General features: G+C 36.9%; 1 protein-coding gene across 3 annotated transcripts; it reads right to left on the bottom strand.

Annotated features, from left to right (window-relative positions):
- Nucleotides 1-13,195: 13,195 nt before the first annotated feature.
- On the bottom strand, nt 13,196-67,477 carry Ent1 (Equilibrative nucleoside transporter 1). 3 transcript variants are annotated; one of them, XM_083125115.1, is made up of 12 exons: nt 67,335-67,477; nt 39,583-39,763; nt 33,915-33,996; nt 30,195-30,343; nt 29,561-29,655; nt 28,682-28,732; nt 24,820-25,052; nt 23,905-24,033; nt 20,339-20,450; nt 18,716-18,801; nt 15,026-15,225; nt 13,196-14,128 (listed from the first exon to the last, which is right to left on the bottom strand). In XM_083125115.1, exons 1-12 carry the CDS (start codon nt 67,408-67,410, stop codon nt 14,017-14,019), a joined length of 1,506 nt encoding a protein of 501 aa, XP_082981241.1. In that variant the 5' UTR covers nt 67,411-67,477; the 3' UTR covers nt 13,196-14,016. The 3 variants fall into 3 exon arrangements, with proteins under 3 accessions (XP_082981241.1, XP_082981242.1, XP_082981243.1); XM_083125116.1 differs by lacking the exon at nt 67,335-67,477 and adding an exon at nt 42,575-42,765; XM_083125117.1 differs by lacking the exon at nt 67,335-67,477 and adding an exon at nt 42,479-42,517.
- Between the last annotated feature and the right edge of the window lie 1,988 nt (nt 67,478-69,465).

Genomic DNA, 69,465 nt, shown 5'->3' with positions numbered 1-69,465 from the left:
ATCGAACCAGGGACCCCTTAATTACAGGACTCCCTGCACCATCGGTGAGGCCACTTAAGACTTGAAGATCAGAGTTTGTTACTATACAGGTGTTCTCATGATGCTGGACGAACATCAAAATCACATGTCTGCAAAGAGTCTTATTTCCCTGCAAATTTGGTCCATCCAGTGTTTATGGTGTCAATGCTAGAAGCGAAATTCCAGATATTTTTCCCCGTAAGTTGGCAACACTGCCACTTTTACGCACCAATATATTTTCCCCAAGAAGTATCAACCAATTTTCAACGCAACTTTGCATGGATGTAGGAATGTACACTTCTGTTCACAAAAAGTGGCACACTCGTTTGAGTTGAAGTCCAGCTTCGTGGCCGGAAGTACAGCCAAAGTAAGTGTTTGGAAAGCAGCAGAGTTGCTTACTATCAATCAATTTAACCATATGCAGGGAATTTTTTGTCTCACACACTCAAAGAAAAGGCCTAACGGAAAGATTGCAGTGTAAATATTAATTAACTGGATTTTCCACATCTAAAATCAAAGTAATGTAAATGTGATATATTCCTGAAATTTATTTTACAAAGAAACTCATTTTTTATGTTCGTGACGAAGTAGTTATCACAATTCGTTAGAATGCGAGGGCCTCGGGTTCGAATTTGGTCTCAGCTTGGGTGTTCTTCATCTTCGCGAGTAGCCGAAAATGGAAGAAAAGCAACAGAAAATAACGAAAAGGAAAAAATGCAATAAGAACAAGCGAGACAGAAATAGTGCTGTTGTAATTCCTGAAAATGATGCAAGAAATAGTGTTATCCTAGTCCAGGAGAAAGCTTGAAGAATAAACAAATCCCTTCCCCATACACTTTGGCAAACAGAATCGCAAAGTTGGCACTGAATATGTGATGGGGGAAAAAAATAGAAATCCTAAAGGAAGAAGAGTTTATTTCACAGCCGGGGGGGCCCATGAGAGGAGGTACCTTCCTCACATCAGTCATCCAGGCTATTAAAAATAAGACAATGGTTGTCCTCTCATTTAACTTTAGCAGTAAGTGGAATTTTTCTAATAAAAATTGTCGGGCTTTACTTGTTTTACATGTGCACATTGGTTTCGTAATGGAGAACAAAAATAGAAATGACTCATAAAATTCTTACCAAGTGATTGAATGTCTCCGTAGATTCCAGAATAATTACTCTTCATTTTGAAATAAATTGTTTAAAATAAATAAAAAAATATGTGCTGTTGGTTAATGAGATTCATCATCACATAGCAGAATCTGCTATATTGACGGAAACTAGAGAACGGTTATCATTTAGGGTTCCAAACACTAACCTTCCAAAAAAGCATGATTTCCCAAAGTCTTCATTAATTTCCATGCACTAGCTTCATTTGTATTTTGTCAGCAATGTCTACAGCATATGAACCCTATCTGATGAAGCATATTGCTTTCAAATTAATGTCAAAATTTCAAGCTGGACAGGAAAAGATGCAATCTTATGGATAAATTACTCGAATAGCTTGGTTTCTTCACCGTGGCTTGTGGCCTTGTCGGTTAAAGGCCAGCTTTGTAAGCTGAAATACCAGGTTCGAATCCCCGTGTCTCCAAAATATTTTTTCTTACCAAATGGGTCTTACATAATGTATTTTATTCTCGGCACACCAATTGCAGCTTGAAACTTTGTTATTGTTTGCATGCCAATAAGAAAATATGTATTGAAACTATTACTCATTCAGAGAACGTGACTGTTACTCAAGACTACTTGAAATTGAGATTTTTTAGTTCCTGCTAAGCCTCGATATTTACAACAAGTGCTAAAATTGAAAATTGTTGTGTGATAAAACACCCCGTTAATATTCTGAAGAAGAAAACCACTGAAATTAAATGAGTAAGTTGTGAGGAACATCAGCAGATGTATTTTAAGATGTTCCGTCATTCACGTGTCACTCTCCTCGTTTTATACATACAGTGCGTCCATTTCGATCTGCAGCCGAGAGATCGGGAGAAACGTGGCGGGCGTCGCTGACGGAGATGCCGACATTTGAGGCCTGTAATGCCCGCGTATTCTTGTGGACATCTTGCAAAACGAGCACTAACCTGTGTTATAACACACAAAAGTTCTTCTGTAATTCTTCCAAGTTCCACCCTTATATACACAAATAAATACGCTTTAGAAATTATATTAAGAGCCACAGATAATACTCTGTAAAACATTTTAATCATAGTTTTGACCAGTAACGTCCTGCTTAAGTTTATATCCTTGAAAGAGTTTTGTGTCGATGGGGATCGTTTGGAGGTTTCGAATGTGCAACACTGTATCAAGATTACACTGCAGACGAACCGTTAAAAGCTAATGGTGTTCGTGAGCTTCCTTGCAATCCGAAATCTCCTAGCTCAAGTTTTTTGTTCCTTCGCGACTACAGAGCTGTGAATATAGTGGCAGGCAGATGTAAACCAAGAGCGTGTTAATTTCGTACTGTGCGTAAGAGTGTTATTCTTGGTTACTTGCCGTTACTTGTTTGTGTTATTGCAGTGTGTATGTGTGTTGTGTCAGTCAGACGATTGGAATGCCAGCCGCAAGGTTCACGTTAGAACAAAGAATTTTTATGTATGACACTTACGTGAAAACAGACTCGTGTCGAGACGTGTGTAGGCAATTTGTACAGAAATTCCCAGGCGTTTCACCTCCACATAGAGATACGGTTAGACGTCTTGTCCTTAAATTACGAGAAACTGGATCGTTAAATTTTAAAACTCCTAAGCAAAAATGACGGATTCTAACCGAAGCAAAACTCGATGAAATTGGTGCAGCATTAGAACGTTCTCCAAACAAACCTCTACGCCGTGTTTCACAGGAGATGGGCGTGTCAAAATCATCAGCACATACAGCCACTAAGCTACTAAAATTAAAATCTTACAGAGTTTCTATAGTGCAAGAATTACGGCCCCCTGACAACGTAAGTAGAGTAAATTTCTGTAATTGGGTTTTGCAGAATATTGTAGATGGATGGTATTGTTGATCCACAGTTAATAATTTTTTCGGATGAGGCTTGGTTTCACTTGCGTGGTCATGTTTGTTCACAGAACAATAGATACTGGAGCACTGAAAATCCCCGAATAATACACGAAGTTCCGTTACACGATGCAAAAATTGGTGTGTGGTGTGCTGTAAGTGCCAAAAGAATAATAGGGCCTATATTTTTTGAAGAGACAATAAATTCAGAGACGTACCGCACACAAATACTCGCGCCGTTTTTTCAGTTGTTATCAGATAATGAGAGACAATATGGGTATTTTCAACAAGATTCGGTCACAGCCCATACCGCCGCTGATTCTTTGGATGCTATAAGGGAGGTGTTTGATGACAGAATAATTTCAAGAGGTTTATGGCTAGGGACACACATTTATGGTAAATAAAAACTGAGGAGAGCGGTAAATAAAATGTTACATCAGCGGTATATACCAGCGGTGAAAAAAAAATTGCAACCACTTTTTCATTATGAGAGGAAACAACATACAAAAGAGCTATAAATTGATAAACTACAGGGTGTCCCACGAACGGTGCAACTGGGAATTAAGAGTGGCGTTACTTTGTAACCGAAACCTGTACATACATAAGTCATACACCAAATGTTAGCCCTGTCCAAGTAGATATTTTTCAACATAGAAACAATAAACGGGGTGCAGTGTTGTTCATGCAGTGTTGCGAAATGTAAATCAAAGTGTAAATTTATTTTTCCATAAAGCATGGAAAATTGCATGTCAAACATTCGTACGGAAATTTGGACGTCAATTTCCACCTTGGGTAGGTGGACTATTTCGCCATCTATAGTTCAGAGAAGAAAACCGATCGTTTTCGCGTATAGCCAATCCTGAAATGCCTCGTAAAGGCGTACCGGTCCAAATGGGTGTTTTAAAAAAATTATGAGGTACAGTGGCAACACTGTTGATGTTTGAAGGCAACAAAAGGTGTGTTTAGTGATGGTCTATGACATGGAAATACTGGAAACAGGAAAAAAAGAAAATTTTCATTTTCTTTGTTTCCTGTTTCCAGTATTTCCATGTCATAGACCATCACTAAATTTTCATTTTCTTTTTTTCCTGTTTCCAGTATTTCCATGTCATAGACCATCACTAAACACACCTTTTGTTGCCTTCAAACATCAACAGTGTTGCCACTGTACCTCGTAATTTTTTTAAAACACCCATTTGGACCGGTACGCCTTTACGAGACATTTCAGGATTGGCTATACGCGAAAACGATCGGTTTTCTTCTCTGAACTATAGATGGCGAAATAGTCCACCTACCCAAGGTGGAAATTGACGTCCAAATTTCCGTACGAATGTTTGACATGCAATTTTCCATGCTTTGTGGAAAAATAAATTTACACTTTCACTTACATTTCGCAACACTGCATGAACAACACTGCACCCCGTTTATTGTTTCTATGTTGAAAAATATCTACTTGGACAGGGCTAACATTTGGTGTATGACTTATGTATGTACAGGTTTCGGTTACTAAGTAACGCCACTCTTAATTCCCAGTTGCGCCGTTCGTGGGACACCCTGTACTTCATTTTTATATACTGTACACATGCACAAGTACTTAGCTGTCCAACCAAAAAGAAAACATCAACACAAAATCACTTCATTTCTAAATTGCATATCTCAAGTGATTTATTCATTGTATGGATTTAAAGGATATCCTTGCTGTCCAACAAATAAAATAATCACTACTGCACATACACAAACACATGTTAAAAATCACATGATGATAAACAAAATTCATTCATGACTGAACACAAATGACACCATTGTTTCCCTTGATGTGCGGGAACAGACTAATCTTATCGCTGCTACAGCTAGCAAGTTCAATGAAACTGGAAGTTGAGCAAACATTCGGGGGAAGAAAGGAATGCAGCTTGACAGGGAACGAAGTTTTGGAACTGAGATTATGTGCATGGGAAATCCCAATTTGCATCATCTTCCTGATGTGATTGAAGATAAAACGTTCTTCAGCTGCTAGTGGTAGGAAACTTTAAGCAAACGTTTCGTTACAAATCGACAGTTTGCGCACGCAACCTCGATTGCCAGTTTTTGCGTGTTTCCTACTTAATTTGATGATATTTCACGGTTATTTCGCAAAAAAGCATTCATTTCGTGGAAAAGCACACATTTTGCGTTATTTCGCGAATAAAACTCATGCATATTTCATCATTAGGTGTGTAGTTACGTGCAGAATGTTCAAAATTGAATCTTTTTTTCACATTTTGCAATTTCGCGCATCGCGAAAATTCAATGTCCCTATTTATGGCCTTCACGTTCGCCAGATCTTACCGTATGTGACTATTATTTGTGGGGAACCTTGAAAAATAGAGTCTACCGAAATAACCCTCATAGCATCGACGAACTAAAAGACAATATAAGGGCAGAACTAGGAAGAATTACGGAAGAAGAACTTTTGCGTGTGAATCAAAATTTCATCAAACGATGCCAGGAATGTGTGAATGTAGGTGGACATCACTTTGAACAACTCTTATAACACAGGTTAGTGCTCGTTTTGCAATATTTATATAACTGTCTGCATATGTCCATAAAAATAAGCGGGCATTACAGGCCGCAAATGTCGGCACCTCCGTCAGCGCCGCCCGCCACATTTCTCCCGATCTCTCGGCTGCAGATCGAAATGGACGCACGGTAGATAGATATTTACCAGTGACCCACTCGATGAATGCTCGCACCGTAAGACCAATTTTCAGATGGGAAAGAAGGAAAGCCTGATCCAAATTGTAAAGTCAATACGTGCACAGATTGTAGATGTTATTATCAGAAACTAACAGAATTAATCAGTAACTACAATTATTTACCTAAACATAACTCATATGGCACTTAGAATAGAGCTGTAGTATATGTCTTTTGGATGATTAGATGAGCTGTTTGAGTTATTTCATAGTGCACGAGTAAGTGTTTGGATCAACCCTCTCTTCTAAATCTGTAATTTTGTAAACGTCAAGGCATATCATTTGATCCAGTTGCAGGAGTTATTACTAAGAATTAAAAAGAAACTACTTTCAACTAAAATTATCGACCAAAATAGCTTTCTAGTAGTGTTTGTTTAAACAGAATGCACTATTTTCGGCGAATATATAATTCATAAACATGATGGAAAGTTTGCTTGTCTCTTTTTTTATCTAGAAATGTGGATTATTTGATTTTTATGTTTTTGGAAAATGATAAATTTCATTTATTTTTGTTTGGACACTTAATTTTATATTTCTCCAGCTTGATCGTGAGCTAAATTAGAAATTGATAAATTTCGTGACATAAGAGAGACTTTCGTATGTTGTGTAATAGTGGCACTCTGGGTTTGATAGTAGGTGGCAGGCACATGGTGGTTCAATTCTCACTTGCAACTGTGAGTCCCGTCCCGAGAATAATTGAAGTGTGAGTGTGACGTATTGACACACTTTTGACACGTTTTGAAAAAAAAAATCACTTTGCCACGTGCCCCTGTAAAAATCAAGATATATATTTGAAATAAATGTATAATTTTTCCTTCTCTATGTAACCTTTAAAAGTGCAGAAATATAGGTTTCCCGTTAGCACCATATGTTTTTACACCTGAATGTTTGGTATTGAATTGAACATGGGCAGTTTTCAAAATTACATATTATACATCGATGGCCAAAATAAACCGAAATATCAAAATCTACTTTCGAATCTTGCTACATTTCACTGTTTACCACGTAAATAAAGAGAAGAAAACAATTCTGATCCTGACAGGGTTCGAACTCGTGACCCTTGCAGTTTGCTAATTTATACCAAAGCAAAATGAATTGTTTCTGCTTCTCGGTCGCAGAGAAGAAACAGCTGTATTGACAGGTTCACCTGACTACATCACTGGTGCTCACCCTAATCGAACACGGCGAATACTTGACCTTGGCAGTCTAAAGAAGCTCCCGCGAAAGCCAACAGGAAAGCTTTTATTCAGATAGTTCATAACAAGGAAACAAACATTCCATGGAATGTAACGTCGAATTTACTTAAAACCAATTCATTCGATAAGTTACACCAGACATTACCTGTGTAGTATAATGTGAATGGAAACGACATATTTGTCCCTTTCATCTCTCTATACTGCAATGGTTGTATTGCTATTAATATTAGATTGCAGTCCGGATTCAGCTGTTTCGCTCAAATTGCACCTCGAAAGCAGAAGTATAATAAGTATAATATAAGAATAATAATTCAACCAGCTAATTATCCAAAATACATATTTTACAGCTCTATTTTAAGTACCATATGAGTGATGTTTAGGTAAATAATTATAGTTACTGATTAATTCTGTTAGTTTCTGATAATAACATCTACAATCTGTGCACGTATTGACTTTACAAATTGGATCAGGCTTTCCTTCTTTCCCATCTGAAAATTGGTCTTACGGTGCGAGCATTCATCGAGTGGGTCACTTGTAAATATCTATCTATGTATAAAACGAGGAGAGTGACACGTAAATGACGGAACATCTTAAAATACATCTGCTGATGTTCCTCACAACTTACTCATTTAATTTCAGTGGTTTTCTTCTTCAGAATATTAACGGGGTGTTTTATCACACAACAATTTTCAATTTTAGCACTTGTTGTAAATATCGAGGCTTAGCAGGAACTAAAAAATCTCAATTTCAAGTAGTCTTGAGTAACAGTCACGTTCTCTGAATGAGTAATAGTTTCAATACATATTTTCTTATTGGCATGCAAACAATAACAAAGTTTCAAGCTGCAATTGGTGTGCCGAGAATAAAATACATTATGTAAGACCCATTTGGTAAGAAAAAATATTTTGGAGACACGGGGATTCGAACCTGGTATTTCAGCTTACAAAGCTGGCCTTTAACCGACAAGGCCACAAGCCACGGTGAAGAAACCAAGCTATTCGAGTAATTTATCCATAAGATTGCATCTTTTCCTGTCCAGCTTGAAATTTTGATGTAGTTTCTCGCTAATTACATTAATTTGAAAGCAATATGCTTCATCAGATAGGGTTCATATGCTGTAGACATTGCTGACAAAATACAAATGAAGCTAGTGCATGGAAATTAATGAAGACTTTGGGAAATCATGCTTTTTTGGAAGGTTAGTGTTTGGAACCCTAAATGATAACCGTTCTCTAGTTTCCGTCAATATAGCGGATTCTGCTATGTGATGATGAATCTCATTAACCAACAGCACATATTTTTTTATTTATTTTAAACAATTTATTTCAAAATGAAGAGTAATTATTCTGGAATCTACGGAGACATTCAATCACTTGGTAAGAATTTTATGAGTCATTTCTATTTTTGTTCTCCATTACGAAACCAATGTGCACATGTAAAACAAGTAAAGCCCGACAATTTTTATTAGAAAAATTCCACTTACTGCTAAAGTTAAATGAGAGGACAACCATTGTCTTATTTTTAATAGCCTGGATGACTGATGTGAGGGGAGGTACCTCCTCTCATGGGGCCCCCCCCGGCTGTGAAATAAACTCTTCTTCCTTTAGGATTTCTATTTTTTTTCCCCCATCACATATTCAGTGCCAACTTTGCGATTCTGTTTGCCAAAGTGTATGGGGAAGGGATTTGTTTATTCTTCAAGCTTTCTCCTGGACTAGGATAACACTATTTCTTGCATCATTTTCAGGAATTGCAACAGCACTATTTCTGTCTCGCTTGTTCTTATTGCATTTTTTCTTTTCGTTATTTAGTGTTGCTTTTCTTCCATTTTCGGCAACTCGCGACGATAAAGACACACTCAAAAAGGACACCCATGCTCAGGCAAATTCGAACCTGGGACCCTTGCATTCCAACGAATTGTGATAACTACTTCGTCATGAACGTCAAAAATGAGTTTCTTTTTAAAATAAATTTCAGGAAAATTTCACATTTACATTACTTTGTAGACGTGGAAATTCCAGTTAATTAATATTTACGCTGCAATCTTTCCATTAGGTCTTTTCTTTGAGTCTGAGAGACAAAATTCCCTGCATATGGTTAAATTGATTGATAGTAAGCAACACTGCTGCTTTCCGAACACTTACTTCGGCTGTACTTCTGGCCACGAAGCTGGACTTCAACTCAAACGAGTGTGCCACTTTTTGTGAACAGAAGTGTACCAGTGCTACCTCGTACTATATTTTTTCGTCCACTTTTGTCTATTGTGGTGGCTATTTTCTTTCTTGGGTAAAATTTGAATTTCTTGTTCTTCTTCTTCCTTAAACAATGATTATTGCAAGATAAAATGTATGAATTTCACCTCTGCTAAAAGCCCTGTCATTCTGAAGAAAAGAAAAAACAAAGATTCATCTCTCTAAGACAATTAGTTCTTGAGTTACTTACTTCGCAGCAAGTTTGAAAAGTGCATGCCTGCTTGTCTGGAGAGTCTCTCCTCCACTAAGTTAAACTAGTCTTTCTTACCCCTAAAAAAATCAAGAAAAATTGGCACCCATGCTGCCCTCTCCCCCAATGTGGGTCACTGCATGAAATGAGAAAAGAAATAAGACAAGTGAAAGTACTTTCCTTGAGTATTTTTATTTCTACAGATTTGAATTCAGTAACACTGAATATTATCTACAGTAGATTTCATGCTAAAGCGGTCGTAAATAATTATTCAATCTTGATATGGCACTAGTTAAGTTATATTTACATTAATTTCATGTGCAAAGTACACGTGTTAAACACCGCTTCATATTTGAATATGTTTGAAAAGTACAGATCATTGTTTTACAAGAATACAGGGCTATTTTTAACCACCAACAGATACTCAATCACAGTTACTTAATTCAAAGATTGAGATATACATTATTTGCATAATCGAAAGTTATATTTTCATCTGTACCACACGGCAGAGACAGAAAAACAAGAAGGAATGCGTAATATAAAAAAATATATTGTTTTCTGTTAATATCTCTCCATCACTAAGTAATGTTGAAACTATTATGCTTACAATCAGCAAGATCATGCACATATCAAGCACCTGTATCAGTTATTTATATCCACAACATACAGACATTACAAATACACTATGCCCATTTAAAGCATACACATATAAAAAGAAAAAATAGCATTTCATTACTATAAATACGTATAGTGTAGAAATATTTATAACAAACTATAGCTGAAAGAAACCCGCAAAGGCTAAAAATAAAAAATAATTAAAAATGGACATAAAATATTCAATTTTGAAATTTCGGTGGCAGCCTCTTATCACTAAAGGAACTTTCAGACCAAAGTGCCGAGCAACATGTGTCACTAGGAAATGAACCTTCAGGATTAAATGTAACCTTTTATACCAGACTGACACAACAAGCTGCACACATTGCTTGCTTCTTGCATGTCACTTACACCAGGCTGTTTTCTCAATAACATGCATCGTATTGCCTCTGCCTGTTGGTAGGGAATGCACACTGAATGTTTTTCTATACACTCGAGGGGCCCATATCTCGTCACTTTGGTTTGAATGTTCCCTAAGATGAAAACAAACTGGTTCAAAACCCTTTTCCTTTTCTACCATAGTACTGAAAACTAAAGAGAATACCCACATACATGATGCTATTACAATCGTGAAACAATTAATATTTCATTTACGTGTAGGAATGACATGTAATAGGAGATCAACTGACATGCACAAATGTATGAAATGTAATCAATATGTAAAGAAATGTTATTTAATGAACTTACCGTCTTTCTTCGAATCTAAGGCACACCTTTATTTTTTGGGTTTTGAATGTTGAATAGTTATGTGCACTTTGGATTCTATGGCAATCTTGAATTTGAGTATACATGTACAAATGTATGACACCTTGTGTAAAAGCTGTACATCGTAAGCTGAGTTAACTATTAGAATGGTTTGCTGGTGAACACAGCATTAATATTAAACTAAGCCATGTGGCACAATAGCCCTTTGTAGGCCAAATCAGGCCAAATGGCTTTTCACTGGGTTACGTGCGAGTCAGTGCAACGAATCCCATCCCTGCTATTTTCTGGCAATTGAGATCAGAGTCCACTACTATTTTGTTTCAAGCAGCTCCCCAATTGTTAACGCCGAAATTGTGAGGCTAGCACTGAGGATCTAACCTGGTACTGCTCGCACCAAAGAAAGAAAGAATAAAACGTGGTGTAACAGCCCGTGAGTAATGGCCTACCTACCGACTGCTGGCCTCGCTACCACGTGCCTCAGCAGAGGTGGGCGCAATCATCCAACCAGTTACGGGCTGATGTGTGGTCAGCACGATGAACACCCAATAGTTCTTGTAGGTTTCCATGAGTGGGTTACGCAACTCATTCGTACCTTCTCAATTTCCTCATGGTCGGTGGCCACCAGTCCTATACACTGCCCTGCATAAAATAGTGAATGGCAACATCAGAAGTGACCGTCTTCTCCAGGAAATTTCCTTTCGAGTGCCGGCCCACTCAACAAGAAGCACTCAACTTTTTGCTTCTCAGAAGCCGAGATTGTGCCTCATTCAGCGTTCACTGTTCCATAGACTGCCCAGCCAATATAATAATCTGACAAGCCAAATAAACATTTTTGATAATCTGGCACATTTTAGAAGAGTGCTGACAAAAAGTGTGTAAGTCTCTTAACCACATGTAAGTTTACTTCATGTTATTATTTTTGTTATTTTATGCTACTATTTTTGTTGTAAGACTTGAAGCTTTTCTGGCGACGAATGATGAACAGATTCTCTCGGGCTATCAAGCAGGTGAGTTGTGGAAAAGATTCCAAGCTTTCGAGAGCCAACATCACTCTCATCTTCAGGGTAGAAGTGCAGTTCTGAGCGTCAACCCGGTGTGTATATACGTTCGTGGAGGGGGGATCCCGGGGCTCGAACTGGACCCAGCCTAACCAGAAACATGCACGTAGCAGACACGCCACTCGCTTGGTCTGCCATCTTCACCGGGATCCCCCCTCCACAAACGTATATCGTACGTGCTCAGAACTGCACTTCTACCCTGAAGATGAGAGTGATGTTAGCTCTCGAAAGCTTGGAATCTTTTCCACAACTCACCTGGTCGATAGCCCGAGAGAATCTGTTCATTATTTTTGTTGTTATTTTCTGTTGTTAAATATGTTCCAATGTAAAATGGCTAATGCTGTATTTGGAATCTTCTAATAAATAACTCGGGAGAAAAGTTGTTACACTTGTCCCCAAGGAGACTTGAATCAGCAAACATCCCGTAGCTTGAACCAAAGTCTGATACCTTATATCGCACAGTCATGGTGCAGGATGCTCACACCAATGACAACTATCCATTTGGCTATGTGGGATAACTTCCTGAAAACATAGTGAAAATTTTAGGTTCAAGCAGGCTACACTGCCTTCATACGTGATGTAAGGATTTTACTGGATCGCCATAATCACTGATTAACTTTTCTGCTGTATTTCATTGAGTTCAAAGCTCATAAGAGAAACTAAAACTGCATAACAATAATTGGCCACAGTGCAAAGTTTGTGTGTACAATATTGAGAGTCAATTGTTAAGTGCATGAGGTGCCCCCTCCCAAATATTGTATAAATGGGATGTTGTTGCCACTCCATTAGTCCAGTACATTCTTTAAACAATTATTTAAAAGGGATGAGATAAATGTCGCAATTGTTACTCGAATTATTGTTAAAATAAACAATATATTCAATATATTTATGCATATGCAGCCCTATTGGCATTTCAACATATATTCTTACAACTAAACAAAAAATCTATTATGCAATTCATGCACTGAATATACACACACAAAAAACTATATATAACTTGCATCACAGATTGAAGTGGTTTCTTTGGTATCAATTCACAACACTTGCAACTTTATGATTAATGATAAGTTCCCTGCATAAAACTGTTTCAATTTGAAACACTAAACAAAAGCATGTATGTGTACACATATAATATAACATAACATGCTGCAACATGGAATAAAATGTGATTACAGTCTTGTAACAACTGGAAATATGTATTGCAGTAACTCAATTTGTACGTTTTGATCACAAACAGCAAGATAACATTGGCAGAAACACAAAAACCTTTGTACAAAATTACTTTCAACCTGGTTTGGATATGGCATTCTTACAAGTTCCTTGTGCTGCAGTGCAAAACAAACACTAAACACTTCATATTAATGTTTTCTAATTTCAGATTAAAATTACAAATAATCTGTATTGTAATGTTTTAAAATTTAATGTTTACACACCGATAAAACTTATGTATTAAAAAAAATGATTAGCTCTATTCTGAAATTCTACACCCGTGTGCTCTGTAGTGTCTCATGAAAAATATTGTATGTAGTCATACAACTATATGCAATTTTTACAAATGCATTACAATTTATATTGTAATCCTCTCATTTACAGATGATAAAATGAACTCAAAATATGATCTAAGAGAAAAATAAAATACAGAAAAACAAATGCACACACATTCCTTGATAAAAGGAGATCATTGCAAATGAATATTTATAAATAAAAAAAAAATATTACATATATGCATTTGCTTTCAAAAATATGCAACCTACTAGTTCATTTGATGCATATTCCATGCCTAAGTTAAAGTTACAGTGTTTCACTGGCTATTTTAGTGTATGTTCAAGTTGTAGTTTTCTTACATTTTAATAAGAAATAAAAATATTTAAATAACTTGATACAATTAACATACATCAGGAAGTACCTATTACGGAACAATAATTCTACAGGAAAAAATATACATAATCCAATCTTGACACTAACTGGCAACAATACACAATGAATACAGCTAAAAGTAATATTACTTTACACTGTTGCCAACCCACAAGATTACTTCCCAGCAGCACATACATCTACATTCACCTCAAAAGAGGTGCAACACTTTAAAAAATATTTCATGTGTCATTTCTCTCAATTCACGCAGCACCATGAATAATGAAAAATAAAAAATCTCTGACGATAAAATTATTGCGCTCCATACCACTACCGTGAGATGGGTGCATTTTCCTAAGCAAAAGACATATACAGAGCTCAAAGAAATTTTACCATGGCTAGACTCACGGCTGACCCGCAGGCTAAACCAGCACCAAGGAATGCTGCCATCATAGAAGATGCTATTTCCTGCTCTCCCGAATCAACGATTCTAAAAAGACAAATTATATCAGTTAATAAATGTAGAGAAATATGAGTTATTATCATTTAAGATAGAAAACAAATATGTTATTTCATCAATAAAATCAAACATTTGCATCTCTTTTCCACAATGAATAAGAGCAACTAATAGAATTATTAAAGCACATTTCCTCAGAACAATGATGTGCAGTTTGCATTTTTCACAAGGAGTCTACTAGCAAGCAGAAAATTAAAAAAAAAAAAAAAAAGGTTGTAACCACATTCATAAAACTGCATTTGCAGTGACTGTATGCTTTGATGCAACTGACACATGCTATTCTCAAAAGCTATTAATGAAGTGAAGAATAATGCATTTTATGAAAAATCTGTTGCTTAAACAAGTAAGTACCACATGGAGCTATTATTTTCATAGGTTATAACTTCAGAAGTTTCTTTGTTTATTAAAGTTGTTGCGGACATTTCAGCACAAGAGGCTGTTATTTACACCACTCTTAGATTTCAGAAGTTTGTTTATTATTAAAATTTCTGCATATAAGTTCGTTTACGCTAGTCTCAGACAATAAAACTTTGTTTGTTCATCAAAATTGTTGTGAGCATTTCAGCACAAGTCTATTTATGGAAGTCTTAGGCAATAAAAGTTTGTTTATTGAAACTGTTGAAGTGGTTTCAGAACATGAGGTTACTGAAGTCAGTGCCAGACTTTAAAAGCTTCAGAAGACTAAATGTTGTCAGCAAAAACAAAACTCAAGAAGAGCAAGATACAGATAGATTGCAGGTTTGCGTGGAGGTGCATTTTGATGCACAAAAAGCATGGAAAATCCAAGTTAAGATAGCTGGCTGATGGATATGGAGCAATGTCATTTCAAAAAGAACAAAATAATACTAATAAAAAAATAATATTTCTTACCTTGGAACGCTAATAAAAGTAATATTGGCAAGGTACCCATTTGTAATGCCAAAAAGTATAATAACAGCAATATAGGCTCCGTCTGAGTCTAGGAGAACTGGAATGTTGTGCCTCGGTTGGGCATTGCAAAACAGTATCAATGGAATGAATACAATTCTCAGAATGCTCAGCAAGGCCTGCAACCATCCCTGGTAGATGGGCTGAAAACAAAACAGAATGGATTTACTAACCCACACACAAAATAAAAATTACAAGTATACAAGTTACAAGTTAACCTTTAGCAGTTGAAGCTCACATGCAGGCAGTTCCATTGAAGGCGGGCTCGAAAACTAATTGTCATAGAGAGATGAAATTTGGTTTTGTTGTGTTTTCTTAAATACAGGGGTTTTAGCGGAGGTAAAATTTGTACACTGTGCCTCCCAATAATTAGTGTTAAAGGAAGAAGAACATTCATTTTTTTTAAAAAGAAATTGGCATTAAAAACTGTGAATGTAAAAAAACTGTAGTGTGTAGCAGTGGTACATTCCTACAACCATGCAAAGTTTTGTTGAAATCAGACTGATACTTCTTGGCTAAAAAATATAACAACATTGTATAAAGCGACAGTGTTTCCAGCTTCGGGACAATTTCCAGAATTTCATTTCTAGCGTCGGCTCTATGGATGGACAAAAGACCACTCACTCTTAGAGGATATGTAATGTCCATGCTGCAAGTTTGAAAAAAAAATAAAAAAAATAAAAAATGAAGGTGTTTGGAAATTCTGCATAATTATGCAAAATTCTGAACTTTGGGCCTTTGCCCTCACTTCCCCATGGACCCTATTGTCACACATTGCTTAAAATGTTGCTCTTTACTCATTGTTACATGTAGAATTTAAATTTCTTAAAAAGATGCAGTAGTTTAACAGTTAGAGCCATTTGTATAAATCTATCCCATAATATTACTGTTGTAATGAAGGGAAACCGTTTGTTAATAATAGTAACAATAGATATATTATTTTCTAATTCTTGTATGTCATACTTTCATATGTATAGCAAAGAACAAAAAAGACAGAACTGAAATATCGTTTGCAGTTATCAAGAAATGGCATGTAAATTGCTGCCGCGAGCTGCTCATCAACATATCGACCATCTGATCTCAATGGAAATATTTTTTTTTTTGGTTTTGAATAAAACCATCCAGATGCTAAAGGTTAATGGCAAGTATGCATCGTAGAATTACATCCTACATATTATTCCACAGCTGAAATTCAACGTATTCAAATGTTAATCATAACTACCTTGTTATGGGCCTAGTATTAAAAAATGTCAACAGATGGCATACTACGACTCCTGAAAGCAAGGCATTTGCCACTCTGAGCAGATGCAATAGGCTCATTGCTCTCTCTGCTAGCCAGCACCACACTGCAGTATGAGATTGCAACCTACTGCATAAGCAACTGGGAGAATGGTTACATTGAACATTTACAGCTTGTGTTCATTATATCAGGGATGTCTCCATCTACAGGAAGTCATTATCAACTGAAAATGAATTGTGTGATTGAAGACTTATTAATGGTAAAACCATTTATTGCAAGACATTTTCAAGTACACTCCGTGGCAAAAAAGAATCGACCCCTAGTAATAAAATTGCTTTTCATTCAAGCAGTTTTATTTTTTTTTGTAATTATTTTGACATTTGTACATACTGTACGTAATTATAACATTTTCTGATATTTTACTTACTCTAACAATGAAGGTAATAATGAAGAAATCAACAAACAAAGTGGTTAGTTGATTAAATTGTTAAGCTTTATGGCCTTTATTGCCTTCCGCTATTGTTTAGTTTCCTTCAAAATATCAACTTTCTTTCTATTGTTTCAAGAACATTTACGGCAGTTTGGGGGCATCCATCTTTACTTATTCTAAAACAATGAAATGTTTTGGCACCTTTTAACAATGGGTTTTCACACTTTATCCAAATTTATTCTCCTTCCGAATCTCAACTTTCTGCATTGTTTGAAGTATGTTGAAACCATTTTGGAAGCATCCACCTTTACATGTTCTCCAACAATGAATCTTGCCCCTCTATTGTTGGCACTTTATAACAATGTATTTTCACACTTATCCAACTTTATTGAACTTCCTAATCTCAACTTTCTGCACTGTTTCATCCACATTTACGGCAGTTTGGGGGCATCCATCTTTACTTATTCTCCAACAGTGAGGTTTGGTCAACCACTGTTGGCAATTTTTAACAATGGATTTTCAACAAGTAAAGATGGATGATCCCAAACTGGTTTCAACATACTTCAAACAATGCAGAAAGTTGAGATTCGGAAGGAGAATAAATTTGGATAGTGTGAAAATCCATTGTTAAAATGTGCCAACAATTCGTTGTTTTAGAATAAGTAAAGATGGATGCCCCCACATTGCTGTAAACGTACTTGAAAAAATAGAAAGTTGATATTTTGAAAAACTAAATTGGCATAAAGAATGAAAATGCTTAGTGAAACGGTTCCAACAGTGCAAGGAAATTTTTACACTTTATTACTAGGGAAAGATTCTTTTTGCCGTGGAGTGTAATTGAAGTACGTACATTTACTGCTTCTTACTATTTTCAATTTTGTGATAAAGGTGTAAAGTTATTTATGAAACTGGCTGTCTTCATTCTCCTTATGTGACTCTGGTGTTGGCAACCAAGGTCTACTTGAAAAGAAGCTATGATGGATTTTATGTGCTGACCACATGCCACAAAGAGCCACAGTGGTCTAGACGGTAGGGCTGTCACACGGGAGACCCAGGTTTGATTCCAGGTTGGGTGATCTAAGGTCAGAGTTTTTCTGGTTTTGTCCCCACATAAGTAGCTCACCCAGCCTCAGTTAAATGGGTATGTGGGAGCAAAACTTGGGGAGGGGGGTAAAGGCAGTCAGAGCATGGTGCTGATCACATCATCTCCAACATGACCGAGATCAATAGAATGTGTGGGACCTACCCCCACATCACCCTATATAGCTCATGGCATGGTGCAAAGTGCAACTTACCTTTTTCAATGCCCCCCAATGAGAAGTTACTTGACTCAATGCAAGAGTTGAGTTTATTATGAATATATTAGCATTATAGATTATTGTATTATTGAATTATCAATAAAGCAACAAAGTATTATTGGTTCTATCCTTCTGGGGCTTACCCAGCCTCAAATCAATGGATACCTGGGGCAACCCTGGGGTGTAAAGATGGCAAGAGCGTGGCGCTGATCACATCACCTCCAAAATGGCTGATTGATTGATTTAGTGTTTTAAGTTCACTTTATGCATAGTAAGGCTAATCGAGACTGCACCTACAGTTTAAAGTGGGATCTGAACCACTATGTGCCTCCACTGGGTATCGAACCTGGGACCCCTTGCTTTCAAGGTGATGACGCTAACAATGCGGCATTTGGGAGGTCAAAAATGGCCAAGATCGAGAATGTGTGGGGCCCTACCCCGACATTCCCTAAATTTGCCTTCACAGCATGGTGCTACATGATGCATGGGGAACTTTACCTTTTTACCTAATTTTGCATGTCACCCATTTAAAAGCAAGGATGAACATGAAATCACCTTTGATTAATGAAAAGCTTTACTTAGGATTCTAAATGTTTTACTGCCCATTAACCATATTGATATAGTAGTCTCTATTAGTAATGAATATTTACTGGAGTCTTTCTTACCCACTGAATCCAGCCAGACAACAGCCTTCCAAGATAATCACACATGCTGAAGACAAGGTATCCAACCACAGGCACAAAATATATATCTGTAAAAAAAAATGGTAGTTTTACAGCTGTGTTTAGTTTTCACACACAATGCTACACTTCTAAAGCAATCAAACACAATATGTGAAGAAAGAAGTTAAATCAGGACTCTAACCTGGCTTTCTGGCATACCATACCATTGCTCTACCACAAGAATACTGAGACATGAAAAAATAAAAGAGTCAGTGCCTAGGGCTAGTGATACTGATAGGCACAGTAGCCTGCATTCGTTACTGTCTCTCTAACAGAGTACCTCCTGTTGGCATCAAGAATTAATGTAATAAAAAATACAGGGCAATCCACTTGAGATGTCACAAAAAGAAAGGAAAACATATTTAAAATATTCAAAATTGTCTATTTTCTTAATAATAAATTGGGTAAGTAATATCCATTTCAAAATAATAAGTTTATTTTTTGTATAAATGAATTCAATAGCAACACTAAATTGGAAAAGCAATATTTACGTCTTTTGTCATTTTCACATTTTTAAACGTAATTGAAAAATAATTGTTTTCAGTCATTCCCCTCAAATTCCCACCTTGCCTCTGTAATAAATTCTGATGCTCACATTTTAAAATACGAAAATTCAAGTATAACTCACTGACTGAGGTTTTCGGGGAGAAAATAAACTTTTTTTAATTTCCCTACTAACGTCCATTTCCATGGTCAACAACAAACATGGCAAGCTCTAAAGCATTGCTTGTTATATCTCTAAACATTTAATTAAAACAAACACGATGTAGATATTTCTGTGTCCAGATCATTAACATTCAACATGATCAACACAGCACAGTTCATACGAGGCACATAATTTGTGCTATTTGGCATACAGCATTTAGGTTTGATCACTTCCAGTTTGTCGGAGACACTGGAATCTCATTACCCAAAGGCCAGTGTTGTGTGTGTTGCATATGTGAACATCCATTGATTGTCTGCTGTTCTTTGCAAAGTAATTACTCAGTATCGATGTATTCAGTCACTGTATGTGCCATGGAAACATCTTGGCATAACATTGAAGAATCATCTGACAAATAATGCATTGAAAGTTATGCATTTTTTGTGTCTGTGAGACATAAAAATATATTAACCCATTACCAGCGGCGGATCTGTATAGACTCTCTAAAAGAGGTCCTTTTTGCAGTGTCTATATATAGACGGTATTTCGAAATTAACGGTGGTTGTATTGCAGCAAGTCATTTTTATACACACATCATTTTAGTGCTTTTATTAGTCTATATTGGTTACTGCCAAACAAACTACAATCCACTGTCGGTAATTAAAAATGAATATGGAATGTTTATTTGCAGCATAGTCTATATATACACATTGCTTTCCTTAGCTTCGTTATGCGGCAAGTCTTCTTATAGTATTATTTATTATTTACATCTACGATGAAACACATTTGTGGTTGCATCTATATATAGATGATTACTTTTTGGAAGCACTTCTCTTCAATGTCACCACAAAGAAGGGGTTAATAATAAAGATAATAATAGATTTACTTGACATTCCCAATGGTCAGTAAAATATAATGCTTACCATTCCAAGCAGACTTATGGCTCCCCATTGAAACTACCAAAACAGTAATAGCTGGATACATTGCCAAGGTAATGAAAAATACCATCCATACGGTAAATCCATATACCCAAATCTGAAACAATAAGCAAAGAGGAATATTGGGGACACAGTATGCTATGACAACACAGGATATTACACACATATTTACAATACCATTATGTGAAATGGCAAACAGATATCACTTAGCGATGCCATTGGTATTTGGATCAGCAAGTTTGAGTTTTGTTTCGTAAGTCCACTTTATGCATGCACAGGCTAATGAGGACTTGACCTGCAGTTTGAAGTTGGATCTGAACCACAATGTACTTCCAATGAGTATCAAACCCAGGGCCACTTGATTACAAGGCAACGATGTTAATGAATAAGCAAGTGTCAGTTAAAGTTAAAGATGTATACAGGCTAATACTTCTCTGGTAATTCACAAAGGACAAATAATACTGCATCAAAATTTCACTGCAAAAATTTATATCACAGCTAAATGAATGTCATACATATACAGAGTTACCATTCACTTTGCAACACTGAACTCCCCATTTTCCCTGCTTTTAAGTAACTTTCCAGATCACTCTATATTGATTTAACATATCAACAATAAGTGTTGCATGTTTAACTTTGCATATTCATCAATTTATTGAACATTGTTGAATAACAACAATGAAGTAAGGACATAAAAATAACTGCTACTGATCAGATATTAAATGAAAAACATTACATGAATGGTTTGTCTCTTTAATGATTGTAACTAATAACCCATGGTTCAACAGCCCTCGAGGGCCAAGGCATAGCTACTGACTGCCAGGTTCACTCTCACATGCCTCAGAGGTAGGATATCATCCAACCAGTTACAGGGTGACGCGTGGTCAACATGACGAACTCCCAGTCCTTGTTGTAGGTTTCCATACCCAGGTTACCCTGCCTATTTGTAGTTCCCCAATTTAATCACAATGGTGGATGGCTGCTGGTCCCATAGACTGGTCGAACTCTCAGGAGAAATGCTGTTATGCTTCTCCCCACAGGAGGTTCAAAGAAGCACATAGCTGGTGTGGGACAATGATTGTAACTGGGTTACATGAAAATTCATTTTACAGTGTGAATTATATGTTACATATACAAAACTAAATGACAGAATTTCAGGTTATTCCTAGAAATATCAGACTAATAAAATTATTGGGATATTTTGAGACTGTCCCAATTCTCAAACTGTGATGTTCAAGGTTCATCACAGCATTCAGGTGGTGGTGAAGAACAAAAATAAATCAGGCAGGTTTTGCTGTGCTGCCTTGAATTGTGAAATTACATATACAGTGGTTTAGTTATATTGGACAAAACATTTAAAATGCCCCATCCTAGATATTACTTGCAGTTTTGGGTATATGTGGTAAGTAGGGGCATGCATATTTTGTTTTTGATGAAAAGACGAAATGTCAAACACATTGTTGTGTTAATTTTTCATGTTTTTGAAAGGTGTGACATGAATTTTGTTACCATGCTTTGTCACGAAATAATGCGAAATGAACTGCAAAATGCGAAATTAACTCAAACACGAAATTTAGTGTTTATTTACCAACGCGACACCTTCTGAGGTCTGAATTATCCTGTGTGTTATGAAATTCACAGAAAATTGATTTATTCTGCTGTTAATAATGGTGAAGCAAAAATAGACTCCTTTACACAGAAAAAACTTAATACTCTGATAACTACATAAATGTGCCATTAGAAGTGAAATGTTAATTTTGTGTAATACGTGTAGTTCTAAATCAAGTTTAGGATTATATTCACAATTTTTTAAAAAAAGGTATTTTTATATACCAATTTTCATCCAATTTTTCACCGCTGTAACACCGAAATTTTATTTTATTTACCGATTTTGAACCCGAAACCGACTCATTTTTATACCGAAAATTTTATTTTTTAATTACCAAAATTATGTGCCTCTAGTGATAAGTCTTGATGGATACAGGAGAGGATTGAATAATTACTTAACAAAAATCGCTATCAATTTTGGATGCAGAAAACAGACAACTACAGTATTTCTTCGAATCCATGACACTATCAAATTTAAGGTGTGCTATTATTATGTTTTAATATCTTCGCTGTATTAGAACAATACCATAGTATTAAATTTACAATATTGTTCCACTACTGTTCACAATGAAACCATTGTCATTGCTATTACTAGGGACGTTCAATATATAAGTTTCCCTGTGCTATAAAATATTGTATAAAGCAATGCCATTAAAAAGAAGCACATGGTTGACAAGCGCTATCCTTCGTCTACAAGGAACAACAATCGATTCATTATCATACGTGAAGGCGCATGCGCTCAAGGGCGAAAAGTAAATGCTTGTTCGGAAAACGCGGGCTCGCGTCATAAGGAGTTCAGAAGCATGGATGGTACATGCGTGTTGGAAAGCTGGAGTAAACATCCCCTGTCACAATGCACATGAGGACATGAGGAATGCATTGCCATCTTGCTGGTATTGCATTAAACCTTCAAGGCTGCAGCCCATGCTCATCAGTCGATTATCGCGACTCAGTTGATGAGGAACCCAACGCTCGACCCCACTCAGCAGTGCAAATGCAACACAAAATTGAAGAATTGGGGTGGGAACAGCTGCCTCACCCTCCATACAGCCCCGATTTAGCATCGAGTGAATTCCATCTTTTTCCGGTGTTGAAGTCTGAATTGCAAGGTTACCGTTTCGAAACAGATGAAGAAGTGAAGTGGAATGTGAGAATAGTGCTCAATAGCCAGAGCCCTGATTTTCTTGCAAAGGGTATGGACAAATTGGTGCAACGGTGGGACAAATGCCTGAATCTCTATGGGGATTATGTGGAGAAGTGAGGAAGGAACCTCCTACACTTGTATGTATAGTTTTCTAATGTATCTTAAAAATATATTTTTTTACAGCATACGGAAACTTATATATTGAACGACCCACGTAGTATTTACGTTTACCACATTACACTAGTAATGTGGCATATTTATCCACATATTTATCGGGCGATCTTGCAACACTGGATATAGCTAGTTGTTTTGTCAGAGGTAACATGTGCATTTAGAACAGGACACATGAGCACATTCACTGTAAAAGCTTATTACAAGTACAACAAAGGGGATAGTCCATGGCCTGCCAGATCACTGTATCTGTCCGCATGTAATTATTTTCTTTGGAATTAATTGAAAGCAACCAACCCCCCACGCACCCTCAATGAACGTAAAGATCAGATCAGGGAAGAGATGGCTCAAATTCCTGCCTTACTGATAGAATGTGTGGAACAAAATGGAGGACGTCGTAGTAATGTATTTATATTTTCTTCTTCAATGAATGAAGCAGTTTGTTTTGTGTGTATTATGTATTATTTTGTCTTCAGTGTGGAGTATTTAAAAATTGCACAATTCATTGCAGCACCCTATATATTTGAATCCATGGTGCACCTAAATTTTCAACATCCAAAACCCAAATAAAAGGTGCACCTTAGGTTTGAAGAAATAACGTATATGGTCACAGTTCATAAATGGTTACCTTTTTCAATATATCCTTGTATGACAGTTCCCTATGGCACACAGGGTTTTCCTCTGCCTGTATAACACTAGGGTGATATTGCATTGTGCTCACTTGAATTTTGTCCAGCATGTGAAACCTGAAGAACACCTGAAATAAAACAAAAGATGTATTATTGCTTGAGATGAGTAAATTAGAAAGTTCAGTCAATACTCTTACATTGTTTGGATATCATGCAAGGTATATAATTCTTGATGAGCCGTGAGGAGATAATGATGCTAATGGTATTAATATTGGCCAATACTCTCTGCAGTCCAGGTATTTTCCAGGGTCTGTAAACATAGCGCAGGAACTGCTGTTCTCTCATGGGGCACGTTCATAAAACTCCCTTGGTGAAGTAAATGTGACATAATCTTTTAATTGCAAAATCCATATCCCCCTCACAATGTTGTTGCAAAAATAGTGAAATTTATGCATTTTGCATCATTTCCAGGATATTTATACTCCGCAATTAAGTGGTGAAAATTTGAACTTTTCTTTTCCGTCAGCATTAGCATTGGTCTATATAGCCTCTTACAAGTTTCACAACAATCCGATGCTTCAAATGGGCTCTGAAAAGGGCAATTTTAATAATGGCCACCCATTGCTTAACAAGAGTTTTTGAAGTACCAACCAGTGTATTAATTAAATGGGAATTCTGTAACAATTTCTGCAGCGAGTACAGAAGGCTAGGAATGGGTTGAAAACTCTTCGTATTTCAGTGATATGTGTGGCTTGTCTTCTGAAAATGCAAATGTTGGGGAAAATAACAGCCAAAAAAAAAATCTAGGTCTCCACGCACTAGTGCTCTAAAGGTTCTTGTGTACCAAATCTTATTCTTGCAAAAAAATGACATCAAAACTAAAAGAAAAGATAAATATAGAAATAACAACATACCGTCCTCGACAAAATGACATATGCAGCCAGTGTTAAAATGAGCATTGCATTAGCCACCATGAAGTACACAAATGCACTCTTCGTAGGAGAAACACCCAGATAGAGCGAGACTATTTCTGCTACTGCAGCGAATATTCCTCCGAGGGCTTGTCCTCCAACCACGGCTGTGATATAACGGGAAGAGAATTTGCCCACAATTCCAAACAGCCCACCTTGCATTACAGCACTGCCAACTGGAAGATATAAGAAAAACTACATTGCAACAAATATAACAAAAAAGAGCTGACTTCATATACAGTCTTAAAAAAATGTAACACACCTGAAATATTTTGAAGATATGTTTAGTGTTTATTATAGAGACCTAATTAACAATCTAATAGATTTTACAACAGTAAAAGAAATTCTATTTTTACACAATCATGATACACAAATTATATCATTATAGTTACGAAAAAGAAAAGTAACAAAATGGCAGAATTTTGCAATAATTTACAGGAATTTATAGAAATATCAGATTGGTAAAATTATTGGCAATTTTATGGACAAAATGCCTATATTGGCTATTACCAAGAGAGAATGAATTAATCTATTTAATCCCTGATTTTAATTAAGATTTTAATAAAATATGCAAATTAGACAAATTTTACATGGCAAATACAGATAACAACCAATAAAACACTGATATGAAAAAACTAAACAAAAATCACTAAAGAAATGAATTTATGAATTTTGTATGTACCTAATGCTACCACCTCATTTGAAATTATTCTGGAAGTTTACATTATTTGTCTAAGATGTAAGAATTACTCCCACATCCATGAAAAATCTTTCAATAGAGTATTATTATTATTATTATTATTAATCTTTTCAAGTTTTAACATTTGTAAGTTCTACCATTATCTTGACAAGTCTCTCTGGTGGTTGATTACAACCATAAAACATACCGAGTGGTCCAAAAGTCCCGGAATGGACAAATATCATAAGAAATACACACCGAATCGGAAAACGAAAAAATACGTGTTTAATAAGTGAAAGAAAGCTATTCAATGATATCATACTTGATTCCCCACCCCTGCCCCTGGGGGTGGGGTGGGGGCAATGGTGAAATTTTAAATGGAGAAAAAAAAATTCTGAAATAAAAATAAAACAGACTGCTTCTTTTCACAGTTAGGTTGCTATATTACAACAATGTAACATTGACAACATCCATTATATAACGGATTCTTTTTGTTTAAAAAATTACTAACCATTGTTATAACTGTATCTTTACTCAAAATGAATATAAATGTCTGATGAAAGGAGCGTGTGTTCTCCTGAAACGTCACAAAGAAAAACTGTTTTCTTATGCTTGTAATAACCGTAAACTACAGGAAAATAACATAAGAAAATAACCGGGTTTCTGTACTACATTTTGCATACCCCAGGAACAACGACGTGGACGTAGTAGTATTTTGTTCCCATCGGGGTGCTTGTTTTAGGTGATTCCCCTCGCCTCTGTGGTGACCAGAACATAATTACCCGCTCACCACCGCCTTTTCTCCGTTCCCAACGTCCAAAAGCATAAACGTTTGAATTTTTCATTGTTTACGTCACAGCCCGATTTGTTTTTCTTCCGCGCTCCCATAGGGCCGCTCGAAGGCGACTTGTCTGCCATCTGGCGACTCTTTGCAGGCATGCGATTACCTTGACGTGCATCAGCAGTTCGCTGTGTGAGCAGTTTCCAACCAACAACGATGCACACACAGTGGGCTTACTCATCATGCCACCAGGTCAGTTTGGCATGAGGAGCTACCACGGTGAATGTCGCGTGCTTAAGGCGATCGTTGTGTAAGAGGTGAGATCTTACAGAATGTGAAAGTGGGCAGTCAAATTTAGTTTCAGTAACCCCATACTGGAGTATTAATAGGTCTATGAAAGAATAGAAAATCCATTACTGTTCGTATTCTGTCAATGATGGCATTGTCAGAGGGGGAAAGGATAACAGTTCTCATGATGCGGGGGTTAGGTGATAGGGAACGATCATACGGAGACGTTGCGCATTTATTTAACGATACGTTCCCGAATCGTGCACCTATTTCAAAATCTACTGTTTATCGAACCGTTGATCGCTTCGAAAAAACTGGAGCAGTCAGGCATGAACCACGATGTGGAAGACCTAAAACTGCTACAAACGACGAGAAATCTTTGGAAGTTCTAATGCATTTCCAAAAAAACGCCCATACTTCGAGTTGAAAAGTAGATCAACAAACCGAAGTAAGTAAAACACCTATCCTTAGAATTGTGAAGTCGCATCGGTATCATCTGTACAAGATAAAACTAGTGCAAGAACTCATTGTAGACTTGAATACTGCGAGGAAATGATGCTATGATTCGACAGAAATAATCGATTTCTGTGGTGGACTTGTTTCTCCAATGAAGCTGCCTTTGAGTTGTGTGGATCTGCCAACCGGCATAGCATGAGGTATTGCGCCACTGAGAATCCCCACTGGATGAGGAAGCATTGTACACAGTACCCGCAAAAAGTTAACGTTTGGGCTGGAATATTGTGTAATCCTATTATCGGGCCATACTTCATTGATGGCAATTTGACATCTGAAAAGTACGTAAATTTGTTGACCAATGAGATAATACCTGAAATACAAACTATTGTTGGGGATGCATTCGCGAATGTTTGGTATCAACAAGATGGAGCTCAAGTTCATTTTGCTTTAATTGTTCGCAATGTGCTGAACAACGTTGGATTGGTAGAAGGGGCACCATAGTGTGGTCACCAAGGTCACCCGATTTGACACCTCTTGATTTCTTCTACTGGGGATACTTGAAAAGCCAAGTTTTTGAAACCAAACCAAACGATATCGAGGAATTGAAAGACAGAATTCGTACAGTGTGAAATCCAATTAGTCTGGAGATGTTACAGAATGTTTCCAATGGTGTGTATCTTCGTTTGGGACTGTGCCAAGAAAAGGGGATACCATTTTGAGCAGGAAATTAATTGAGGTTGGCGAGAACACCGAATGGTGAGAGGCGAGGGGACTCACCTACAACAAGCACACCTACAAGCACCCCGATGGTGAGAGGTGAGGGGACTCACCTACTACAAGCACCCCGATGGTGAGAGGTGAGGGGACTCACCTACTACAAGCACCCCAATGGTGAGAGGCGAGGGGACTCACCTACTACAAGCACACCTACAACAAGCACCCCGATGGTGAGAGGTGAGGGGACTCACCTACTACAAGCTCCCCGATGGTGATAGGTGAGGGGACTCACCTACTACAAGCACACCTACAACAAGCACCCCGATGGTGAGAGGTGAGGGGACTCACCTACTACAAGCACCACGATGGTGAGAGGTGAGGGGACTCACCTACTACAAGCACCCCGATGGTGATAGGTGAGGGGACTCACCTACTACAAGCACCCCAATGGTGAGGCAAGGGGACTCAAATACAACAAGCACCCCAATGGTGAGACGCGAGGGGACTCACTTAAAACAAGCACCCCGATGGGAACAAAATACTACTACGTCCACGTAGTTGTTCCTGGTGTACACGAAATGTAGTACCGAAACCTGCTTATTTTCTTACGTAGAATCCGATTCTACAATACAAAATGGGGGTTTCCATTTCAAATTTCACAGTTGCTCACCGCCCCACTTCCAGGGAGTGGGGGTGGGGAATAAAGTGTGATATCATTGAATAGCTTTCTTTCACTTATTAAACACGTATTTTTTCGTTTTCTGATTCGATGTGTATTTCTCACGATATTTGTCAATTCCAGGACTTTTTGACCACCTAGTATATTGTGCATGTAGAAAAGACTTGACATCGTAAATTTTAAAGATCTAGATAAATGAACTTACTGTTCAATAAAACAACTGTCACTAGTGTAATGATGAAGAACAACTCCTGCCCTGAAATAAAATATCTTTAATTACAAAAAGTTCACTGCAGCATTAGATAAAGATAGGACAACATGCCTTAAAATGATAATACATGAACACCAAACAGGATTTTCTAAAATATAAAAAATAATAAGCTGCACATTTAACAAATAACAACATAGAGAAACAATTTGAAAATATTGTACTGATGTTAAATTTCATCTAGATATTTCTATACTTTACATTTATATGGATAAATGATTATATTTCTAAACTAAGATAAAAAAACAAAACAGTAATTTTACCTGTAGTATTATATGGATGTGAAACTTGGTCCCTTATATTGAAAGAGGAACATAAATTAAAAGTATTTGAAAATAAGATCCTTAGGAAAATATTTGGGCCTAAAAGGGATGAGGAGACAGGTGAGTGGAGAAGGTTACATAATTTAGAACTGCATAATTTGTATTCATGTCCAGATATTATTAGAATGATTAAATCAAGAAGACTTAGGTGGGCAGGCCATGTGGCACGAATGGGAGAGGAAAGAAGAGTTTACAGGATTCTTGTTGGGAAACCTGATGGTAAGAGACCTGAAGGAAGGCCAAGACGAAGATGGAGAGATAACATTGAGATGGACCTCAAAGAAATCGGTATTAGAGATGAAAAAGAGTACTGTATATAGATCTTGCTCAGGATAGGGACAGATGGAAGGCCTGTGTTGCTGCAACCATGAACCTTCAGGTTTAAAAAGGCTAGAGAGAGAGAGTTCTTTTTTCCTAAACTAAGATTCATTAATTTTTTCTCCAAATTTATTAAAAAATATATGTAAAGTTTCTATCATGAATGAATACTTACATGAGTCTGTATCAATCTCTACTAGAACAGTCGTAAATATAAATAATAAAACTATAAAACTCAGAGATCCAATCATTCGAATTGAGAGGGAGATCCTGAAAAGAAAAAAAAAATATTTATGAAAAAATTTTAGTTAACTTCTTTTCATCATGTATTTAGTATTTGTATTTTTCTTATTTAATGTTTACTTTGACTAATAGCAATGATGAAGATGACTGATGATGATTGTTTTGAAAAACTTTTTTTTTGAAGAGTTCAAATTTAATAAATATTTCTAACAACGGAAGAGTCACCAGCAAAGTGCATAAGTGATGGATAAAAATACTTCACAAGGGGATCAAAAGTTTGTAGTAATCAATAATAAAGTTATTTTTCTATACAGTCAGGCTTGAAACTTTCTCATCATATCGCATGAGTAGAATTCTTTATGAAATAATCCTATTTGAAGTACAACAATGACAGATTGATGCTTATTTATGATCAGCATAATCTGGGAACAGATCATTTCCCTCACCTGCAATAATTTAACAACACAGCACTGAACTCCCCTCCCCTGTAACTGAAGTAAATTTCTAAATACAGTCTCAATAAGCATTTCCATCATGTGCAATATATTCACGTTAGCTTTACTTACTTGTGGCTAAATAAAGTATTGAGGATTAAAAACAATGTGTTGGGAACATTTGATGCCACACTCAAGTACGAAGTGAAACTTGCTTGCAGTTCAGTCCTTGGTCCAGTTGTAATGTTCCTTGACACATCCCGTAGCTTATACATCCAGTACTGGAATATCAAACAGATCACACCATTAAGAGTTGCTATTAAATGCTCAGATACAAAAAAAATCTATTAATATTTGTCATCAATTATCACTGTTTATCAATACCCTACTTTATTCACAAGAATATATGGTAATTCCGGGTGAGATGCCCCAGTTGTCGTAGTTTTCACAGTAGTGACAAAAGCACTCTAACATAAGTGCATTATGTCAGTCATATGCAAAGGAAGCTTTAGTGGAAGTTTTGTCTGGTTGAACTCATTTTTATAGATGTTACAAGGACTTTACGGTAAATACCAGCATTTTTCTCACTTGTTATAAGGCATAGGTTTAAACTTACGCATGGGATTTGCATGTTTGAGTCTATATTCTTGTTCCACCAATAAGAACACATTTGTAGGTGTTCTTTGTTACTTGTTGTGCAACGTCTGCCATCTTTGTTAGCGTTCGGTAGGTAATCGCTACTGGGGCATCTCTCCCATACAAAAGGTGAGATGCCCCACATACTTTGTTATGATTTGTGCAGTTTACTGTTCTATCTTCTTAAAATATACAAATAAAATCAGTTTTTATTTTGAAAAAGTACTGATTTGTGATGATCTTCTTCACATATGCTTTTTAAGCCTAACAGCTGTCTCGGTGGCCGAGTGTGTTGGGTGCATGATTCACGATTTCAGCACCGAAGGTTCAAGTTTCAAATCGCAGCCTGAGCATCACCATCTCCAATGAAATCACCATGCTTCTCATACACAAAGGTATGTCCGTAGCAAATTTCATGACATTATGAACAATAGTTTGAATTTGATAAGCAAAAATCAGGGACCGAGAGGAAGTGAAACACCCTATATAGTGTAATCTGTAGGCAAGGCATCTCTCCCGACAAGGTGCAGAATCTCACTTGAACACTCAGAAGAGATGGCCAAATGTAAAGCTGTTACATGTTTATCTTTCAAACTAAGGCATTTAATATTTTAAGATGCATGTTTTTATAACAGTAAAATTGAAAAAAAATCCCATCTTTTCACGTAATTTAATGTAGATTTTTATTATCCTGAACAATTTTACAGTCCATCTTTCTTAGCTGGGGCATCTCTCCCGGAATTCAAAATATGATGTGCATTTTGGATGAAGAAATTTCACAACCTGACTCACTAACCTCCTGGCAACCTAAACCAGCAGGTTTGTCGTCTCAGTTGCACTAGGCCACAAGCTTCCCATCGTAGACAAAAAGAATTTCCTTCGCGCCCATCTCAACATTGCTCTTCCGCCTCTCTACAGATCTCATACTATCACGTTTCTTAACAAGGTTCCTGCAAAATATCTAATGACATTCAGTGAACCTTCTATAGGCCTCGCGCAACAACTTGAGCTCTGCGGAAAGTGGAAATCTGAGGGGCCATATGGAGTTTGTCAAGAAAAGGGCAGGCCACCTACAGATGCAATTATCCAATTATCTGGTCACTCAGTTTATATGTAATTTGCATAATTCAGCGAAAGGGAGTTCCACATTGCGAAGCCAGGCAAGAAATGTGGGAGAAGCACAAGTCTTGTTTCCAATTATACTCACCGATTTCTGTGGCCGAGTAGTTAGCACAGCACACTACGACGTCAGAAAACCCGGGTTTGAATTCCAGCCTGTAGATGGTAGTTTTTATTAGTGTCCATTCATCAGTATCAATATCATCATCCCCAACTTCGCAATTAGCCAAAAGTCACAGAAAAGCGAAGTAAAATAAACCAAATCAATCGATCCTATTTGGATAAAGGGATTATTAATTCATTCATTGATTTTATTTATTTTACTTCGCTTTTCTGCTACTTTGGCTAATCGTGAAGATGATGATGACTAATGATATGATGAAACTGATGAAGGGACAATCACAAAGAACACCTATGCCCAGGCCGGGATTCTAACCTGGAACCTCTGACGTTGAAGCGCACTGTTTTTCCCACTCTGCCACGGAGGCCTGCAAAGGGGCTATTAGAATGCTTGTAAGAGATTCTTATGTTGGTGGACAATACTGTACCTACACCTATCAAAGAGGTTGCGAGAAAAAGTCAATTTTTCGATTTGGAGTCATATTATGGAAATGGTTACGTGATCTTTATTTTCCTGATTAAGATCTGAATCCAATAGCGGGGGTTTGATGGAAAACCCAGATATTATTGTATTGTGCGCCGATTTCTTGAGAGATATTGATGACTGCAGAAACACTAGAAGAGCAGTGTGCTATTTAGACTAACCATACATAAATGAACATTATACAGTCCAAACCATGGCAATATGACAAAGACATTACAGGGTCTCTACCATGAAGTGGAAAAGGTAGGAGGCTTCTAATGGCAACCATTGATGTGGCGCAGTTTCCTGTGGCCTTCCACAAGTAAAATATTTGAGGCCCTTAATGAAAAAAATATATATATATTGAGAATATCATAATGATGTCAGAGATGGACAGACATTTTAACCCAAGATATTCCATTACAGAAAGGAGAGAGAAGGATATGGGGGAAGAGGAGCGTACGAAGCAAACGTGGCTGTAATAGGGTAGAAGGTTGATATACTTTTTTGTCAATTAAAACAACGTAGTGTATATACAGCTTTGCTAAAAAGTGCTTTTGGTTATCAGGCATTCTGGTAACATATATTGAAAATAGCAAGAAATTAGTGTGGTGGCAAACACTGCTTTTGAAGGGTGGATAACTCATTATGAGGGTTGTCACTGCCTCTGCGGTCAACTCGAATAGTTTCTCCCCAGAGCTCAAGTTGTGGCGCGAGACCTACACAAGGATCCTGTAAAATTTTCAAGGATCCAGGGGCCTCCTCGATGGCGCAGTGGTAGCATCGTAGCCTTGTCATTAAGGGGTCCCAGGTTCAATTCCCGGTGGAGGCACATAGTGGTTCGGGTTCCACTTTAAACTGAAGGTCCAGTCCCGATTAGCCATACTGTGCATAAAGTGGAATTAAACCCCAACTCAATCAATCAATCAATTTTCAAGGATTCAGTAAACTTTCCAATGAGGCTCCAGGAAACTTTCTGAAAATCCCGTATAATTTCCAACAAGGAACCAGTGCACTTTCTAAAGAAGATCCTGTAAACTTTTCTATCTGCTCAAGCACATGGCCTGCCCAAAAAAAAATTATTGATTGATTTAATTATTCTAATAATATCAGGAGATGCATAAAGTGAAAAAAAGTGTGCAATGCTCTCCACACAACTGTTTCTTCATTGCATTCAAGTTGAAATATTTTTCTGCATGTCACAATCAAATAATAATCCATGTTACTTACATTTGCAAAATTAACAATTATTTATTTGCTTTATTTTACTTCGCTTTTTGTGCCATGGAGATTAGTGATGACATGGTGAAATTGATGAATGGACACTCACAAACACACATGCCCAGGCCGGGATTTGAACCCAGGACCCCTAGTGTTGTAGCACAATGTGCTAATCACTCTGCTATGGTCCCGGCAAATAACAATTATTAATATGCTTCAAGTACCAAAATGATCATGAACAGAAGTATGAAAATAAACTGAAAATCAGTAAAGTAAATTAACATTAAGCTCACCTCGTCAGCGGTTATGAAGAAATTCCATGGCAACAAAGTTGTCATTCCAAGAAGATAAAATATTATATATGCTAAATTATACCTGAAAAGATAAAAGAAGGCCCTTGTACAGATTTAAAAATGACCTTTAATATGTTGAGTTAAAACAAAAATATTAATACAATCTGAAAGCAGAAGGCTTATAATTTTTTTATAAACACCCTAATTAGGTTTTCAGTTATCAGCTGGTTTGCCATCCATCACTTGAGGGCAGTATAAAAGCACAATACGGAATTTGAAATTATATGTTGGACATGAAGCTTAGAATGCTTATCAAATTGCAATAATAATGTATGTTTTCTCAATACAACTGTGATGATCTGGTACCTATCTGAATTTCATAAACAATATTTGCTGTTATCGTTCTGGAGTTACAACAACATGGAAGTTAAGCTCTAACTTTGATTATTACATTAAAATTATTTAATGTAACATGAAACATTAGTTTGCTTCAATTTCTAGACACAATGTACTAACCAAGCTGCTGTATTCTATGTTGTAGCCTTGGTGGTATGATCGGTAGAGCATTTGACTGTCATGTGGGAGACCCAGGTTTGATTCCTGGGTTGGGTAACCTAAGGTTGGAATTTTTCCAGCCTTGTCCCCACATAAAGCATCTTTGGGGCTCACCAGCCTCAATTAAATGAGTACCTGGGGGAATAAAGGCAGTCGGTGCTGATGCCGAAGATCAATAGAATGTGTGGGCCTTAAATGTACATTCCCCTGTATATGCCTCATGGCATGGTGCAAAGTGTACAGGGAACTTTACCTGTATTCTATGTGCGATTCACTGAAGTTTAAAGCTTCTACACATGATTATATTATTGTTGACAACTAAGTGTTATGTATGTGTTCTTTACAGTTACAATTTTTTAGCATTTCAAAAATTAATTTTGCTACTTTAAATCTAAAATCATTAGGTGTACATATAGTGCTGTCTTACATTGCTAACAATACTAAATATGTCAGTTCTTTGAGTCATAAGTTTTATAATGAAAGGTTTAAATGAGTTCCTGCATAAACAATATGAAGGGTCCTTTTCATATTGGATTTGGTGTGTATTACTCACAATATTGATAATAAGAAATATTTCTATTAAGAACACAATAAATATATCATATACAAAACTACTTTACTTACATATTTGTGAGTCTACTCCTTGAGTTAGCTACGTTTCAGGGATGGGTAGGATTGGGGAAAAATTATCAGATAAAACTATATCCCTTTCGCTCTGCATTCCCTTAAAACTTGTCATCACTATAAATTCACTTAAAATGCATTAAAAACAGTAAAAACGAGTTAAAATTCCAAAAACTGTACTCCCTTCTGTCTATGTGATAATCGGCATTCCTCGTGGAACATCAGCCGATTATCACATAGACGGAAGGGAGTCCAGTTTTTGGAATTTTAACTCGTTTTTATTGTTTTTAATGCATTTTAAGTGAATTTACATATTATCTCCATATTTCAAAACATTTCTCAACATATACTCCATATTCACACAATAACTACATGTCCCTGTGTGACTGGAAGAGTTGGGGTTAATTTCTTGTGAATAACAAAGTTCAAAGGAATATTAAACAAATGAAAGTTTAAGACTTTTTTATACGCTCCAATTGCGTTAATTACAAGTTTTTTGTTATCCAAACAATATTTTCTTTTTTCAATTTTACACCTCTCAACTGTTTGCAATACTTGAAATTCCTGTTTACTTATAATTGTTGTCAACAATAGAGACATGTTAACACATATTATTTTGGCAATGTTGGAAGAGAGTTCCAAGTTGAGCAGCCCATTGCTGACCCCACCCTCTCTACTATAGTTGCATGCCCAACAGCAGTGACAGAAGCAACAATTTTCTGGCACACGTATGGGATTCGCTTCTGGTTTCTCTTCAACACAGTCACGGTAATAGTTACAATGCCGAGAGAAGTGCAATCAATTGCTTTAAAACTCAAGAGTTACGTACGTAGAATCTTATATTATGAAAAAAGGTAAATTTTTACAATTTTAAGTCCATACTTAACTCCATATTTTGGTGAAAATAATCAAATATGTAATTACATATTTAGCACATTTTTACAACATATAAATCCATTCCCTGGTGATGATTTAGATGAAACTGATAAAGTGACACTCACAAAGAATACATATACCCAACCTGGGACTTGAACTGGAAACGTCAGTGGTGAGATCGAAAATCAACCACTTACGAGGGGCGATCAGATTGCTCCGACCCTAACATACGTAGAAGGAATGACGTTATGATTGATTTTTTACTTTGTTATTGTTTAGTGATCCTTTATATGCTTTCATTCTGAATTGCAAGTCTGAGTAGCGTACAGTTTTCCTTTTTACAGGGGTTTAACTGAGTGAAGTTGTGTCAATGTGCCAGAATGGAGAAAACTGAGGTGAGAGCAGTGATCAAATATTTTGTGAAGAAGAAGTGGATGGTATCCAAAATTCATGAGGACTTGGTGGATACACTAGGGGACACTGCTCCTTCATACAGTATGGTGAAGAGATGGTTTCGTGAGTTTAATTGTGGGAGAGAGTCGTGTGAGGATGAACATGCAGGTGGAGCACAACTGTCATGACAACCGAAAACATTAACAAAGTCCACGATATCGTGCTGAAGGATCGTCGAGTCACTATCCGTCTTGTTGCTGAGATGTGTGGCCTGTCATATGGTACTGTTCAAAACATAATTACCCAGGAATTGCAAATGAAAAAATTGCTGCAAGATGGGTCCCTCGAAACCTCACCCCAGATCAGAAGCGCACCCCGAGTGCTCATCAGTCAAGAACTTCTTGACAAGTTTCATGCTGATATAGACTATTTCCTTGCCCGATTTGTAACTATGGATGAAACATGGGTCCATCACTTCGACCCAGAAACAAAATCACAAAGCATGGAGTGGAAACACCCACATTCTCCACCAACGAAGAAGGTCAAGGTGCAAACGTCAGCCAAGAAGGTGATGGGCCTCAATTTTCTGGGACTGCAAGGGTGTCCTTCTTGTGAACTATCTACAAAGAGGCCAAACCAACCTTCACTGGCACATACTACAGTGACCTAATCAAAAAATTATGTGATTCCATCAAGAAAAAGAGACGTGGGATGTTGACCCGTGGTGTGCTCCTTTACCAGGACAATGCACCTGTCCACACCTCACGCATTGCGAGGGCCGCGATAGCAGATGCATTGTTTGAATTGTTGCCCCACTCACCCTATTCCCAGATTTGGTCCCCAGTGATTTCTATTTGTTCAAACATTTGAAGAATGACATTCGTGGGCAAAAAATTTCTGTTGATTCTGAGGTGATAAGGGCTGTGGACTCTTGGTTGGAGGACCAGTCGGAAGATTTCTTTTTGCAAGGTATCCAGGCGTTGGAGCACCGATGGGAAAAGTGCATTGGAGTTGCAGGGGAGTATGTTGAAAATAAAAAAAAAATTGAAACCCTATTGCCGCTCTTTCTATGTTTGGGTCAGAGCAACCTGATCGCCTCTCGTAACATGTTCAGCAATGAAGCAAGTACTTGGTTAATATTTCAATATAGTGCCATAATTCAACAGCACTGAAACTAGCTCTAACAATCAAAATAATTTTACTCACTGTTAATCCAGCCATTCTTTGCACAAAAGAGTGCCAGAATAGCAGGAGTGCTGGATTACTGAGAATGCATTTAGTGTAATTCCTCATTAAATTTAATGTTACACGTTTATTGACCTGTCCCTCACGATAAAAAAAATATGCAGATAGATCCTGAAACACTCACTTCCTTGCATACCATTGTGTGTATTTTCCCCAAAATTTTCAGGTATGGGGAATTTTTTTCTTGAACCGTTCATGTTCTAAGCCCCCTAAAGTTACCCTAATAAAGTTACCGGCTCAAGTTCCTTTTGTTTTATTGCGATTTCATCATGCTACGAATGCAATTTTTACATGGTTCGATTTCAATGTACGTCTGTTTACACATACTGCGGAGTTTAGCGATTACTTCAGGTTTTGTTCAATATATGCTTTCATGGTTAGGTTTGGTTCCCTTAGTATTAAAATAAAGTCCCCAAATGCATTCTACTAACGTTCCGATTTACTTCTGCATTCATTCCCACGCTTCTACGATATTTACTGTCGCTTGTCGACGGAGAATATCTTGTCCATGAGAAGTGCGTAAGGTAATTTTCAAGTTGTTTTTTTCAACATAAATAAATTTTTTCGAGTCCAAACAATGCTCATTACTTTAAGGAAGGTTTAAATTTCGTGTGACAATGATTTCAAAAATTCTACGATAATTAGTTTTTGTGCTAGGAGAAATCATAAAACAATCGGAACCCTTACCTTTTCAACATTAACAGTTGGGCTGAAAAGTTCGTAGGCTAACATAGTAAAAAATATTTTTTTGACAAAATTCGATTTTATTATTCAATATAGTTGCCTTCGAGGGCGATACAACGATTCTAGCGGTCATACAATTTTTCGATGCCATTTTTATAGTACGATTTCTCTTTAGCCTCAAAATAGGCCTCAGTTTCGGCGATTACCTCTTCATCAGTGCTAAATTTCTTTCCAGCGAGCATTCTTTTAAGGTCTGCAAACAGGAAAAAGTCACTGGGGGCCAGATCTGGAGAATATTGTGGATGGGGAAGCAATTCGTAGTCTAATTCATATAATTTTGCCATCGTTTTCATTGATTTGTGACACGGTGCATTGTCGATTGTGAGCACGCGCGGCACCCATTTTGCACACAGCTTTCGCATGTTCAAATATTCATGCACAATATGTCCAACACGTTCCTTTGATATTTTTAAAGTCTCAGCTATCTCGATCAACTTCACTTTACGATCATTTAAAATTATTTTGTGGACTTTTTTTATGTTTTCGTCGGTAACAGCCTCTTTGGGGCGTCCACTGTGTGCATCGTCTTCGATGCTCATTTCGCCTCGTTTAAATTTAGCAAACCACTTCTCAACGGTTGATTTTCCTGGTGCAGAGTCCGAATAATGTTTATCAAGCCAAGCCTTGGCTTCAACAGTATTTTTTTTCGCCAAAAAGCAATGCTTTATTAAGACCCGAAATTCTTTTTTTATCCATTTTTTCACAATAACAAAAGCTGCTTCACTCACAATGCTATATCTCACGAACTAATTATCCGGCAGCTGTGAAATTTATACACGTATCTTTTGAAGGTTAGTACTAAGTAAAAATCACATGGATTTAATTCTAGTAACGCCATCTACGAGTCAGCCTACGAACTTTTCAGCCCAACTGTTATTTGACAAACAAAGCAATTACAACAACAGTGAGAACAAATTAGTTTTATTACTGATTACACCAATATTTCCAGTGATCTTATACGTTAATTCAAATAACATAAATACAAACAGCAATTATTTATCTTAAAGAGATTAAATTCTAAATGAAACATACTGATCGAGTATTGTGGAATACCATCTTCAGCAGGCAAGAAACGACACTACGCACTAAAAAATGAAACGAAAATAAAGATTACATTCACACACATGAAGCATTTTTTTTTTTACCTTTCCTGTTATACATGGGCAAAAATGCATCAGCAACTGAGTAAATAATGAAGATGGCATTGGAAAGAAACACAGAAAAACAATACCTGTCACTGGGCTCACGAACTTTGATAAGTGGCCTTACATCTTTAGTTGCTACTACATGGTCATCGGAAACACCTTCAACATGGTTGATATTCACAGTCTCATCATCACCCTCACTGTCACTCTCCTGCAGAAGTGGCCGAGTATTTACCGAGTATTCCATTGCAATATTAAATCGTTTTGCTGAAATCCAGAAATAAGTTTATATTACCCAAAATATCCTAGTATTACATGAACATCACTACAATGCAATGACACAATAAACTTTACAAGAATGGCAAATAAGATACATAAGTTACTATATCTTAATTATATGAACATGTAATTATTTAAAAAAAACTTAAATGATTTCACCATCCTCCCTAGATACACACGTACCTAATTCATTCAAAATTTGTACTCTCTCAATTTTCATTTGTAGCTTGCTAGGCACCCTGAATACCCTCCACTACACAGTAGAAAATTTTGCATTGTTTATGAACTTTTCCTGTTGTTTTAGCTCATGGAAATGTCATAGTGAAGTTGTGTGTGGATTTATATGTTACAATTGGGATCATTATCTTGGTTATTAGAGGTTTATGCATTGTAGACAAATTTTACATTACATAAATCATCGAAATATATCTATTAAAAAAATTTGCAAGTCTTTTTTTTTAATGTGCAAACGACTGGTTTTTAAGAACAAAAAAGTTTAAAATTTCAGTATCCACCAAACGTCTAAAATTCCTTTATTTTCTTCCTTTTCACATTGGTACTTACGTATTCTGCATTGCTAAGGATTCGGTACTAGTTTACTATCCTTCGGACAGATTTCTTCATTTCTACAGAAGAAACTACTTACCGCAATAAGTTCCTGTAGTATTGTCTAACATCTGGAAGGTGTTTTGTGTGATGTGGAAATGTTTCATAGCGGAAATTCAACCATTGACGCATAGCACCACGAACCATTCATACATAGCCCCACGAACCATTTCCAGCAAGGTTAGGTTAGGTAGGCTCACAATAGGTTACAATAGTTAAAAATTTGTTTCGAAAAAAATATGCTGTACTACTTTACTATACCGGAGACACCTATCAATGATTTATTTCGCAATTTTTTACATTGCTAATGTACTATTCTGCATTGCGGAACGTTTCTTTAGGTGAAATAATGAATTTCTAATGAAAATAATGTCTATTTCTTACATTAACGAGTACTTACTGTTGATCCTTATTTCCCACAAACCATCCACGGGTAGCCCCAAAAACCATTGACATTAGCCCGAAAATTCACGATAGCCCCACGAACCATCACGGGGACGAGGTATGCCTACTAGGTTAGGTTAGGCCTGTTAGGTTAGGTTCCATTAGCACTCCTTTCGTTCAATTTAGCATATACGGACAATACGAGAGCGTATTGTGCTCTCGTGCAGAAAGCAAATGGCGGCAACAGCAATAGTGAGTCGGAAATAGATTTTCGTAGAAAACCACATGCATTCGCATTCAAATGGACCAAAACTACATTCCCGAACATCAACAACGCTACAGAAAATGATTTGCGTAAGTACTTTCTCCTGTAAATTTGAAGCAATCCGTCTCCGGTATAGTAAAGTGTTACCAAATATGCGTAGCCCCACACACCATTCTCGCATAGCCCCACGAACCATTGACACATAGCCCCACAAACCATTTGCGGAAACGTACGTTCTTCAATTACAAAAACACTTTTTTTTAAAAAAAAAAATGATCAAAAAAACGTGAATACACGTTAAAAAATGATCCGCGAAGCAGATAGGTAAGTACAAATGTCAAAAAATTGACGAAACTCAGAAGTTATAGGTGTCCGAAGGATAGTAAATTAGTACCGAATTTAATGCTGATGTCTAGTTCTAGGCTACCTAGTATTTTTTTACAATTTTGTTAGGTTATGGTAGTAATCTTCTATAGTGTTAGCATTTGCACACTTTTTCTGTCCTTTGAGTGTGCATGTGAATACACATTTATGCATTGTTGTAAAAATCTCGATATCATCTTAAAAACAATATATCTTTAGGAGAAAAAAATTATCTAAATTTCGGTTGTTTCATGTTGCAGAGCAATTGAAGATGACAGAAGTGTTCTCAGATTTATTTACTAGAGAATGTACTAACCAAATAAGTTTTCCGGATGAAGTATCGGAGGTTCTGATGTCCCGGTCACTGTTTGAAATTTGGATATTACGTGTGTAAGGTGTAATATATTGCTTTTCATAATGGCGATATTTCTTAGGAAAGAAGTGAGGAAGCCATGTTTTGTGGAAGGTAGCCACTGAGTTGCACTGTCTACAGTGTTGCCACACAGTGTGTTTGTCACTTGAAGAGGATGGACCGGTTGAGAATGGCGGCACAGCAGAGTGTGAAGATTGTAAAAGTTGTGCAACTGCATTGCTGGAGTGTACCTAACCTAACGTTACATGAAATTTTCAAGTTACAGACGTGACCGGGAAATTCTAATGTCAGATTCATGTTCAGGAGGCCTCATGTAGAAAGTATACAAAATTTCAAACAAATCGGGGAACACTCCTGTCATCTTCGATTAAGCCCATGTTCCATAAATTTTGACCGAATTATCGTGTCAACAAAACTGGCAAGAAGCCTCATAACACTACTAAATTTTTATCGAATAATGCGTAACATAAAGGCTTCCAGAATCGTTATATTTCCTTTATTTACTCTACCTCGTCTTAAAATTATTTTACACTTGAAAGGTTATTGACAGCTGCTGCTCGTCATCACTAATCAGCTGTTTCGACAATGGAAGGTCTGCCTGTCATTATCCTAATTACAGATATTGTTCTGATTACACATTATTCGTTCTAGTGATCATTAACCTTACAAGAAAAATAGCCCGTTCCAAATAGTTTAATAACAATCATTTTACCTGTCTTTTACTCAGCATAAATCAACGAGTTGACAAAAAATACAGGACCACTCACTGTCAAGATATACAATACGTTGTACCACCACCACCTCTTACCTTCTTCAACTGGAGAACTCACTATTAAAATACATATGATTCATATTTCTGCAGATGACCGTGACATTAATATAATCTCACATGACAGAGTCTATAGACAACATCTGTTACCGATGAATAATTTAATTGAGTATCGCTGGCTGCAGAATTCTGCACGGAGGAAAAGGTTACGGAAGTTCCGTACCCGTACTGGGCAGCAGCCTTGCCAGAACCATGCCATACTTCAGCTGATGTCAAAATAAAAGAGTTCATTCACTTCTTTTGTCCTGAATTCTTTCTTACAATGTAAAGAATCACAATTTATCAGCAAGAGCAGAGGTCAAACTCAATCTTAAAACGTTATTTACATTGACATTTTCTAGGTTTACAGCTCTTACAGGCGGCCCGTACCCAGGAATTCTTAGTAGGGGGGGGGGGGCAAGTCAATCCTAGAGGGGGCAAATTTTTAATATATTGTCTTGCATTGCCCCCCCTCCTCCAAAAGTGATAAGTAACAGGAAAGGGATGCTATCTTGAAACTCCAACGAACAAAAAAAGTTCGAGCAACATCAAATTTCGATAATGACCTTTCCGGACTGCCAAAGAATACAAAGATAAAGTTTAACATAAATAATTTAATCGGGACTGTATCTACGTTATATTTACAGGTCAATAATGTTAATAGACGATTAATATGTACCAACAGCTTCATAATGTTTCCCTCTAGCTGCCTCTAGTTTCCAGTATGCAAGATTTTTACGCACAAAGGAATCTAACGAGAATCCAAGAACACCATTGTGTTGTGTTGTGCAAGAAAAATAGAATTAATTAAATAATAATTGTTACATATTATCTACACTTTGATGAATTGTGTAAACAATTATAATATTTTTTTTAGGCCTACTTGCTAAAACATTAAAACATGGGTCCCTTACTCCACCACGGATTCTATCTGCTTCAAATGAAAAATTCTTGCATCACTTCAGAAATACATGTCTTTGACACCTGACAAACAAATAGGAATCCCTTGATTGATCAATGACTTCTTGGATTACAGTGTCATCATTAATATTGCATATCAAGTTTTATAGAGGAAAATGTTGTATCCTCTTTACATTATGAAAAATACCTTCCTTAATGACTATGGTACGAAATCGAACGATATAAGGGGCCTCCTTCGCCTTACCCCATTTCCGCGGCACAAGGTCTCTGGGCCGCTTATCGCCACCACTTTTTGAGCAGAAGCGTACAAACCCCAAATATCAGGGGTTTTTTTTATGCTGATACTAATTTCTGCCAGTCACACAATGGCGTAAGATATATGAATAAAATTAGGAGAATCCACTCCATAGCAGAAGAGTTGACATAATTATTTGTCAAAAAATTAGGTTGTGCCTGAAGTACTTTAACAGACGTCTGCTAGAGACACAATGTAATATTATAAATATAAGAAAATAAATAGAACATAATTTGAGAGATTTTCAATGGTATTTATTTCACTGCAGCCTTTTTCCATTTGTCATTTTCTTGAACCTATATTCATAAGGTGCCGCCTGATAACACCAACAACTTTCACAGTGTGTACAGGACATCAAGGCAAGCAACTTTTCTCAGTCACTCTGTCCTTAATGTATGCGATTCCATTGTAGGCTTCGTAGTTGCAAATGTCATTTATTTTTACTGCCGTTTAAGATTCTGAGAGCAATAGCTATATAACATGCTATGGAAACGATATCATGCAAACAGTCAGGGTTAAAACTTAACTTTTCCTTTATAAAATGGATATCATAACACACGCCTATGTTGCTTATCATATTTGATGCGTTTGCATAGAGAAATGATTCATAAGATTTGAAATTGATATTTACACTCCATAAGATGCTTAGTGTAATCCGTATCAAAACTACAAATTTTATCGCTTTCTAAGCGAAATAATAAATGTGAAACACTATCACATTTTCATCGTGTTTGATAATAATTTGAGCCAGTAAGCTGTCCTACATCTTTCACTAGCCGACCTCCATGGTAGGATGGTTACATAACACACTAGGAAGCCAGGGGTTCCAGGTTCAAGCCTGGGCATGAGTGTTCTTTGTGAGCAGAGGCGAAACCACAAATTTTTATCTGGAGAGGGGGTGAAGTACTAGGACAAACGTGCCAATAATAATAATATTAATATAGTGGTGGTAGTGGTAGTAGTAATAGTAGCATTAAAATATGTTATTATCGTCGTAAATCATGCAAAAGGGGGTAGAAGTCGGTGCTAAAGCATTTGTGTATGAACAAATTATTTGAAATATTTTTCCAACACGTTCAATTTCATGTTAGATAATAATGGAAAACAAACACACAAGCTGTATTTTTCAAAGACAGAATAGTGACGAACATTATTCTTTTGTACATATGACACGTATAACTTTCATGTATACAACATATATTTTAAACATATGTAACATGGAGCGACATAAAATAAGAAAATACATATGCAACAAGTTAACGCTAAATTGTGTACGTATTCAAAGTTTCTTTAATATATATATATATATATATATATATATATATATATATATATATATATTATTTAAATACATTACATGATCAATTCATCCGCCAAATTGTCTCTCAAATGTGAGCGCTCTATTTCCTCAAAAGAATTGTTCATGCATTTAAGCAGCAACAGTCTGAAGTATATACTATATCTGGCCTTACCTCTCTCTCGGGTAATTTAGAATGCATTACAGAAAATAATCATATTGGGATCGAAGCGAGCAGGAAAATCTTTAGAACCAAATATTTGCAAACTGAAAACAATATTTATTTAATAGGGCGCAACAAATTTCACGGGGAACATGGCATTCTCTTTAACATTTTTTTTTATTTAGATCGTTTTGGCTCCCGGGGTTGACTCCCGCCGCCCCCTAGCTCTAGCTCCGACCTTGGGACTATAAGAATAGCAGATATTGCGCTTGCGAGCGAAGCGAGCAAGAAAATTTTACGAAATGTAGTTTTATTTGTATAAAATTTGAAATCGAGGGAGCAATTGCCCCTCTTTGTCCCCTGCAAGTGCCCTTAGCCGTCTGGAAGAAAAATGCAAGAAACACTTGAAAACTAATTCCATCTTGAGTATCCATTTGTCCTGCTATTCTTAGATTCTGCTAGTCATGTATCTTTACTTCAATGTTTGCCCCCCCCCCCCCTAGATTGGACTTCCATCCAAGATTGGGGGGACAATGTCCCTGCCCCCTCTATGGTTGCGTTGCAGCACTGTTTGTGAGTGTCTTCATCAATTCCACGTCATCATTCATTTTCACGATTAGCTAGATGTGGCAGAAAAGAAACACTAAGTAACAAAAATCAAATATCCACTCCCTCTCTCTACCACATGAATCGCTATTACCAAAAGGTAGACTTGGGAAACAAAAAAATATGCAGTTCAAACTTCATAGCAACACATCCAAGAAAAACATCCAAATGCATTAGGACCTTTTAATACAAGACTACTCAAAATGTCACAACTGTTCTAGATACTGAAAATTGAGACATCATTTCCCGAAGTTTTAATCTGGAAGAGAATTTTTTCCCCCAAATCCTGATCCGACATTATACGGAATTCCACACACCTTCATAAATCACAAAATCAATAAATGTCTTTGTTATGTTGCTAGAGTAAGACAGGATATAATTGTAAAGATTAGTGAGAATTCCAGGTAGATATGTATTCTGTATTTTTTATAGGGGGGCAAGCAGGCTCTCAGGGGGACAGTTGCCCCTCTGCCCGTATCCAGGGACGGCGCTACAGGGGGCTAGTGGGGGCTGAAGTCCAACCAAAAACTGACCTCAGCCCCAATTACTAAACAATGCACCTCTTACTACATGGTTCAACTGGTACTTCTCAGAGGAGCCAATTTTTCTCAAAATTTCAGGTTTAGTCAAAATATATTTATGAGAGACTGGACAGTGAAACTCTTTGAAATTATAGGGACCAGTACCAAACTTTTTACAGACTTTATGAAAAAAAAAATATTTCTCTCGTGAGTCCGTGGTGCTGATGGTAATTAAGGTATTTTCTCAACATTTACATTATGGCCTGTAATGGCGAATAAATACTCTGCAATTACTGTAATTTGAAATGGTTCCAGAAATTTCATCTTGGCTAGTTTTAATTTAATAACAGGGTTTCTACCAAAATAACAAATCCAAAATTCTTGACTTTTTCAGGACCTCTCTTGGCCTTTTTTCGTTTTTCTTAACCTTTGTTTATTCGACTCCTACTTGGGTAAAGTTGGAAATTAGCAATTAAGAAAATAAACATCAATTTAATGAAAAATACCCACCAAAAGGCCAATTAAGGTGAAAACTGAAGCTGTATTTAACAAGCGAATTAGACCTGCTTGATCTATTAATACACACTGGACTGCATTTGGCAGACTAGCCAGGCTCTGACGTCTCGGCTCACAGCCAGTATAATCTTATATGGGGGACTTATGTTTGTAATTGTTCCTTCATCCATCTTATCTAACCATCATTCATCCTTATCTTTGCGATTATCAAAAGGGGCAGAAAAGTGAAGTAAAATAAACTAAATCAACCAATCAGTCACTTTGATAGCAAAAAGTTTTGACCACGAGTATAATTTATTTACTTTGTATTGACTTCTTTACCTACTTGTTGATTTATTTACTTTTTGTTGACTTTCCTGACTGGTAGACACCCTGAATAACTTTGCTCTCTATACCACTGCTTTACAATCAAAATATTGAATTATAATATAATATAATATAATATAATATAATATAATATAATATAATATAATATTGAATTGAATTGAAACACCTTGTTCCATCAGTATAAACGCCAAAGCAAGAAATTCCGCTCAGGCATTGAACAGCAACTCATCAGAATGTGGCGCCAAGACTTTGTTCATTAATTGCTTACGTTTTCCCGTTTATTCTCTAGCAGGACAAACTTTTCTTTTCTTTTTGGGCAATGACTGAATCAAAATAAATTTCACTATTCAGTTTGAGAGCGCAGTCCATAGACTTGTAACTTGCATGAATTATCTTTGTTCAACCAAAAAAAAATACATATGTAGGACATCTATGATATTTTTCAAATTCCTCCCGGACGCCGGACGTATGGCTAAAATGTAGGACATGTCCGGGAAAAACCGGACGTCTGGTAACCCTAGGTAGGTGGATGTATTCAGTGGCTGTGAGATTATTCTTTGATTGTTGGGGGTTGAAACGGTGACGAAGATGGATTGCTTGAGATATTTTATTTCGTTTTTCTGCGACTTTTGGCTAATCGCGAAGATGAGGACGAGTGATGACTAGACATCGGATTTTTAGGTTCTAAAATGTGTGCATTTAGGTTTCTAAAACAGGCTTGAAAAATCCTAAAATACATTGGAAAAACCCTAAAATAGGTTCTAAAAATTCTAAAATAGGTCCTAAAAATCTTAAGTTAGTCTCAAAAAATCCTGAGGTAGGTTCAAAAAAACTTAAAATAGTTCAAAATTCCTGAAAAATAGTGATTAGGTATGATCACCGACAATGAAAATAGGATATCTATATCCAAATACGCACTATCTTGCATAACGTTATATGTGTTGCCTAACCATACGGCGATGGCAGATCTCACCATTGGAAATTTGCTATTAAAATCCACTCTTCGCCGTATAGTAAGGCAACAATCGTTTTTCATGTTCTCCACAGTCAAACTCCGCAATCTTATCTGTGAGGATCATCTTATATGCTGAAAACAATCTTTCAACAAAACATAGTCAGTGATGCAAACTTCAATGCAGAAATGTTAGTTTGCAAGGTGTGAATGCCAAAAAGCACCGAAGCGACGGGAAAGTGAGCAAGACCACGCAGATCAGGAGTTTGCACTTTGGACTGTACAGGTAACAGTGGCACCATACATTTTGCTTTGTTTATAGCTTTGAAAAATCACCATGGACTTGGAGGAAGGGAAATCGACAGAGAGTACGTTTCAAACACGTTCGTCATTGAATTTTTTCGTGACCAAACACACGGAATGCCTCTGTGAGACATAAAAATCCTGTAAAACCCTTAATAATATATTAGATCCTAAGAAAAGGCTCGATTTAGGTGCATAAACCTAAAATAGGTTCCAACAAGCAAAATAGGTATTTTCAGGCACTATCAAACTTCATCAGTTTTTGCATTTTTTAACGAAACGCTGACGTAACTTATTATTTCTTCCATACCTGTAAAGGAAAAAATGATAATTCCTTTAATCCCATAGATAATGTTAACATTATTAGTCCGAGCTGTCTTAACGTAGACAAAGCAATAATTTTCCTTAAATCATATTCAAAATTAGCCGGTTTAAAACCTAAAATCCGAGGTCTAGTGATGACATAATGAAATTGATGAAGGCACACTTACAAAGAACGTCCAAGTCGAGATTCGTACCCGAGGCCCCAGGTGTCGGTGACGAAGAATTTATACAGGTATTAACCTCTATAAATCCCATCATTATTTTTCGGAATAAGTCTACAAGCATCTAAGTAATCGTCAAGTTCCATTCTGTCTGTTAGTTTCTCATCTGAGTTAACCCATTCGTTTCATCGTTATAACCATCCTCATCGTTGAAAATATCCGAAAGAGAGATACATGACGTTAATGAATCAAATAGTACACAAACTACTTAATTCTTAAATCCTAATAAATCGAAAGATTAAAATTGGTTCCTCCGCTCTAGTATACTCTGCTATGTCCCGGAGAGGGTAGCACTAGTCCGGCTTAGGCCAGGTAAAAGATGAGATACTCAGGGCAACTAAAACTGATTGATAACTTATTTGAGGTGAAAACGAAAGGAAACATCTTGTTTAACCTACTACAGAAGGTACGTACAATGCACCGTATATTCTTAGTTTCAGGATACATTCAATTTATATATTACATGATTGCGTTTGGAGCTGTCTGTTTGTTTATTTATCACATATATATTTCTTGTAAGTATATTGTATCTACTGGAAGGCTTCTTCTTCTTCGCTATGGAGATGTAAAGGACTTCTTCTTCTTGATATCTGGCTATCGGTATGTGAAGACTACTTCCTCTTCCCAACAGAATCTTCGATAATTGGCTCCTTCTCGTACTAATAGGCTTCTTCTTCTATTTGCTAATAGCCTTCTTCTTCTATATACTGATGGACTTCCATTAGGTTTCTTCTTCTACTGGCTAATAGACTTCTACTTCTATTGGCTAATAGTATTTTTCATATATGGACCATTAGGCTTCTTCTTCTAAATATAAATATATATATATATATTCTTTCGAACATGGAATTCCACAGGCTTCTTCTTCCATGGACTAATAGTCTTTTTCATATATATACTTATTCTTCTAATGGATATATTTCTTATTTACAAACTTCTATATACAAATTCCTTCATCTATCCAACTTCCTTCATTGGCTTGCCAGCCTCTTCTTCTTTGGCTAATTGTCTCGAATGTAATATAATAGCATTTCGGGTCGCTGCCTTACTGCGCCACCGCCAAATACAAGCAGAGAAAAGGGGTTAATCAAGGGCAGGGTTGGTAATATTTATGTTTTTTTTAAAAGAACAAAACAAACTTTTTTTGTTTAAAACGTTGTGAAGACTACTTGTCCCTGCAGTAGAGGTGTGCGGGATCCCGAAAAGTTGGAACCGGTATCGGGGAAAAAAATTCCCGTCCGATCCTTTACGGGATCCCAAGCAGTAGGGAAATACCGTATGGTCATTTTAAAAAGTCGTCAATTCTCGACATTTTCTTCATTGTAAATGTATGTCTGGAACGTATAGGAAATTGTTAGTTTTTGTATCAGATGTGCAAAAACAAGCACTTAAGATGAAAATTACGTGAAGAATTCGAGATTTCAAGAGCTTCGGGAAATTTCGAACATATCCCGTCCCGAAAATTTCCGGACTTTGTCGGGAAATTGAAAATTTTCCCCGTCCCGAATGTCGCGATTTAAAGAATTTCCCGTCCCGACCCAATAAAATTCTGTCCCGCACACCCCTTCCCTGCAGTGTGGTAAACCTTATCTCCAAAGGGAATAAACTGTCCTTGCCGCCACTGTACTTTTGTAATATAATTTCATAAAAATTAGTATTTTTTCTTTAACAACCTTAACTATAATTTACTGGGAAAAGGTTGATTTTTTTTTGTTTTAAACACAGTTTTAAACATGAGTTTATAAGAACATGTTTTAAACATGTTTTAAACAAAAGAAAATCAACCTTTTCCCAGTAAATTATAGTTAAGGTTGTTAAAGAAAAAATACTAATTTTTATGAAATTATATTACAAAAGTACAGTGGCGGCAAGGACAGTTTATTCCCTTTGGAGATAAGGTTTACCACACTGCAGGGAAGGGGTGTGCGGGACAGAATTTTATTGGGTCGGGACGGGAAATTCTTTAAATCGCGACATTCGGGACGGGGAAAATTTTCAATTTCCCGACAAAGTCCGGAAATTTTCGGGACGGGATATGTTCGAAATTTCCCGAAGCTCTTGAAATCTCGAATTCTTCACGTAATTTTCATCTTAAGTGCTTGTTTTTGCACATCTGATACAAAAACTAACAATTTCCTATACGTTCCAGACATACATTTACAATGAAGAAAATGTCGAGAATTGACGACTTTTTAAAATGACCATACGGTATTTCCCTACTGCTTGGGATCCCGTAAAGGATCGGACGGGAATTTTTTTCCCCGATACCGGTTCCAACTTTTCGGGATCCCGCACACCTCTACTGCAGGGACAAGAGTTGGGGGTAATAGCCCCACATTTTCCGCCACTGCTGATGTAGGTTAGGATTCATATTCATCTAAATTTCAAGAAACTAAATATTGTAGAATTACTATCCTCGTCCTGGAAAAATCAGGGTGAAATATTTCCTGCTGCCTGAACAGTAAGCGTCTGCGCTTCATTCAGTTATAAAAATCAATGAATCGTATCGCAAGAGAAAAAAAATCACGTCATGATCAAAATCACGCATTGTGTATTCAGATAGTACTTACAGGACGGTACGAAATAAAGAACTGAGAAGTTTAGATTTCTATAGTAAAACACGGGTCCTTCTTGTCGCACAACAGTCTTGCTATCTTGTGTATAACCAGTGATGTGCGTCTACGCGTAAACAACGATAGTCTACATTCTACACGTAGACTATTTTATACACGTAGATGACGTAATCTATGTAAACAACATGGCGAAAGGTGAAAACTTAGCAAAGGGAGCCGTGGAATTAAGATAAAATTATACTCCGTATCAGTTGCTGATGTGTGAGGAGAACTTTTCATACTCTTTCTTCCAAATCCGAATAATTTCTCACCTAGGAAGAAACCTAATATAGGAAATAATCTAGTGTTTTATGGGGAAAATACCATTCTTACCTCACGACTGCCATCTGTTGTTGTTTTTTGCATACTATTTATCTTCATCCATAGTTGATAATAGAAGAGAAGATAAATTTTGTTGTAAATAGGATTCTTTTTATTTCGTTAGGAACCAATACAGTTGAAAATGTCACTTTCCTTTCAAGAAACCCTTGAAAATTAATTCTAATACACTTTAGATTGTCTACGTAGTCCATGTAAACTACAACCCAATGTAATCTAGGCGTAGATTACGTGTAGACAACGCATGTAGACGTAAACTTATAGTCTACGGCACATCACTGTGTATAACCTAACAACGTAGGCACTTAGCCTAAAATTAAAAAAGCTTTCTCCCGTGACGTCAGAACATAAGGTTGCTCAAGTGTTGTGCAATAAGTGAGACCCGTAAAGCACGGATTAATTGACAAAAATTCAATGAAAGGACAGGGTTGTCAAACAAAAAAATTATCACAGACTATAAAATATCAAGTACCAAAATGTATTTTAAACACTTCTAAAGAAAACATGTAAAAAAAACAAAGCCGTGTGTTTTAAACATGCCAACCCTGTTCAAGGGGCGCCGCCAGTCCCGCGCTCACCTTGATCCAGGGTTGGCATGTTTAAAACAAAATTGTTTAAAACACTTTTTTATTTTAAACGTTTAAAACACACGGCTTTGTTTTTTTACAAATGTTTTAAACGTTTAAAACAATGTGTTTTAAGCATGTTATTTTTAGAAGTGTTTAAAACACATTTTGGTGCTTGATATTTTATAGTCTGTGATAATTTTTTTGTTTGCCAACCCTGTCCTTTCATTAAATCTCCGCGCTTTCCAGATTACACCGGTGCACCGCTGATGCACGATTCGGCTTTCCGTATTTCACCGGGGCGCACCAAAGCTTGCACCAGGTTAAACCATGACGTCATCAATTTACACCAGCCAGTAGATAGTAAATGTACCTTCCACTGCAACCCTGATTTTTTGACCTCTAAGAAAACCGCACCAAAACCTCAAAAACTCACTTTCTCTCCACATTCCGCGCCTCATTTATTGCGCTGACGATGTTTCACAGCGAAGAAAAGCAGTGATAAGTAAATGCACTTTCTCATCCTTGAAGGATGAATGCGCCTTATCGTAATTTTCTAAGTCCGGCCATGTTTATATATCGTGACCTTTGTAAACCTCGGAACGATGTGATATTTCTGCCACACACACACGCGCGCGCGCCTCTCATTATTTCTGTATTGTGACGTGTTTATTTTTTCAAGCAAACAAACAAATAATAATTGTTTTTTTTTTTAGGATTCCTGGCCCCTAACCCCGCCAGGGTGCGTGGTGCCCAACCCAAAAAAAAAGGTTCTAACGACTGCGGTTAGATAACCACACCTCTGTAGAGTTTCACGTGTTTTTTTTTCTCAAAGGTCCTATGGGACACCTCTGTTTGTCAAAAATTCGAGATATTTGCAATTTAACGCAGAACCTGGAAAAAAATTTCGGAAAATTTTTGGTTCCATGACGACCTATGTTTATTTTGGTATGGGAGGACAGAGGACACCGAGACTCGACCAACGCACTAAACCCGACCTTTCTACGACTATTTGTTCAAAAGTTACGAGTGATCAAAGTTTTGGGGTGGGTGGGTTAACTTCTTACCCCTTGACCACCAAAACTTGGTATACGTATTCTACACCTCCAAAATCGACAGAGGGTATCTAACGATATCGGATGGGGGTGTTTTTCGATATATTTTTTTCGATAACTCTTACCATTTTCGAGATATTTGCAATTTAAGATTTTTTTTAACGCTGTGGACTTAGAAAATTTTTGATTGATGAAAAATTTGGTTCCATGACGACCTATGTTTATTTTGGTATGGGAGGACAGAGGACACCGAGACTCGACCGACACACTAAACCCGACCTCTCTACGCGTACTCTACGTCACCAAAAAAAAATCGACAAGGGGAGATTTTTCCATTTATTTTTTGCTCTATCTCTCATCGTTTTCGAGATATTCGTATTTGATGCGTTAGAACTGTTTCGTCACTTTTTTGTTCTTCACATCTTGGACGAAGGACTTCTCGGCGACCAGGATGACGCTGCACACGGTATTCTCGGGCAATGGATTGTGAAATTCGCAAACGATCTTGATGTTGGTGCGATCGTTGACCACCACCTGTTTCCTCTTCGCTGGACGTGTATGGGTAAAAAATAGAACAGCACATTCTTGGTTAATTAACATGGATGAATGGAATGTGTGATAACTAAAGTTTTTTCTCGTCTGATAGGAGGGGGAAAAAGTTGATTTCGACATCTGAGAAAAGAAAAAGATCGCTCAACAACATTGGAATTGACCATCATTATTTATCCTCGTCGTTGCGATGTAAAAAGGAGAAGATTTTTCCATGTGAGTTTTCGTTATATTATTAGTTGGTTATATTATTGTCTCGTCCTCTAGATCTGTTAGGAGACACAAACTTCCAACTTCTTAGGATTTTATGTATTTATAATATAAGAATTTTAGTTTCTGCGATTTAATACATATATTCTCTTATTTATTCTTTGACTTTTACATTAACTATCTCTCTCTCATCTTTTCCAAAGGAACGAAGTTCTTTGCATCCATGGACAAAATTATTACTTTGTATATATTTTAACTTCCAGAAGACAGAGAAAAGTAACACACATTTTCCGAATTAATATCATTTTTCATTTGTTAGTACTTGAGTTTTGGAAACTGACACACACACACACTAGCATTTTTTTACGATTGGTTTTTTTTGTGATTATGTGTTAAATCACCACGCCCTTCCTTGAGCAATATTATTCTCTTGCTGCGACGAACAACAGTCAATTGTCTTTGTTGTACATTTGAAAGAGGTAGATAACATGTTTCTAAGAGGTAGGGAGATAATTGATCAAGATAGATATCGGAGAAAAGAGAAAAATTTGTAAGCGGAGGATAATGAAAATTTTACATTTTGAGTTCCCTATCGTGATAAACGGTTCAACTTTTGCAACATTTTATTCTTTGCTATCATGTCACCCATTTGCATTACCATCGGTTGGATTACAAATAATGTGGAGTTCAAAAATGAGAAAGGACATCCAGTTTTGTATCGAATAACACACTTATAACCCAAAACAAAAATACATTAGAATCTTCGATACCAGGTGCACGTCACTATAAAAACTGCATGTTCCGAAAAAATCTATCAATTCATCAAGTTCAAGGATGCAAAACTTTAAGTTTTCACTCTCAGTCTCCTTTTTTCAGCCCTCCACGCTAACAATCTACTTCCGTGCCACATCACGCCAAGAGTATAATTCGATAGCACACTTTCGCTAACTCTAAGAAAAATCACTGGGGTGTGAAAATATATTTCTCCCATAAAACTACAACATACCACAATCGAGAAAAAAATGATCTGTGAAATTGCTACATGAAAAACTGTAAAAATCCATTTACAAAAATAATCACGAACGAAACTATATATTTTTTAAAATAACGATTATTGACATTTCTAACACGGAACACAAAAAAAAAATTGACGAAAAAATCGATTTTGAATTTGAGATTTTTTTTTTATTTTGCCTTTCGCAACACGTTTGACTAATTGTGACAATACGTTTCAACCTTTCTGTATAAATATTTCAACGTTCCGGTAAATCGATTAAACAAGCCAGAACAAGATAAAAGTGGAATCTTCGGGCTCGCGTTTCTTTAACCGACCTACTCCTGGAAGTGCTATATAAAATTTTCAAGAATTGTATTGGACGAAGATGATGATATCCATTTGAGTGATCGATATTGCTGAAATTTTTCTGGTGTTCTCTAGATGATCATGAAAAATATATATATATATTTATAAAATTACAGGGAGAAAAAGTGATAATCTAGAAGTCGCGATTGTAATAACAGGATAGATGGAAGCGATTGTGGACGAAAACAACAAGGAGAAGAAGAAACGTAAGGAGATTAATCGACGCGAACAAGATAAAAGATGATCTGATGTAATGATACTACAGCCATGCATTCCTTCCTCGTTCGTAATGAAATCAACAAGTTATTCGAATTACGGAACTTGTCATTTTGACCTCCTTAGCGAAGCATGTTCTTAAAAAATAAAAATCATCGGAAGTTTCATTTCGCAAGCCACGATGAACTTAGGAGGCACAGGCTTGTATACTTTCCATCTTTCGTTCGGAGGGACAACGTAACCAACCATTCAATGATGGGGCCTTCCCCATGGCGCAGTGGTAGCGTTGTCGCCTTGTAATCAAAGGGTCCCAGGTTTGATACCTGGTGGAGGCACATAGTGGTTCGGATCCCACTTTAAACTGTAGGTCCAGTCTCGATTAGCCATACTGTGCATAAAGTGGACTTAAAACACCAACTCATCAACAACAACAACATTCAATGATGATAATGTTTATGAATTTAAATTTCGGATTGAGAAAGTAAAAATTATCATGGAAGAGCCACCTTCTTTTGAATATCCCCTTTCCTCTGTTCATATTTTCCGTCCTTGATTTCTATTATGTTTCCCGCTCGTCAGAGTCAAGCGTTCTTTTTTATCACAGCTCTTCGATTTCATTTTTCTTTCAACGTACAAATTCATGTTATCATGTCATGGAAATTCTTCTCCTTTTTGCATTGCATAATTGATGATTTGAAATAACACAGGATGAAAAAAATGCTATTGGCAAACTTACGAAGAGAATGAATTTGTAAGAATTCCCTTGTCAATATGAATACCTTATTACTAACTTTGTTTTTGTTTAATACGTGAAACCATATTACATTGAATATTAACTAATTAATTAATTCTCTACCCTTCTTGAACCCGAAAGTTCGATTTGTCCTTATCCTGAGCAAGATCTATATATATATTTTTAATTTTTTAGTTCCTTAGATATGAAACGAGGAGACAAAAGTTTTATGAAGAGAAAAGTAACATGAATTAAGCCTTCTTTTCATTTCCTCTTTAATATCATTTTCATTTGTTAGTATTACTCCTAAGTATTTGGATTTGGAAAACTGGTTCAAACAAGTTGTTATCACTTGGTTTCGGCCTGTAAGCACATATCTTTAGATTTCTCATTGCTAACTTCTAAAACCTATCTCTTTAGCTGCTTTGAAAAAAATATTTTAGCATTATTCTTAATTGTATTTACATCATTCCAGAGTAAGTCTATATCATCTGCATATGCTAAAAGTACTTCGTTAGTTTCTTTTACCTTCCTAAAAGCATATTCTAAGGCAAAATTAAAAAGAGCATCTTCTTTTTTTTTAATCCATCATGAATTGTACATTTGTCAGACATATTAACAAGTTTCTTCTCGACTAATTTATCTCTTTGGCATCTTTAACTTCAATCAAGTTAGGTTCTGCTGTGCGTACTTAATTTATTTCTGATTTATCTCCTACATGAACATTTAAAACGTCATTAAAATAGTTCTTCCATCTATTTAAAATAGTCAGCCATTTTTTTAATGAAGTTTACTTTAGGTTGCCACCCCCTTTCTCAATTCATTTGCACCTCTGATACTTTTATTTCAATTTCGTTAATTTTACTTTTCAAGTAATCTTCTAAACATGATGTTCTTTAACCACCTAAGTCTATTTCTATTAGGTTATGCGAACCATGGCTTACTTTTTCTTGATTTATACTTTATTTAACTGCTGATTCTATTGCATTACGTACGTGCTCCCAATTCTTATTTACGTCTCTTTCATATAAATCCTGCAAAATATCGAATCTATTTTAATTCATATTTTTGGAGGTACGCAAAATGAAAAAAAATGTACAATTGTATAGGTTGAGGATCATTATAAGAAATAAGTTTCATTAATTTTCTTTAAACTTCATTTTATGCCAGGGATTGTATTTTTCTTACAGTTTGTATAGTAGCATGTGCTTTCATTACGATTTTTTTTAATTAAACGAAATAGGTTTGTTAAAAAAATCGTTGGTTTATATGATAATATTTCTTGTGAATCATGTTTGTTGTCCGTGTTGAAGTTGTTTTTTTTTTGTTTTAACAGTATTCGAATTCTTCAGGGAGCGAGGAGGGTTGAGTTTTTTTTTTAGAGAATATCGCGCATTCCATGTTTATAAGTAATTAAATTTTCAGTAGAAAGCTCATCCTTTATCAATGTTTCCTGAGATTTTGGTCTCCAATTAATTTTGATGGGGGAGTAGGGTGTCCATGTTCGAGATCTGCCTTTCTCTGATTTCCACCGATTTGTAAAAAGCGCCCAATTCATACGAAGCAACAGAAAATAATATTATGTGTGTGCAAATTTATCCCATTGGTAAGGTGGAAGGGTGGTGAATAGTTTTTTTTTCCGTTGTTGGTGTAAAAAGCAGAAAAAAATATTCCGTCAATTTTTTTTGTGTTCCGTGTTAGAAATGTCAATAATCGTTATTTTAAAAAATATATAGTTTCGTTCGTGATTATTTTTTTAAATGGATTTTTACAGTTTTTCATGTAGCAATTTCACAGATCATTTTTTTCTCGATTGTGGTATGTTGTAGTTTTATGGGAGAAATATATTTTCACACCCCAGTGATTTTTCTTAGAGTTAGCGAAAGTGTGCTATCGAATTATACTCTTGGCGTGATGTGGCACGGAAGTAGATTGTTAGCGTGGAGGGCTGAAAAAAGGAGACTGAGAGTGAAAACTTAAAGTTTTGCATCCTTGAACTTGATGAATTGATAGATTTTTTCGGAACATGCAGTTTTTATAGTGACGTGCACCTGGTATCGAAGATTCTAATGTATTTTTGTTTTGGGTTATAAGTGTGTTATTCGATACAAAACTGGATGTCCTTTCTCATTTTTGAACTCCACATTATTTGTAATCCAACCGATGGTAATGCAAATGGGTGACATGATAGCAAAGAATAAAATGTTGCAAAAGTTGAACCGTTTATCACGATAGGGAACTCAAAATGTAAAATTTTCATTATCCTCCGCTTACAAATTTTTCTCTTTTCTCCGATATCTATCTTGATCAATTATCTCCCTACCTCTTAGAAACATGTTATCTACCTCTTTCAAATGTACAACAAAGACAATTGACTGTTGTTCGTCGCAGCAAGAGAATAATATTGCTCAAGGAAGGGCGTGGTGATTTAACACATAATCACAAAAAAAACCAATCGTAAAAAAATGCTAGTGTGTGTGTGTGTCAGTTTCCAAAACTCAAGTACTAACAAATGAAAAATGATATTAATTCGGAAAATGTGTGTTACTTTTCTCTGTCTTCTGGAAGTTAAAATATATACAAAGTAATAATTTTGTCCATGGATGCAAAGAACTTCGTTCCTTTGGAAAAGATGAGAGAGAGATAGTTAATGTAAAAGTCAAAGAATAAATAAGAGAATATATGTATTAAATCGCAGAAACTAAAATTCTTATATTATAAATACATAAAATCCTAAGAAGTTGGAAGTTTGTGTCTCCTAACAGATCTAGAGGACGAGACAATAATATAACCAACTAATAATATAACGAAAACTCACATGGAAAAATCTTCTCCTTTTTACATCGCAACGACGAGGATAAATAATGATGGTCAATTCCAATGTTGTTGAGCGATCTTTTTCTTTTCTCAGATGTCGAAATCAACTTTTTCCCCCTCCTATCAGACGAGAAAAAACTTTAGTTATCACACATTCCATTCATCCATGTTAATTAACCAAGAATATGCTGTTCTATTTTTTACCCATACACGTCCAGCGAAGAGGAAACAGGTGGTGGTCAACGATCGCACCAACATCAAGATCGTTTGCGAATTTCACAATCCATTGCCCGAGAATACCGTGTGCAGCGTCATCCTGGTCGCCGAGAAGTCCTTCGTCCAAGATGTGAAGAACAAAAAAGTGACGAAACAGTTCTAACGCATCAAATACGAATATCTCGAAAACGATGAGAGATAGAGCAAAAAATAAATGGAAAAATCTCCCCTTGTCGATTTTTTTTTGGTGACGTAGAGTACGCGTAGAGAGGTCGGGTTTAGTGTGTCGGTCGAGTCTCGGTGTCCTCTGTCCTCCCATACCAAAATAAACATAGGTCGTCATGGAACCAAATTTTTCATCAATCAAAACTTTTCTAAGTCCACAGCGTTAAAAAAAAATCTTAAATTGCAAATATCTCGAAAATGGTAAGAGTTATCGAAAAAATATATCGAAAAACACCCCCATCCGATATCGTTAGATACACTCTGTCGATTTTGGAGGTGTAGAATACGTATACCAAGTTTTGGTGGTCAAGGGGTAAGAAGTTAACCCACCCACCCCAAAACTTTGATCACTCGTAACTTTTGAACAAATAGTCGTAGAAAGGTCGGGTTTAGTGCGTTGGTCGAGTCTCGGTGTCCTCTGTCCTCCCATACCAAAATAATCATAGGTCGTCATGGAACCAAAAATTTTCCGAAATTTTTTTCCAGGTTCTGCGTTAAATTGCAAATATCTCGAATTTTTGACAAACAGAGGTGTCCCATAGGACCTTTGAGAAAAAAAAACACGTGAAACTCTACAGAGGTGTGGTTATCTAACCGCAGCCGTTAGAACCTTTTTTTTTGGGTTGGGCACCACGCACCCTGGCGGGGTTAGGGGCCAGGAATCCTAAAAAAAAAAACAATTATTATTTGTTTGTTTGCTTGAAAAAATAAACACGTCACAATACAGAAATAATGAGAGGCGCGCGCGCGTGTGTGTGTGGCAGAAATATCACATCGTTCCGAGGTTTACAAAGGTCACGATATATAAACATGGCCGGACTTAGAAAATTACGATAAGGCGCATTCATCCTTCAAGGATGAGAAAGTGTATTTACTCATCACTGCTTTTCTTCGCTGTGAAACATCGTCAGCGCAATAAATGAGGCGCGGAATGTGGAGAGAAAGTGAGTTTTTGAGGTTTTGGTGCGGTTTTCTTAGAGGTCAAAAAATCAGGGTTGCAGTGGAAGGTACATTTACTATCTACTCCAGCCTCAAGAGGTGGTGCGGCTGGTGAATCAAAATTGCGTCGTCTGCACCGAAGCTTCTTCCGATTCGTGATATGCGTTATGTAGGCAATAGTTGCAAAGAGGGCGAATAAACTGGATGCAGGCATAAACTGTCGACATTTTTAATACTACATGCTACTACTCCTTCACTTGCACGCAGAGTGAAGTAAAGTATGCCGATGCAACAAAACATGCGTCCATCTGCTGCAACATGCAGGAAAGTATCTGTTTACAAAATTCGATATCTTTACAAAAGAATACCACATAAATTCGTACTGCACATGCAAAATAAGATGTCGTTAAGTGAAAATATATAATATTCATGAAATATCTTCTGTGATTTAGTCACTGATGGTGATTTTTTCTGATAAACGCAGATATGCGCGCGCATTCCGAATCTAGCTTCCATTTGCTGCAGCATGAAGCTTTCCGAATTTCACCGAAATTGACGTCATGTTTGGTGCACCAATCTGATGCACGCTGGTGAAATCTGGAAAGCGCGGTCACTGTCAATTAATTCGTGCTTTACGGATCTCCCTTAATGCACAACATTTGAGCAACCTCATGTACTGACGTCACGGGGGAAAGCTTTTTAATTTTAGGCTAAATGCCTACGTTGTTAGGTTAGGCAGGTTAGCTATGTATGCACAAGGTAGCAAAACTGTTGTGCGACAAGAAAGACCCGTGGCCTCCCCGATGGCGCTGTGGTTGCGTCGTCGCCTTGTAATCAAGGGGTCTCGGGTTCGATACCCGGTGGAAGCACATAGTGGTTCGGATTCCACTTTAAACTTTAGGTCCAGTCCCGATTAGCCTTAGTGTGCATAAAGTGGACTTAAAACACCAACTCAATCAATCAAGAAAGACCCGTGCTTTACTGTAGAATTCGAAATTCTCAGTTCTTTGTTTCGTACCGTCCTGTAAGTTTGAGACTGGTGGAAGCTGGAAACTAATATCTAAAAACACAATGCATGATTTTGAATATGATGTGAATTTTTTTTGTATTGCGATACGATTCATTGGTTTGTATAACTGAATGAAGCGCAGATGCTTACTTTTGGTAATTTTTTACTTGGAAAGATAAATTGATCTGGAGAATCTATTATGACACTGCAGGTTGTTTTCTGCTATATAAACTGTTCAGACAGCATGAAATATTTCACCCTGATTTTTCCAGGACGATGATAGTGATTCTATAATATTTAGTTTCTTGAAACTTAGATGAATACGAATCCTAACGTACTTCAGCAGTGGTGGAAAAAGGGGGGCTATGACCCCCAACTTTTGTCCCTGCAGTAGAGGTGTGCGGGGTCCCAAAAAGTTGGAACCGGTATCGGAAAAAAAACAAATCCCTTCCCGATCCCGACTTCGGCAAATGGCTTCCCGACTTCTTGGGATCCCAAGCAGTCGGGAAATACCGAATGGTCATTTTAAAGAGTCGTCAATTCTCGACGTTTTCTGCATTGTAAATGTCTGGAACTTATCGGAAATTGTTAGTTTTTGTATTAGAAGTGCAAAAACAAGCACTTAGGATGGAAATTAAGTGTAGAATTCGAGATTTCAAGAACTTTTGGAAATTTCGAACATATCCCGTCCCGAAAATTTCCTGACTTGTCGGGAAATTGAGAATTTTCCCCGTCCCGAATGTCGGGATTTAAAGAATTTCCCGTCCCGACCCAAAAAATTCTGTCCCGCACACCCGTACCCTGCAGTATGGTAAACCTTATCTCCAAGGGGAAATAAACTCTCCTTGCCGCCACGGTATTCATAAAATTGAATAGTTTTAAAGAAAAAAAAGTTTGTTTTGTTCTTTTTTTTTTTAAAAAAAAACAAATTTTGCCAACCCTGCCTTGATCCGGATCTGCAATATATGCCCCGCAGCGAAAGTGATTGGGGACTACCACATAGTTGGCGCCACACCGGGGAAACAACCAAAATATTTAGCAGAAAAACTCGGTCCTCCTAGAACGATAGAGATACAAAATCCTAATCACTTTCTGACTTCATTAATCTCTGTATATAATCAAATAGGCTATACATGGCGATCATTTCTTTCTTTCGCCTTTATCCTTCTCCATTATTAAGCTAAGTTCATAAATTTAGGTAAACACAATTAGTTTCAGCATTCCTAAACAATTTCATTCAATTCCCATGCACATTGTTGCTTTAATCTGCGATCCTAATATTTCTTCCGCGTGCTGCCATCTATTATTCGATATTTCGATCGTTCGGCGTATGTTCCACTCATGTGGGCATGTAACAACTCTGTCCCTGGAATCTCTGGAGCGAGCGAACGAAAGCAAGTCTCTGCGCAAGTGGCGACTCGAGAGGGTTCAAGCAATGAACAAGCACGAGGAAACGGGATTGCGTGGAGGGGGAAAGGGACTGAAGTTACCAGCCTTTGCAGCAGCGCGTGTACTGCTTCCTCCGACCATGCGCTTTATCTCCTTCTCTACCTTTATGGGTGGGCTAGCTCCAGAGATTCGAGAGATAGGATATAGTCTGGCATTAAGACTGCTGTCTAGTAAACAAATGGTCCCAAATTAGATTCTCGATGGTGGCACATTTCATTAAGTGGCTTGGCTATAACTATGTAGGTATCTTCCCGATTAGTCTCAGTGCAACCAAATAATATTGCAATATGGTGAAAAAATCAGCACGCTGTAGTCGTAGGTCTACATGCTGATTAATTATCATTTCTGCAGTACCGTCTTAGTATCCAATACGAGCAGTAATCCTTCACTGAACCGAACAGCCGGCATCCAAACTGAATTCATCAGCCCTCACGAGACAAAGTCGTTAATCCGCCACTGATTAGTGTAGTTAATTCGCCATATATCGCAACCTCTGAGCAACGGTGTTCACTTGTACTCAACGTTTTCCATTGCCATCTTAACTTTTAACATGCACACACTTTGAGTATGAAGGTGATGGAGGAAGAAATAGAAAAGAGAAACTTAAATATTAATGACTTTTCTTCAGACACGAATCAAAGTTGAACACGCCAAGCTTGCATCACGAATTTTTCTCAAAATAACTGTTAGACAAAGGATAAAGGTAAACTCTTTCTTTTCGTCTGACAGCAAGACACGATTCGATCACACCACACCTCAGTTGAAGGAAAGGGGGTATAGCTTCTCATGAAATGAACATCTGTCTCGCTGCGTGCCAGTTTTATATTTCATACATTACAACATGTTTCCGCGCCAAAAATGGAACCGAGACGAGAAAAGACCAAACCATCATTTAAAAAATCGAGACCTGAGACAGGGAAGGACCTTCGAGACATGTCTATATGGACAGGTTAAAGTTACAGTGGTGTAAGCCACTTTCCCTTTAAAAAAAAAAAAAGTCTGGCTCACAGCACTTTGCTGATCGACACAACAGCTGTTTCTTTTATCACTAGACCTTAAATTGTCATCTGTTGCCAGTTGAATAAATCTCTGACTTACTTCACATTTTCTGTTAACAGATTGACTTACCTCGATCTGGTATCTGTGTCTAAGTTTTTTTTAGTTTTTTTTTTACAAAGTGACTTACACCACTGTAATTTAACCCGTCCATATAACTGTTGTCTACTCTTACGGCTGGCGGCCTACATGCTGGCAAGGGAAGTGGAAAGCGGAGAATACCCCGCAGACCAACCAGACAGCAGCGTTGGCGCCGAGAGTTACGACGTGACGGGAGGAAGTACTACCACCACCTCGTTCTTCAGGTTGCTGTGCTTCTTATCGTGCAGAATTGGTCGCTTCCCCGCTCCCTTTGCCAGCATGTAGGGTGTCCGCGGTAAGACTGGACAAGAACTGTAGCCCAGACACACGTCTGTAAAATCGAGACGAGACCGAGATATTCGCAGACAGTGTTGCCTCACCTTGTTAACTACAAGTAGTGTCCGTGAATGAGCAAAAAAAAGGTTGCTTATTTCCCCCCTTCTATTTTCTATTTCGTTTCTTGTATGTAAGGATATAGTACAGACAATTTTCCGCAAAACGTCGTCGCCTTGTAATCAAGGGGTCACGGGTTCGATACCTGGTGGAGGCACATAGTGGTTCGGATTCCACTTTAAGCTGTAGGTCCAGTCCCGATTAGCCTTACTGTGCATAAAATGGACTTAAAACACCAACTCAATCAATCAATCAAATTTTCCGCAAGAGAATGGAGCAAATTTGCCACTGGATAGTTTGTATTTTAAGCTGTATATCTAAAATATACTGTAACTGACATAATACTTAATTCTTGAAAGAGACACACATGAAACTATGTCGAAAGCAGGGGGAGCTCATGGGGGCCACACCCCTTCCCGAAATTTTGAAATGAAAACAGTAAAGAACTCGATAAAACCAAGGTGCTAAATGCAAATTCGCCTTAAGATGACCTCTTATTACCATTTTTGTCTTTGAAGTTGGTATAAAATGAAGGTTAAAAATGGTAATTACGAAATATTTGATAGCGTGTAACGCCCATGCCTTAAAACGTAGCTATATAATATCCATCTTTAACCCCTCCGAAAAAAAAAGTCCTACGTACGCTAGTGGTCGAAACGATGAATAATAAAAAGTTTAATTACTACAAGGAAAGAAGCAAGGTTTAATTAGTGCTACTATTAATGTGACTGAAAGGGCAATACGTAAGCAATTAAGTAGGCATATCGTATAAAATAAGCACAAGGAATAGAAGATAATTCACAATAGTCAGTCATATTTTATACAATTTATTTGTATAGCTGATGTGGTCTTATTTCTCAGAGAGATAGAAGTAGCTGATGTATTCCTTGTAAATTTATATTATATTACATTAAAATATTATACATCGTTGTATTAATATTTTATACGATACACAGCCTCAAATATACTTATTTGGCAAATTGTCCACTTGTTCGATGTATGGTGGCAAATATGTTAATATTTTGTTAACATTTGTTTTAAGCTCACTTTATGCACAGATAGGCCAATCGGGACTCAATCTACTGTTTAAAGTGGGATATGAACCATTATGTGCCTCCACCGGGTATCGAAATCGGGACCCCTTGATTACAAGGCGACGACGTTACCACTACACCTTCGGGGAAGGCCTTGTATCAAATAGTCCGTTATCCTTGGCAAGGGACCCACGCTATATATATATATATATATATATATATATATATATATATATATATATAATGATTCGTTGAATTCTTCTGAGAAATACGGTGTTCGAATTTCATGACCTCCTGAAATTCATCTGAAATAAATTAATCCGAAGTGGTAAATGGGAAAACTCCCCTTGAAATGACTCCCAACTACCGTTTACGTCTTTGATTAACTTTTGAAACGAAGGTTACAAATGATACAGTGTGTAACTCCCATCCCCTCTAAATCACAGCTACGTAATATCCACCTTTACAATTCCAGCCTCTCCAAAATAAAAGACCTGCGTACGCTAGCGCACCCCCCCCCCCCCACACACACAATTAATCTCCCAGATCTCCTACGGATGTAGAGCTGGACCTGAAATTATTTTTTTTCTCTTTGGTGTGCGTGTTGCTTTTCTACCGCTTTAGCTAATCATATATAGATCGACCACAAGGAAAAAAACCTTGTGACGATAGGTCCCCGCGCAGCTTTCCCTTCTTCCCTCCACCTCGGGCCATAAGAAAGCATGGTCCACTCTCCCCCCCCCCCCTATTCGCGGGGGTACGTACGGTGCACAGGAGTCGCGGGTCTGCGCAGGTTCTTTTGCTCGTGGTTCCACTATAGGAGCATCGAGGATGAATGATGACAAGAGGGAATTGATGAAGGCGACACTCAAGACTGAAACTCGTAACCTTTTGGTGGTGAGATTGTGAATCAATTAACACACACGCACACACACACACACACACACACACACACACACCCATGTATGTTTGTATATCGAACACAGAAATATATGCATGTATTTCTTTGGGCGTTTTTCCTTGGAACGGGTGGCACAATAATGAAAATATCAAGAAGGAAAGGAATATTTTGATGTCAGAATGTCACATACTAAAAATTTATTTATTTTTCATTGGTTCGTAATGAAGTGCTACGAAACATCTAACAATAATTCGAAACAGTGGCGAGCTCATTATTTTCCTCAAGGAGAGTAACGGGTGGTGGGTGGATTTGTCTCAATCAGAATGATATATTGCCAACTTTTCCTGCATTCGACGTTATTTTTTATTATTACTTTTCAGAAAATATAATCATAATCATAGCCCCCCTGAATACATAGCTGATTAGAATTATACTCTTTCAAAACAACGAACTTGTTACTAGCCATAATGTCGGCACATTTCTCAACCATGCATCTGACATACCAGTTAACCAAAACAAATGTGGGTCATATAACTGAAATATGTACTCACTTGCCCACTGACTGAGACACATAAGCTGCCACGTGGTGGACAAAAAGTGAGGGTATCCATGCCTGCCATACCTCATACCCGTCGTCCTTATCGACGTATATTAACTCTTAGAGCACTAGCTAATTACATATCTACACTTTCTCAGATTCAGGATGATAAGCAGGCCAAACACCAGATGGAGTTAGTATCGCATCGCATTCTAGAGGTTAAAGGTGGCTCTTGATAAACTGTGACCGCAATATTTGTCTCGTGGTTGATCACAAAATGAAAAAGGCTTACTTAATAATATGGAATGGAAATATAATAATACTTTATTTTATTGAAGTGTTGTGACAGATGCAGCTCATTGCCTATGCATAGTGCATAAACAGTGGCAGGGACGGCGACAGGGGTGGGCACGGGTGGGCAAGCGCCCACCCAAAAATTCCTGTGCCCACCCGATTGCCCACCCAATCAAATTCAATAAGTACATATACTTGGGGATATATGAATGATACAATAAATGAGTGTATTCTGATGTACATAACATGTATATTTTACTTGTGAATATTATCTATGCTGAAATGTTCACATATTATCAACCCATAAAAAGTCAATTTTGTCATTAGAAAGTGAAAGTAATTACTAGAGCTATTGAAACAAAAACTGTGATCAAATGAATACTTCCATGATTAAAAGCAGCTAGTAGGCTTAGGAGGCTCCGGATAGGGACAGATGGAAGGCTTGTGTTGCAGCAGCCATAAACCTTTGGGTTTAAGTATGCTAGAGAGTATAATAAAAAAGTAATATAAAGTGCTCCCCTGTGCTTTGCACCACGCCATGAAGGCGTATAGGGGGTGTGGAGTTTCGGCCCCATACTTTCTTGATCTCGGCCGAAGCTGGAGGTGATGTGATCAGAGTATAATATAGTTTTAATTAGCTCTGCATTGAAATTCCAGAAGTGTCCCTTTTTTTATTTCATTACAATTTTTATATATCTGTCATCTTCAAATATCAATATGGTATCCGAAATATCAACTTTATATTCGTTCTACTAATAAGTAGGAATCACAATAATCACTACAATACCTAAGTAAATAAATTTTAATAAACCAGTTATGTATGGAAAAAGCTACAGAATGACTGGCTTATCCTATTTACAAATCTTCGTTCCACACATAAATTTTGCCACATGAATCAGCCGAAAATGTCAACAGAATCTGTAGATGCAGCTGAAGTAAAGAAAAAAAAGTTATTTCACGAAGCATCCAGAAGACGATTTTGTTAAGTTTGTTTTTAAGCCCACTTTTATGCTCGGATAGGCTAATCGGGACTAAGCCTACAGTTTAACTTGTAGTCCGAACCAGTGTGCATTGTGCTTCCACCAGAGGAGGGGGGAATCGAACACAGGACCTCTTCATTTTTAACGTGACAGCGTTATGCCATTGGGGAATAAATATACAGAAAGAAATCGCACCAAACGTGTCATTTTATCACCTCAGAAGATGTGTCCATTTTAAGAGGGTGATTGCCTGAGACAAATATTTGAGACTTTCGAAAAACAATTTCATTGTTCACGTAATTAGCTGCCTTGATCCACTAATGAAACGCTGTGCAATTGAAACTACCACCTCAACTTTCTAAGAGGTATGAACTAATGAAACTCCATTGATTTGTTTTATTTTAAGTCATTTTTCTGCTGTAATTTTGATAATAACGACGGTAAGGTTTAATGGTGATTAGATGAAAGTAACGAAGAAGCGAAAACAAACACATGCTGACACTCAAAATATAAACCCTCATGAATTATTACTTTGACAGTGGTTCCAGGCGCCAGGGACTCGTTGCCCTGAAAGAATAAAGTTTCCAGGGTATGCTGCATAGGATAGAGGTTGACATTCTAGTGTGTTCGAAATGGTCATGCCATACAACCCAAGACATATATTAAAAATAGATGAATTATTACTGGTACGGTGATCAACTTCAATGAATTCCTTGTGTCCTAAATCATTTTGTTACCTCAAAAAATATGTTCATGTAACCATACATGTATTGTTTCTCCCGCATTAGTAACATGGCAGTTCAGAAAACGAATAGCAACTTAGCTAATAATCTCTTCAATTCTGAACAGATTTTTCAATCTTACTTTTTT

Source organism: Lepisma saccharinum, chromosome 7 (assembly GCF_977018435.1).
Source record: "Lepisma saccharinum chromosome 7, izLepSacc3.1, whole genome shotgun sequence".
Lineage (NCBI taxonomy): Eukaryota > Metazoa > Arthropoda > Insecta > Zygentoma > Lepismatidae > Lepisma > Lepisma saccharinum.
This window is presented reverse-complemented; position numbering and strand designations above follow the sequence as displayed.

Coding starts and splice junctions, on each gene's coding strand:
- Ent1 (XM_083125115.1), bottom strand. CDS start 67,410: ATGAGGTATGGCAGGCATGGATACCCTCACTTTTTGTCCACCACGTGG. Junction 33,997..39,582: donor GTTCGTGAGCCCAGTGACAG/GTATTGTTTTTC, acceptor TTATCTTTTCAG/GTATAATTTAGCATATATAA. Junction 20,451..23,904: donor ACAAGGATATATTGAAAAAG/GTAACCATTTAT, acceptor TTATTGTTTCAG/ATTTGGGTATATGGATTTAC.